This window comes from Gambusia affinis, linkage group LG01 (genome assembly GCF_019740435.1).
Source record: "Gambusia affinis linkage group LG01, SWU_Gaff_1.0, whole genome shotgun sequence".
Taxonomy (NCBI): domain Eukaryota; kingdom Metazoa; phylum Chordata; class Actinopteri; order Cyprinodontiformes; family Poeciliidae; genus Gambusia; species Gambusia affinis.
In genome coordinates, this window is record NC_057868.1 from 9565069 (window position 1) to 9637157 (window position 72089).

The 72089-nt window shown below is 37.9% G+C and overlaps 1 protein-coding gene across 2 annotated transcripts; it reads left to right on the forward strand.

Moving 5' to 3' along the window:
• The first annotated feature begins 6630 nt into the window (after positions 1 to 6630).
• LOC122834700 (neural cell adhesion molecule L1-like protein) lies at positions 6631 to 39842 on the forward strand. 2 transcript variants are annotated; one of them, XM_044123384.1, is made up of 12 exons: positions 6631 to 8012; positions 8100 to 8201; positions 11573 to 11770; positions 12107 to 12177; positions 12772 to 12994; positions 13954 to 14069; positions 14677 to 14881; positions 16288 to 16410; positions 18694 to 18870; positions 32514 to 32648; positions 34122 to 34191; positions 38716 to 39060. In XM_044123384.1, exons 1-12 carry the CDS (start codon positions 7895 to 7897, stop codon positions 38930 to 38932), a joined length of 1755 nt encoding a protein of 584 aa, XP_043979319.1. In that variant the 5' UTR covers positions 6631 to 7894; the 3' UTR covers positions 38933 to 39060. The 2 variants fall into 2 exon arrangements, with proteins under 2 accessions (XP_043979319.1, XP_043979327.1); XM_044123392.1 differs by having other exon boundaries at positions 6633 to 8012; positions 32517 to 32648; positions 38716 to 39842.
• The last annotated feature ends 32247 nt before the right edge of the window (positions 39843 to 72089 follow it).

A 72089-nucleotide genomic window follows, 5' to 3' on the forward strand; every position in this document is an offset into this window, starting at 1 on the left:
AATTCCTTCAGTATACTAAACATGGCAGATAAGTTAGAAAAATAGGTAATAGCTTATTTAAGCTAAAAGGCTAATGCTAATGAACTGCCTTGCTACGCAAGGCAGCTCCCTAACCTGAGAGAACCAGATAATGGGGCACCAGATAATGGGGCACTATTCAGAGGGGCATATTGAGGCTTTTATTTTGAAATTTGCAGTAAGCTTCATATTAAATGCCCACACTAATCCAGTGTCTAAGAGTGCTTTGGATAAACCAGTCACATAAAGCCAAAAAGAGCAAATATATGATGTAAAAAATTTTATTTGTAAAAAAGACTTTTATTTTCAAAATTTTCAGTAAGCATCATAAGAAATGGTCAAACTAATCCCATGTGTAACAGTGATTGTGTTGAATCGGTTCTATAATGCTCAAAACACAAGTAGTTCTAAAGGCCAGCTCAGTCCTCCTCTGTAGTAACTGACAGTTCCACCATGTTGTAGTTCTAACCTTCAGTCTTTGTAGTTCTAAAGAGCAGCTCAACTGTCATGAGAATGAAACACAGGCAGAGATGGAATCCCAACCTTTTGAAGCAGTTACTTTTTCTGATCAAAGCAGGCCAAACATATCTTTACCTAAGTGTTGCCAATAGCATGTGGAGCATCATTAGAATGTTTTCTGTAATTGACTTACTCCATTCAGTATATTTAAAATGACTAATAAGTAAGTAAAATAGCTAATAGCTTTTATAAGGTAAAAGTCTCATCTTAATGATCTGCCTTGCTGCGCAAGGCAGATCCCTAACCTGAGAGAAGAATATAAAGCATTCTAATATTATTGCATCGCCTTACGGCGATGCATTATTGTTCTGATAGTCCTATTTAATATCATTAGGTCAAAGGTTAATGCCATTGCACTGGCTTGCTGCGCAAGCCAGTGCCATAACCTGAGAGGAAAAGATAATATAGGCAGAGATTTTTGCAGCGCCTTACGGCGCTGCACTGACCTGACAGAGATATTGGGGCTTTTATTGGGAAATTTCCATTAAGCTTTATTTAAAATTGACACATTAATCCTGTGTGTAACAATGGTTTGTTAAAATATGTTATAAAATGCCCAAAACACAAGTAGTTCTAAACACCAGCTCCTTCCAGAGAGTTCTCCCATGTATCAGCTGCTGTGGCCTCATGTGTTCCGTTGCTATGGTAATGGATCAGCTGCTAACTGTCATGTCTGTGTGAGAGACAGAAAGGGGGGAAAAAAATTCTATCTTTGTGAGACACCCAGCCAATTAATATGGAAAAAGCACTCCGAACAAACCTTTGCCGTTCAGGAACCGTAATACATATTTGAAAACCGTTTGAAGCGTATGAGAGGGCTATTTGTGTTCTCTGATTGTACCGCAATTCATATTTTTACCTCATTCACAGTAATTGCAGTGATGAGACAAAAAATTGTGCAGAAAGGGCTCAGAAAATTTTCAGAAATACATGGAAGTGAATCTGGGAGAGCGTCAGTTACCCTGTCCCATAATTTCACTCTGAAGCACCTTGACAGAAAACCGTAAATGCTAGGAAAATATCGAACACATTTTACCGGAGCAGGCATGCGTATCAATGTCATGACCAAGTTTGATACCAATCGGGCGATATTTGTGGGCGTGACGGCGATTTCAAAATCGCTTTGGGGTCAAAAATCTGCTTAAATTCTCACTCTAAAAAAACGTCAGTTGGTGTCAGTTATGCTCATGCTTCGCAGTTGGAAATTTTGCTCGTTTTTCGCTTTTTAGCCATCGTAGTCCGATTCCTTATAAAAATAATAGCTCCAATGCCGGGCACGAGCCGCACGCTTTTGATACCACTTTTATGGTGGGCTCAAGATGCGAGCCGCATTAACGGTAACGGAAGAATAAAATATAATATACTAGAAAATTCCTGAAGAAATTTAAATGGGGCCTGCCAAAGTGTGCCCGTCGGTTTGGACCCAGCGTTCTGATGCTAAGAATTTGCATCAATGCTAAGCTAAGTTCAAAAATTCAAAAGAAGTATGTGGAGAATCACAAGAATGTTGACTAACATGGACTTGCACCATTCAGCATGAAAAACTAAATGAATCAGCTAAAATTAGCCAAAATGCTAATGTTAGCATGAAAGTTGTCAGTAGCATGTGGGGCATCACTAGCATGTTGTCTATATCTGACTTACACCATTCAGTATACGAAACATTGCTAATAAGTAAGAAAAACAGCTAATAGCTTATTTAAGATAAAATGTTAATGCTAATGAACTGCCTTGCTGCGCAAGGCAGTTCCCTAACCTGAGAGAGGTAGATAATGCAGGCTAATATTATTGCACCGCCTGCGGCGGTGCACTGACCTGGAGGGTATATTTAGGCTTTTATTTTGAAAAAAAATGTAACCTGAGAGAAACAGATAATGCAGAATCATATTATTGCACCGCCTGCGGCGGTGCCCTGACCCTAGATCATATTAAGGCTTTTATTTTGAAATTTGCAGAAAAATTCATTATAAATGCCCACACTAATCCAGTGTCTAAGAGTGCTTTGGATAAACCAGTCACGTCAAGCAAAAATGAGCAAATATATGATGTAAAAATTGCCAAGGCTTTTATTTTGAAATTTTCAGTGAGCATCATAAGAAATGGTCAAACTAATCCCATGAGTAACAGTGATTGTGTTGAATCGGTTCTATAATGCTCAAAACACAAGTAGTTCTAAAGGCCAGCTCAGTCCTCCTCTGTAGTAACTGACAGTTCCACCATGTTGTAGTTCTAACCTTCAGTCTTTGTAGTTCTAAAGAGCAGCTCAACTGTCATGAGAATGAAACACACAGGGAGAGATGGAATCCTAATAGTTTTAAGCAGTTACTTTTTCTGATCAAAGCAGGCCAAACATATGTTTACCTAAGTGTTGCCAATAGCATGTGGAGTATCATTTGAATGTTGTCAGTCATTTTAAATATACTGAATGGAGTAAATCAATTACAAAGTAAGAAAAATAGCTAATAGTTTATTTAAGGTAAAAGTCTTATCTTAATGAACAGCCTTGCTGCGCAAGGCTGTTCCCTAACCTGAGAGAAGAATATAAAGCATTCTAATATTATTGCATCGCCTTACGGCGATGCATTAACCTGAGGGCAATATGAAGGCTTTTATTTTGAAAAATAAACATAAGCTTCATATTAAATGCCCACACTATGGCGTTTTGGTTGTCCTATTTAATATCATTAGGTCAAAGGTTAATGCCATTGCACTGACTTGCTGCGCAAGCCAGTGCCATAACCTCAGAGGAAAAGATTATATAGGCAGAGATTTTTGCAGCGCCTTACGGCGCTGCACTCACCTGACAGAGATATTGGGGCTTTTATTGGGAAATTTCCATTAAGCTTTATTTAAAATTGACACATTAATCCTGTGTGTAACAATGGTTTGTTAAAATCAGTTATAAAATGCCCAAAACACAAGTAGTTCTAAAGGCCAGCTCCTTCCAGAGAGTTCTCCCATAAATCAGCTGCTCTGACCTCATGTGTTCCGTTGCTATGGTAATGGATCAGCTGCCAACTGTCATGTCTGTGTGAGACAGAAAGGGGGGAAAAAAATTCTATCTTTGTGAGACACCCAGCCAATTAATATGGAAAAAGCACTCCGAACAAACCTTTGCCGTTCAGGAACCGTAATACATATTCGAAAACCGTTTGAAGCGTATGAGAGGGCTATTTGTCGTCTCCGATAGTACCGCAATTCATATTTTCACCTCATTCACAGTAATTGCAGTGATGAGACAAAAAATAGTGTTTGCAGGGCTCAGAAAATGTTCAGAAATACATGGAAGTGAACCTGGGAGAGCGTCAGTTACCCTGTCCCATGATTTCACTCTGAAGCACCTTGACAGAAAACCGTAAATGCTAGAGAAAAATCGAACACATTTTACCGGAGCAGGCATGCGTATCAATGTCATGACCGAGTTTGATACCAATCGGGCGATATTTGTGGGCGTGACGGCGATTTCAAAATTGCTTTGGGTTCAGAAATCTGCTTAAATTCTCACTCTACTGGAGCGTCAGTTGGTTTCAGTTATGCTCTGCGTTTCGGCAGTTGGAAATTTTGCTCGTTTTTCGCTTTTTACGTCGCCATCGTAAGTCCGATTCCTTATAAAAGTAATAGCTCCAATGCCGGGATCGAGCCGCACGTTTTGATACCACTTTTGTGGGTGGGCTCGAAGCGGTACGAGCCGCATTAACGGTAACGGAAGAATAATAAATAATATATACTAGAAAATTCCTGAAGAAATTTAACTGGGGCCTGCCAAAGTGTGCCCGTCGGTTTGGACCCAGCGTTCTGATGCTAAGAATTAGCATCAATGCTAAAGAAAGCTGCAATGTAATCAATACAATCACAAGAATGTTAAGTAAACTGGACATGCACCATTCAGTATGATAAAGTAAGTGTATTAGCTAAAATGAGCAAAAATGCTAATGTTAGCGTGAATGCTCTCAGTAGCATGTGGGATATTATTAGAATGTTCTCTGTAATTTACTTAATTCCTTCAGTATACTAAACATGGCAGATAAGTAAGAAAAATAGGTAATAGCTTATTCAAGCTAAAAGGCTAATGCTAATGAACTGCCTTGCTGCGCAAGGCAGTTCCCTAACCTCGGATAAACAGATAATGCAGAATGATATCACTGCACCGCCTCCGGCGGTGCACTGTCCAGAGGGGCATATTGAGGCTTTTATTTTGAAATTTGCAGTAAGCTTCATATTAAATGCCCACACTAATCCAATGTGTAAGAGTGCTTTGGATAAACCAGTCACATAAAGCCAAAAAGAGCAATTACATGATGTAAAAATTCCCAAGGCTTTTATTTTGAAATTTTTGTTAAGCTTCATTTGAAAGGGTCAAAGTCATCCCATGTGTAACAGTCATTGGATTAAATCAGTCATATAACGCTCAAAAAAGCAATGACCTGATGTAAAAATTTTCAAGGGCTTTTATTTTGAAATTTTCAGTAAGCTTCATTTCAAAGGGCTAGACTCATCCCATGTGTAACAGTGACAGGGTTAAATTAGTTATATACAGCCCATAGCAGCAAGTTTTTCTAAAGGCCAGCTCAGTCCTCCTCTGTTTTAACTGAACTAGTAGTTAGAACTACAGTGATGCGTATTTGTAGTCCTCAGCAGCTCTCCCTGCTCTGGGTTCCGTTGCCATGGTAAATAATCCTCTCTGCCAGCTGTGAGTGAGACATCCAGGGGGAGACAATTCTCTGTTTGAGCCAGCCAGTTTGACTAAAAAAAGCATTGCAAACAACTGTTTCCCGTTCGGGAACCGTAATACATATTCGAAAACCGTTTGAAGCATATGAGAGGGCTATTTGTCGTCTCACATAGTCCCGCCATTCATATCTCTACCTCACTCACAGTATTAACAGCGATGAGATAAAAAAAGTGTGTGCCAAGGTCTGTAATTTTCAGAAATACATGGAAGTGAATCAGTGAGATCTGTCTGCTACCCTGGCGCATGACTTTGCTCTGAAGCACCTGGAGAGAAAACTGTAAGTGCTAGATAATTTTTGAAAACATTTGACCGGAGCAGGCACGCGCGATCAATGTCATGACCAAGTTTGATACCAATCATGCAATATTTGTGAGCGTGAGGGCGAGTTAAAAAATGATTTGGGGTCAAAATGTCGCTCTGACTCTCACTCTAGAGGAGCAGCCTTCACACTCTGATTTTTCCAAAAATCAAAAACTTTGGGTCGCTTAGAAAGAAGTTGTGGACAAACCATAATACATATTGACGTGCTGTCTTCACTTTAAAAGAGATCACGGACGTATCTACAAAATGAAGTTTGAATGGCGTTTCTACATAAGGTTATGACGACACAGAAAATCCTCAAAAATAGGGTATTTTCAGGATTTACTGGTTGCCTCGTCCCCTTGACGACGAGAGATGCAGCTGGTGAGCTCGTTAGTGATTTTGGGGTCGTTTTTTGCTTTTTACGTCGCCATGGTAACTCCAAATCCCACCAAAAGTAATAGCTCCAATGCCGGGTTCGAGCCGCACGTTTTGATACCACTTTTGTGGGTGGGCTCGCAGCGGTACGAGCCGCATTAACGGTAACGGAAGAATAAAATATAATATATAAATAAAGAGACATTCTATTGGGTGTAGAACAATAGGTGCCTGCCATGCAATGCATGGAGGCAGTGACTGACTTGCTTCGCAAGTCAGTCACTGCTCTCCTTATGCATTGCTATGGGCAGGCCCCAATAATACTTAAAGAGACATTCTATTGGGTGTAGAACAATAGGTGCCTGCCATGCAATGCATGGAGGCAGTGACTGACTTGCTTCGCAAGTCAGTCACTGCTCTCCTTATGCATTGCTATGGGCAGGCCCCAATTAAAGAAACATTCTATTGGGTGTAGAACAATAGGTGCCTGCCATGCAATGCATGGAGGCAGTGACTGACTTGCTTCGCAAGTCAGTCACTGCTCTCCTTATGCATTGCTATGGGCAGGCCCCAATAATACGTATTAAAGAAACATTCTATTGGGTGTAGAACAATAGGTGCCTGCCATGCAATGCATGGAGGCAGTGACTGACTTGCTTCGCAAGTCAGTCACTGCTCTCCTTATGCATTGCTATGGGCAGGCCCCAATAAGATAAATAAATAACCACCCTGCACCTGCTTTGAAGGACCTAATTTTGAAGGACCTTCCACCACTGTCGATTACAGGTTATGATCTGTCACTTTTTGTTGCAAATGTCTGAAATACACAGATCTACATTTTTTTTGACTTTACATTGAATATCCTAATTTTAACATTGTAAATTTCTGCTTTTAATCATGAAACATGGTAATTTTTCTCGCAAATGTATAGCTTATTGTCATCCGAGAATATCCAAGTTGTCTTGTAAAATGTGTGAAATTAAGCTTAACATTTATTTTTTACACCTCCATGGCCATTTTTTTTTAACTCATCTGCAATAGCTCTAATAATGCTCTGCTGCAGACTTGTGCTGTGCAGCAACAGAAAGATGAAATCCACATCTGTTCTGTCCAGATGCACTGAGAACATTTTTCCACATCTCTCCACACATGATTGATCTAAATGTAAATTTTTACTGTGCTAATACAATGGCCAAACAATGTGTTAAGTACCTCTAGATGAATTCTAATTTCCATTTCAATGGTCATTTGCCACATTTTTTTTAACCTTTTCAATAGGGATCCATTTTAGAAAACCAAACATATACGTAATCTTAAATTTTCCAAAAATTTCCTAAAATTTGTGCAATAAAATATATTTCATTTTGATTGTAAACTGTGTTTACCGTGCCAAATCTTGTTTAGTCCACCAAAAATGTTTATAGTCAGAGAAAGACCTTTGTTCTTTGTGACTGATGATTGATTTTCAGTTTACTGGAGACCAGACTTATTGAAATTGCCTGATATTTCAGGTGGTTCTGGACGCCAAACAAGGAATCGAAAGAACCCCTCTACAGATTGTCCACCATACCTAAAGTTGTAGATTACTAATTAATGTTAGTAAGTGTTCCAACCAACTTGAAAAATTTTTATTATATTACTTCAGTGACAACTATCATTTCTAAAGATGGTGCATTTTTCATTGAAGAAATGTACAAGTCACTGTACTAAAATTAAAGGGTAGATGTGAGTTTATGTTCCTGAAACAAAAATGTGTCAATCTCAAGTCTGATTTACACATCTTAATCATGGGTGCCAATAAATATGCCTAAACTACAACTCATTTACACTTTTCTTCTGTTTTGGTTATTACTGCAAAATAAGCTTTTTGGTAACTGCAGTGCTTCTGATATCTTTTAAGCTATTCTTCTGTGGTATCGCAGATGTATTTATTTTACCAGGTACATTATGGCAGGTGACCAGTTACATATTTTGGATGTGAATATCAGTGATCAGGGGAGGTATACCTGCATTGCTCGAACAAGTCTTGATGAGGATACTGCAACTGCCTTTCTGACTGTACTGGGTATGATACCATATTTTAAATTCCTTAAATTTCTAACATTGAATTAAAATTTTAGGTTTCTGTGCTGATTTTACGGCTTATTCCCAGATACTCCTGATGCTCCTATGAGTTTAAAGATATCGGATCAGGAATCAAGGAATGTAACTCTGTCCTGGATACCAGGGAGTGATCACAGCAGCTCCGTGAGAGGTAAATCTTTAAACGGAATGAAGCAGAGCATCTGAAGTCGGGTATAGGGGAAGGAGTGGGAGTTTTGCTGAATAATTTAATACTTAGCAACATTTTACCCAGAGATCATCAGCAGCTGCTCATGTAGCCTTACTTTTCCCAATTCTGTTTGGTATTACATTTTAGGTCACATGGTGATGTCATCAATAAATAATTATGAGACAATTAGGCTTTTATAAATATTCTGTCCTCTTAAAATGATTTTGAACAGATCCAAAATCAGCATTTTCCTTGCTACAAACATGTTCTTAAACACATATAATGAGCAAAACACATTTTAGATCTTTCAAAAGGAAGAACAGAAGATGGTAGCACATGTGCATATTTCACACTTGAGCGCATTAACTGGGAACCCATCTGTTGCATACAGCAAAATATTAAAAACCACACTTTGAATATATTATCAACATTGTCCTTGTAAAATTCAGATTCAAAAAATACTCTAACTCCTAAGGGAAGTTAAATGTTATTGTAACTTATATTAATTCAAATCCTTCAGAGAGTTATTGCAGAGAGTAACGGCTGGTGGCAGGAAAGATATCTTGTTGGGGTCTGTGCTGCAGTGAATTTGAAGAAGCCTCTGACTGAAGGCACTCTGTTCTAGAGGGGATGGTTAGGCTGGTCCATAATATTCTTGAATTTATAAAGAATCCTTCTTTGCATCTTCATCTCCAGAGGTTCCACAGTCTGACCCCAGAACAGAACCAGCCTTCTTTATCAGGCTGTTGGGCCTTTTAATGTCCCTGGCTCTGATGCTGCTGCCCCAACAGATGAGTTGAAGCAGAAGAGTTGAAGCTCTCTACAACAGATTTATGGAAGATCTGCAGCATCTTGCTGCAAACCTTGAAAGATCTTAACTTCCTTAAGAAGTACTTCCTGCTTTGTCCCTTCTTATAGACGGCTTCACTATTGCTTCTCCAGTCCAATCAGTGTTCAGCACTGAGATATTTATATTCCTCAACCACCTCCACTTCTTCTCTCATGACAGAAACAGAAATAGGGTTTGATCTAATCCTGTTTCTCCTGAAATTGGCAATCATCTCCTTTGTTTTGTTGACATTGTAAAGGAGACAATTGTTCCCACGCCCTGCCACAAAGCGGTCCACCAGCTCTCTGTACTCAGATTTTTGTCCATCTGTTACACCTGACAACTGCAGAGTCATCTGAGTGCTCCTGTAAATGGCAGAAGTAATCCACAAAGTGTTTTCATGCTCCCCACTTTATGGAAAGTTAATATGAAGATATTTTTGTGCCAGCATATTTCTTTCAAGCACATAACAAGTTTTTGCATGAATGTCTCATTAAGCAAACATGTCATTCTGCTGCTTGTCACACAATCAGTTGCACATTTGGTCTCTGATTAAAGTGCGTTGTGCAAAGAAAAAACATTTTATCCAACAAATTATTAAAAACATTAACCGCTTGCAGAATGTTGATGCAAATTTTCCTCAGACTTTTGCTTTAGATTTTAATAAAATACTGATGGTATTTACATAATAATGCCTGTATTTGTTTTATAATTCAAAATTGTCTCGGGCAGTAAGAAATAAATACCAAAACTGAGAATTTGCCCTTATTCTCTATTGACAATCACACAGCAACCTTTACCCTTTTAGCCATATGACGCAGGGTGATACTCACTCTACTGACTGAAAAAGCAAATAAATAAAGCAAGGAAAAAAAGAATAAAAGTTTCTCCCACACCGTTGTACTCTAAATAGAGTCTCCACTGACAACAACTTAGCTTAAGAGAACTCCGACAGATAAAATGACTCAGAATATGAAATCATTATTTTTAGCTTTTCACAGAATTTCAGATTTTTATTGGGAGCTTGTTACTGCAGTGGTATATTTTGATAAAAAAATATATATATATATAGTTTAACAGCAAGCTGGCTTATTATGTAAAATGTGTCAACCACTGTTGGAGGGGTTTTTATATGTAATGGGAAAATAATGCTTTTGTTAATGTTTCTAAATGTTTTCTGTTTTCTTCTTCCTTTTTTTATTCTTTTCAAAAGACAGAACATTTCAAGCCTTTTGACTGTCAATGGAGTCTAAATAAAAATCTTTAACAAGTGAAGGTTGGAAACAGCTATACAAATAAAACCCAGCAGAAAAGCTTGTTTCTCATTAATGCTTTCAGAAAGGGCTAATTTAGTTTTGAAAATTACAGGGATGATAAGAATTTAAATGGGCAAATCTTTCTCGCAGACTTTCAAAATTAGTAGGTCTGATATGTTTCCTAATGGATGATAAAAAGTATTCTCAGCTGTCTTAAGAGGAATAAAATCTTATTGTTTGTTTCTTTTCTTCTAATTCTCAACTTGCTCCTGAGGTATTTTTTTTTTCTTATTCAACATTTTGTTTTCTTTAATAGCATAATATAAGCCCTTTTTTTCCCAGCTCTTTCCTTACGTTTCATATCATTTGACTGTTTTGTGTTAAATGTAAAGAGAGACCAAAGTGGTTCTGATTTATGTCATATTCAACAAGCAGCATAAGGTGTTCTGCTTGTCTGATTCATGTTTCCAATCATTATTTTGGTTTCTGTTAGAAATTTCTGTCGGCGTCCTGATTTGAGGCCAAATTAAAGGGTTATTTCACAAATTTTAATGAGTCCTTGCTGCAATTGACCATCTCTAGTTCCAAATCTTACAATTTTAAGACTGCTCATTCCTGAAATTAATAATTTCACATTAACATATTTCAAGAAATTGCAAAACTTTTGCAAAACCACAAAAATCTTTTATCTTCTAATGTTTTTGCTTAGTGTCTTCTCAATACACAATGTCAATGTTTGGGGCTTTTTGAAGAAAGAGCTACACTGAAGTTGTGTGTGTGTGTTTTGTGTTTTGAATGGGGCAGAAGCCTTGTTGGTTTGCTCAGCTTACCATTCATTCAAGAACCACCTCTGATGTCGACTTATTTCTAAACACATTGCTGCCACCTGTTTAGCAATGAAAATTAGAACTTGTATATATGTGTGTGGTTTTGGATTAACCAGATCATCATCTTCTCATAAGAAGATGATGACAGGTGCTATTTCTTTGGTTTGGAAAATTAGATTAACACTGTGGAGTTCATAAAAACAATAGTTGCACATTAAATAGACCCAGACAGACTGTCTTTAATCATGCTGTTCTTAATAAGCTGCACAGAAAGGGCACCCAGCTCTAAGTGATTATTTTTGAGCTTCTGACTGGAACGAACTGTCTCTGTTTCTCTGTTAATAACAGTTATAGTTTTAACTGAGACCATCCATTATTTGTTTTGTTTCAGTAGTAAGGCACTGATTAAATATGTCTGATCCTCACTCATCTGTTGTACAGAATTTGTGGTGGAGTACGAGGAGAGCCACTGGGAGCCTGGAAGGTGGAAGGAGCTGCAGAAAGTCGCCGGTAACCAGGCAACGGCTGAGCTCTTTCTTCACGGAGACCTTAACTATCAGTTCAGAGTTTATGCTGTTAATGCCATTGGGCCTGGACCACCTAGTGAGCCCACAGAGAGACTCAAAACACCCCCTGCTGGTATGATTCCTCTATTTTATTAGCATGTTTTGGTGAGGTTATCTGTGGGTTGAGAAAGCGTCCGACTTTGAACCTTTCTTTCCTAAGGTATCAGCCTAAACATCAGCCTGCAGCTATATGACTTTGTACCAGTCAGGGGAGAGAAAAGCCACATGTAACTGTAGCTCTGAAAGCAATATTTAGAGCAAGATAAAATATCTCCATCATTAAATATAAATTCTTGCCTTTCGGGTTAGTGTAATTCCAATAAATTACTGCAGACATAAATAAGGATGTCAACCACTGATCCTCTTCTTTGCAACAGCATGATTATTCACCCTATTTCTCTCCTTGAAGCACCTGACAGAAACCCGGAAAACATCAGAATTCATGGCCACCTTCCCCATGAAATGGACATCAGCTGGGACGTAAGAGGGGTTTTTTTTATGTTAATGTCTCATTTTAATAATAATAATAAAAACCTTTCTAAGATTCTAGAGTTCTAATGCAAGCGCATCTTAATAAATTAGAATATCATTGAAACATTTAAATAATAAAAGTGAAACTCATTTATTTTGATTTGTTACATGGACAGTGATCTGTTAAAAGTGTTTCTTTCTGTTACTTTTGTTGGTGGCTGTTTGCAGATAATGAAAAGCCAAAATTCAGTTTCTCTGAAAGCTAGAACGTCATTTAGTTCATATCCAGGACAAAGTCTACAGCTGTCGCACCCCTTGTGTTAAACAAGTCTTAAACAAGTGACTACATCAAAAGTCTTTCCTTGGCAAAGGAGAGAAAGGACTGGACTTCTTGTTCAGTGGTCTAAAGTCGTCTTTTCAGATGGGAGTAAATGTAGTTTTTCATTAAATTAGGGCTTGATTTTATTAATAAGCATTAATGAGCCAGGATACAACAATACCTGCTTGGTGCATTGTGTCAATATTCCTGATTGGCCTGAAAATTGGCTTGACCACAGAGTATGGTAACTATCTTTATTTCATTTTCCCCCTTTTATTTTATAGCCACTGTTACCTATTGAGTTCAATGGCCCAGGACTTGAGTATAAGATCTCCTACAGAAAACTGGAGGTGGAAGATAAATGGCAGGAGCACCTGATCACAAGACCCTCCTTTATCGTCAGGAACACATCCACCTTTGCACCGTACGAGATCAAAATCCAGAGCAGGAATAGCCTCGGCTGGGGTCCAGAACCAAGACCCATAACCGGTTACTCCGGAGAAGATAGTGAGTCCTATGATCTTGTCAGCTCAATTGATGTGATTTCTAATGTTTGATAACTTAATAAGCCCTGAAGCCTAAGTTTTCACACCAGCCTATTGTTGTTCTCATTCTTTATTTTGAACTTCCTGTGCTATCTTTTCTATCTGCTTCCTCAGTTGTCTTTTGGCACTGTCTCCAGGAAAATGTGTCAGGTTAAGTTCTTTTCTTATTTTCCCCCTTTACTCAAAGGTTTTTACCATGTGCAGTTGTGACTTCTCCTCCCCTCTGACCTTTCTGACAAATACAAGAGAAACACTATTGTTATTTCTAGCAGGTGGCAGATAACCTTTGTATAAGAGAAGAAAGTCAAATTTCCACCTCTGACTCAGAAACTCCGGGAGAATTGACAGAACAAAAAACACGATGGCCTGTTGAGGGCTTTCAACCATTCCCTAACATCTGCACCACTTTTATTAAATTTTTTAGAAACTGCAGTAATAGGATTTAGAATTATTTAGCTTTGAATGCAACTTTAGTTGGTATCAAGTTGAATATATTTTTTTGATTGTTGTTTTATTGAATGCACATTTTTATGTGTGACTCTAACCAGAGTTACAGTAGCTCTACACTACACACTCCAAAAAAAAGACCTTTGAAATGTTTTTCCACAATACTAATTTTATTATAATTTAGTTTACCAACTGCATGATTATTTACCCAAATTAATTGGGTTTTCTGTTAACCCAATTTTTTTTTTAAATCCTTATTTCTAACATCTCTGTGAGAACAAAAGTCTTTTAACATTTTCTTACATGACATCTATGCACATTTGATGTTATTTTAAATTTGATGTTGAAATCATTTACTTAATCTTAATTCATTTTGTTTTATGTTGAATTTGTTAGATTAAATTTTTAGATACCTTGTAGTGTCAAAATCACTATATATTTGTAACTTTTTTTTTTTTTTTACTTCCTTTTAAGTTCCGACAGCAGCACCACACAATGTAGCAGTGGAGGTGATCAACACCACCGTTCTCAGAGTCAGCTGGAGCCCAGTTCTCCCAGCCACCGTGCGAGGTCATTTAGGAGGCTACAATGTAAGTTTATCGGTTTTATTTATCTTCTGCCTATTTTTAGTTTGCAACTGAAATTAAGTTTCAGTCATGATTACTATTGAGAAAAGGCTGTTGTAGCAAAAGTTATTTTTTTGTACCTTTTCAGAAAAACTTTAAATGTAGGTTATAGTACAATAAATGTTAACACAAGAGTAAATAACTGCTTGGTGTATATACAATTACAACAGTAATTGTATATACACCTCATTGTATATTCAAATGAGGAAGAGACAATATTACACCTTACTTTAAAGATAAATAAAGATTTGAATTTGCCTTTTCTTGTGGTTATCAACTTTTTCTCAGTCTGTGTTCTTGTAACACTTTCTTTCTTGCTCAGATTTTGAGGTTCTTGCACCTGACGTCTTTACAATGTTTCAAATATACAGCATATAATAAACAGTTGATGTACATTTTATTTAGTAAAGGAATTTATTTTATCGTTGTATTCACAAGCCCTTAAGAAACATGCTCTTGGTAGTGTAGGACTAGAGATTGGTGGGTTACAAAAGATTGTTTTCAAAGACACTGTTTCATTATCCAAACTATTTCTCTGCACTTCTTATTCTTTACATCTTTCATCTCTCAGGTCAACTGGAAGAGAATGAAAAGCTTCCTAAATCCTGACAAGATTTTAGAGGAGTATAACTCCAAGTCTTTCCCTGGAAACAGGACCCATGTCATTGTGCCAGGATTTGAACCTTTCTCTGAGTACAGACTCACAGTGAACGTTTTTAACAAGAAGGGAAAAGGACCAAAGAGTGATCCAGTCAACTTTTATACTCCAGAGGGCGGTAAGTTAGCACAGCCATGCAGCAAGTCATTCAAGCTCCTTTTGCATTCACATAGATAATATTTGACTGATATTTTCCTTTAGATTCTTTTTACTACCTTGCTCAAACCAAAAAGTTTATATACGCTACAATTTCCAATCATTTAAAACATTTTGGGGAATTTGATTTTGCCGTGGATGCATTTTAAGACACAGGTGCATTCTTGAGTGGCATGATGAAACTATTAATCAAAATCAAGGGGAGAAAATTGAACAAGTTTGATTCATTCTTGGGTACATTTTCCAGCATTTTGGAGGTACTCTGTTTATTTGTTCGAACAATTCAAGTATGTACACCTTGGAAATGTTGAGCCATAATGCTGTGGAGAAAGAAGTCGGTTTATGTGTTTCAGAGATGAACATGCTTTGGCCTAAAATCAATCCCAAAATTAAAGTCAAAGCTGAATTACCCGAAGATGAAACTGTCAGTGAAACAAAAGGCCACTCAGTAAGGAAGAAGCCACTACTCCAAAAGCAATATTATAGGCTACATCACGCTTAGCACATTTGCTCAGAGATAAAGACCTTAATTTCTGCTATGGTAAAACTAACAGTGATATGTTTGGCCTTAAAGACCATTGTTGGATTTAGAAGAGTAAGGGATAAAGCTTGCAAACACCATCTGAACAGCGACTTACGGTGATGGCAGCATCATGTTGTGCTTGTGTCTTCTAAGATAGAGAGCCCCAATATCTCCAGTCACAGTTTGCAGGTGAAGAATCAAGTATTTAGTTGTTAGACCAGCCATCCTCTGTCAGCATCTGTGTGGTTATTAGTGATACAACAGGTCTGAACTAAATTGAAGAGAAACAAGCCACAGAATAATAATAATAACATTTTTGGTTTGTTGTACAAAACTCTTCCCATTTGCTATTTTTTCACAATTTAAATATCTGCCACAAGAAAAAGAAATAATGCTTGAAATAACATCTTACAAGAAAAACAAACTTTCACAGAAGTCTCACAGCAAGAGAATAAATCAACACCTTTATAAATAATGTATCATGAATATGAATGTGTGCAAACAATGCGACACAAGGGAAGTAGTTCAAACACAGAACACCAGTCGTAAACAAGTTCCCAGTCAGTGCTACTGGCTGCCCAGACCAAATCTAGGCAAGTATGTCCATGAATTCACTCTTGTTGACAGTAAGATCCATATGGTTGCAGTTTTAAAATTTCACATGTTCTTCTGCTCTGACTCATGCTTAGGGTTAAACTAAAATGAACAAGAATTGAGGGATTTATCATTAATCCCTTCATTTTTTTTTTTTACATCATTCTGAATCGTCATTTGCCTAAATGGCCTGAATGGTAACTTCAGTTTATGTATTTTATTTACATATTTAAATGCTTTCTGTATAACAGTTCCAGAGAAAGTGCCTGTGCTGATTCCCAGGATTCAGGATGATGACACTGTTCTGCTGGAATGGGGACCACCGCCAGTGACTAATGGCATCCTCACTGGTTATTTTCTAAAGTATCACCTCTGTATGTAAACACATAAAACACACTTCCTGATAATTGATGTACAAGCTTTCAACTTTTTGACTTGGGTTTAATTTAAATATTAACAATGATGTGAAGAAATGTTATCTCTGCATACAAAAAAAGTTAAAGTTTAACTCCAAAATGTGGCAACAGGTTACCTGTGTTTAAGTTTCTGGAGATCACCCCTTATTTGATTAACTAAGTTTAAAAATCCACAATATAAAGACCTTTATTCATTCAATTTTATTTAGATGAGGCCCTTTGTCTTTCATTTGCCATTTTAGTACATGTTAGTCCAACTAGTGGATTGTTTTGTTTGAGGGTCCTTGTCAGAACAACTAAATCTATGCACTCTCTTAAAGCAGTTATAATAAAAACATTTGCCTTTATGGATCTGGATTTTAAACTAGGCCTGTGGAGTCCTGTTTAGATGTCAAACAAGTTAAGCGCCGAAAATTATTTGTTGAATATTGGCAAAGAAAATAAACTCATGTATAGCTGATATAAGAATTTGAATTCAAAGGAGGAGAATCAAGTCATGTGAAATAGTTCTCTGATGCCAAAAAAGCAGTGAAATAAACCTGAATCCTAATTTCAGAATTTAATTTTTATGGTTTAGGTTTTTAGGGAACAGAGATGATAAATTCCAACTGTGTAAAAGATTGTGTGATAACATTTCTAGCATATATCAGTACTATTTTGAAATGTAAGTGTATAAAAGTTTGAAATTTGAAAGGACAGATGTGTGGGCTTTTGGTTTTTAACCCTACAGTTTTCCCTTACACTGAACAATTTCCGTCTGAGAACCTGATTTCCACCGGTTCCCAGCCTTCCTCTTTTCATGTGTATTATTTTGTCAGACAGTTGGGGGCGCTGTTTAACTCCATACCCTCCACCACATTCTCCCTAAGACTCAGTTTTAACAGCTCCCTCGTTGTTCATGATCACATTTCTGCTTGGACGCCAGCTTTTTTTATTTTTTATTTAGTTTTTACATTTTTTTCATTTCCTGGTAGAAATGTTTAAGCCAATGCTGGTGGTGCCTCTTGTGTAAATTCCACTGACATTTATCACTCCTCATCCAAGCGCTTCTTCATGTGAGAAAGTGCCTTTCTGCTGTAGTACAGCTAGGGCGAATGAGAGAGTTGGGAGCTTTTATTATGATCTCTATTTTCAAAGCCTACACCCTCGTTTGCTGACATTTCTGAAGTCTTTTGTGTAAAATGTGAATGCACAGACAGCCCTCCGCCGCCTCCATCTGCACCCACAGAGTCTGGCTAGCTCTTCAATACTCTCTGCCCCCCAATTCCCCTCCTCTTTGCTTATTTTTTCAGTATCAGATGTCCGACTTTACACAGATATACCCACACTGTGCAATCTGTGGGCGTCTGAATGTTTCTTTTCAGCTGAATTGATTCAACTTGTAACTGAAGAACGCTTAAAATCCAGTTTGCTGCTAATGAGCTAAATAAAATAGGATTTGTGGCGCAACAGTGTATGCGCTGTCTGCGTGTCCAGCTGGTTCACAAAAGCAGTTGTTTGATCAATAAATGAGTAATCTGTTGTCACCAGAAACAAAAAAATAATAATTATTCAGCGTTGTGCACCACTGAAGAGTCGCAAAAAGATCTGGCATGCCAAGCTCACCTGCCGTTCCAACATTTGCGCAGTAGTGACATCACTGGGGGGGGCTTTCAGGAGGATATTAGAGTGCTGCTTTCACCAGTCTGCACACACGCTTTACTTTGATGTATAATGTATGTTTAGTGATGAGCTGCACTACTGTACTTGTAATTGCCAGGCTTTCTAATTTCTTTTCCGCACTTTCCCTTGTCTCTTTGTTTCGTTGCCTTTTATCTGTTCTCGTTTTCCATTTTTAAACCATTTTCAAATATTTTGCCTTACCTTTAAATGTTTAAAAAAATATATATATTTTGCATTTCTTTCATTCCGTCCTTTTCATTGCATCTTCATCTTTTTATTCATTGCCACTTGTTTACAACCCCGTCCTCTTGAGCTCTCCAGTTCCACCTTTCATCTCCTTGCCTTTCGTCTTAATGTATTCCTCCTCGGCTTACCTGTCACCACTTGTATCTCCCCTATTCGCTTTATGTATGATCCAGTGTGACATCTCTTCATCTTCCCTCTCCCTCAAACATTGACCCCCATTATAGCTATGTTCCATTACAACATGACTCACCAATGATAGTTTTTTTGGCAGTGGTCCATCTCGGGTACCGTGTGATCTAAACTGACCTGACGTCCTTCTTGCCTCCTCTTCAGTAAATAAGACTTCGCTGGAGGTGATTGATTCCTTTGAGCTGAACATCACTTTGCCTGACGTCACTCAACACCAGATTGCGAGATCGGATAGGGGCAACCTCTTCCGCTTCTATCTCAGCGCGTGCACTCGAGCAGGTTGTGGGCCTGCAGAACTGGCTGAAAATCACAGTCCTCCAGGTGAGTAAATGAAATCCCTGCATGTACTGGAATTAATGTTTGCATTTGTTTGGGTGGAAGGAAACTCTGCCTTTTGGGGTTTGGAGTAGAGGTGCACAAACATATCCATCGTCCTTGAACAAAGTGGGAGGAGAAAGATACATTTTTAAAATGAAAATCTTGTCAAAATCTTTGAGAAATAAAAATTTGAAAGGTATGGCATGCTTATGGATTTCTAAACACTATTCACTTGTAGTAATTATATATATTTTCCTAAGACTTAATGATCTGATCAGAGAAGGAACACTAAACAACACTGAACACACTCTTCCCAATGTTAAACTTGGTGATGGCAGCATTTTGCTACTTTTCTTCAACGGAGACAAATCCAAGCTCAGACCAGTTGGAAATTTGTGGCAAGATGTGAAAATATTGTTTACAATCACTCAACTTTAGATATTTTGCAAAAGAGAATAACTATTAGTCTGACTCTCCCTAGACCTTGCTCTAACAAACATTTGAAAGGAAAACATATGATTTGCAGTGTGTCCCACTGCAAATCATTTAAGGAATAAAACAACCATGTTGAAGAAGATGCTTTACTCAGATAAGAGAAAAGTCTGACTTTTTTTGTTCTACGTCCAAAAATGTGGTGGAAAACTAACATTGGTATCACCATTTTTGTGATGTAGTGATGCTTTTCTCCAATAGTGACAGTGAAACTCGTCAGTGTTTATGGGGATTGAGATGAGGCTAGGCACAGGGCAATAGTGGAAGCAAACATGCTAAATGCTGCGTGAAGTGATGTGGTGATTAGTATTACTGACCCCTAGAAAAAAGGTCTGCAGTTTATCAGATTTCCTCTCCATATGCACGCTTGGGTTTTCTCCAGGTACTGTTTCTTCCCTTTCCACCCACAGTATCAAAACAGTTCAGTCCTTAGAACTAGAAATTGAGATTTGGCCTTGAGGTCAAGGAAAGTTTCAGGAAATTTAGCAATCGTTGTGTAAAATGATTGTACCATTCTCTTTGTCTCAACCTACACACTCCACTACCAGCCATTGAGTAAACCAGAAAAATAAGTTAAAGCATTTGCTTATTTTTTTTTTATTCACATCAAATAACTAAGGCTTTAATTTCCCTTTGATAAGACTTTCAGGAAAATGAGAGAGAAAAAGAAATTGTTTTATCTGCAGCTTTATCTGTAGCTCCACATTAGCATTTTTTCCCTCTTGAATCCACAAACCTGACATAAATCTTTATTTTTTTAATGTGGCAAACACAAATCTTTGGTTTATTTAATATACCATAACCTCCATGCAGTGATGTAAGTGGTGCTTTTTCCCTGCAGCAGCTAAAAGCAAGGTTTCACTGTTGCATCGGGTTTTTGCCGGCTAGAGGCGAGTGCTTTGGTGGTCTAAACAGAAAGAGAGGCTTCTGACTTTGAAAGTAGCTGCAGTCATCACGCTGGTTGAATTTGGAGCTTTACAGCTAGATGCAAACATAATCTGCACACAAAGTGAAGGGTACTTCATTTATTTATGTAAGGAGAGAAGAATTGTTCACGTAGATGGATGAAACAATTTTACTAATAAGAACTATGTACGAGGACTTCCGGTTGAGACTTCCGGAGATGGCGGCTTGAGCGGACTACTCCTCCAGTAAATCTTAATTTGACCCCCATTATTTGCCAAATATAACGAAAAATGAGTAAAATTGAGTCTGTAAGGGGGTCTAGAATGGGGAAAAGGGACGGGAATAGGAAAACCACGAACGAAGACTTGGCACAAGAAAGAAAGACGGCGGGTAGCTCATCAATACATCAGCTCCCTGACGAAGCTAATGCTAATCCGCTTTCCACTGATGCGACAGGACTAACGCAAATTCTGGGGGAGTTACGGGATTTCCGAAAAGATATGAAACGACAGTTTGATGACATTAAGTCAGAACTTTTCAACGTACACCGGAAAATTAAGGAGACGGCAGACCGAGTTGATTTGGTGGAGGGGCGGGCAGAGAACATGGAGCAGATATTGAGCAAGATGGCCGAACTAATTAGCCAACAACAAGAAAAACTGCTCGACCAGGAAGGGAGATCACGAAGAGAAAACATACGGATATACAACGTGCCAGAGGGAGCAGAAGGATCATCGATGAGAGATTTTGTGGATAAATTACTTAAGGACACCCTGGAGATTGAACCAACTATGGAATTGGACATAGAGAGGGCCCACCGGCGCTGGCTCCGCCACCACCGGGACAGAAACAACAGGCGAGATCCATTGTCGTTAAGTTTCTCCGCAGCAGAACCAAGGAAGAGATTTTACGGAAAGCGTGGGGGAAGAAAGGCGTGCTTCTACACGGCAAACCGATATATTTTGATCATGATTATCCTCCCACAGTGCTGCAGAAACGTAAAGAATACTCGGAGGCCAAACGGATCTTGAAGCAGAAAAAGATCCGATTCAATCCCTTTCCCGCTAAACTACGAGTCTTTTACGAGGGGGAAACACGGCTTTACCAGACAGCGGCAGAGGCGACGAAGGACATGAAGGAGCGCGGTTTGCCTGTCCCCCTAATCAAGCCAAAGGAGAGCCTGGCTGAGCAGCTATCCCGCACCGCTTGGAAGAAGATCGGCTCGAAACAAGCGTCAGGAGAGGAGCGAGAGATGAGTATCAGAGAAAGACTGAGTGAGTTCAGAAGTGAAACTAGTTCTCTCAAGAGGAGCTCTGAAGAGATGCATTAATAATCGGTAAGCTAAATAATCACTAAGTAATCAATAAGATATAAACTGTGAGGACAATGTATCTCAGATAGTTCGACTGCTCTGTATTACGGACATTTTCGTTGTGATATTGAATATATTCCCTAGCCCCAACCTAGACGAGAAATAATAAATGTACCGAGGAGGAATGGACACAAAATGGACAGAAACAGCTTTAGCGTAGTTGGGGGCCCTCCCCTCTTTTCTAAGGGAGGTCTTCCCCCAGGGCTAGATGGTTTTCCTAGCCAAGTTCAGGGTCATTTGTTCAGGACCCCAACCTTGGAATCTCAAGTTTGTTTTCTTTTCTTTACGGTTAAGTTATTGTTTACATTTGCTCAGAGAGTGGATTGGTTAAGCTTTGCTATCAGACATCTAAAAATGATCAACAAGACAACCAGACATGGCTAACAGTAAGATAAATATAATTACTTTTAATGTTAATGGTCTACTTAATCCAATTAAAAGAAGCAAAATCCTGTCAAAAATGAAAAAGGAACAGGCCCACATAGTGTACTTACAAGAAACCCACCTGAACAAAAGTGAACATGAAAAACTAAGAAGAATGGGTTTCAACCAATTGTTCTTCTCCTCATACAGATCTGGACATAGAAGGGGAGTGGCTACTCTCATCTCAAATAAGATACATTTTGAAAAATTATATGAACTGGCGGATAAAGAAGGCAGGTTTGTGCTTGTGAGAGGCAATGTGGGGGGAAACCTGGTTACATTATTCAATATATATGCTCCTCCAGGGAGCGATATTGATTTTTTCAAGAAATTAACTAATATACTGGTAAAAGAAACACAGGGTGTTCTGATTTGTGGAGGAGACTTAAACATTCGTTTGCAACCAAAGTTGGATTCTTCCAGGGAGAAAGCCTACCAGAAAGAACAGCAATACAAAAAAATAAATATACTATTTAAGGAAGTTGGCCTGATAGACATATGGAGAGACTTTTACCCCAGTAAAAAGGACTATACACATTATTCAGCCACTCATTCAGTATACACTAGAATTGATTATTTTTTGACATTTACAAAAGACAGAGACAAAATAGACAGATGTGAGATTGGAACAATAGACGTGAGTGACCACTCACCTGTATACCTAACAGTGGACCTAAGCCTACAAAAAAGAAATAATATATGGAAACTAAATTCAGGTTTGCTTAATAACCAGTGGTTCAAACAGGAAATACGGAAGGAAATTGGTTCTTTCTTAGATCTCAATGACAATGGAGAAGTATCTCCTCCGATATTATGGGACACTCTTAAAGCGGTTCTGAGGGGAAAAATTATAGCAATGTCATCGCACCTAAAAAAACTAAGAAATAAAAGATCAGAGGAATTACATAAAAAATTGGAAGATCTAGAACAAAAACATAAACAAAATTGTACACCAGATATACTGGAAGATTTAAAGAGAATTAGAAATGAAATAAATGATATGGCAACACAGGAAACTATGAAAAACCTTATGTTTCTTAAACAAAGACACTATGAAGGCGGATCAAAATCTATGAGGGTCCTAGCATGGAAACTAAAAAAGAAAACAGCAGAGAATACAATCCATAGAATCAGAAACCCCAAATCAAAATTATTACAGAACAAATTAAATGACATTCAGGAAGCATTTGAAATATTTTACAAGACCTTATATTCAAAAATCTCTGGAGGAACTATAGAAGAAATTGATGAATATTTGAATTCACTAGAGCTGCCTATTATGAACGAGGAACAGAATGAAATAATGACATCAGACATTACAGAAAAAGAATTACGAAACACAATAAGTAGATTAAGACCATGTAAATCACCTGGGTCGGATGGATACACGGCAGAATTTTATAAGGAATTTCAGAAAGAGTTGATTCCAATCCTCCTCCCTTCACTAAATTGGATTCTGAAAAAAGCTCAAACACCTCCGAGCTGGAAGGAGGCAATTATCTCAGTAATACATAAAGAGGGCAAAGACAAACTGGATTGTGGCTCATACCGACCGATATCTGTTTTAAATATTGATTACCGACTTTTTACTTGTATAATGGCCAGACGATTAGAAGAATTTCTCCCTTTCGTAATACATAACGATCAAACTGGTTTCATACGACAACGTCAAACACAGGACAATATAAGAAGGACGCTACATGTTATAGATCACATACAAAAAAATAAACTGGAAGCTATTATTCTCAGCATAGATGCGGAAAAAGCATTCGATTCAGTGGATTGGAATTTTCTCTTCAGGGTTTTACATAGATTTGGACTACATAGTACAATAATAAAAACAATACAAGCATTATACAATAATCCCACAGCGAGGATTAAAGTTAATGGATATTTATCAGACAGAATTAACTTAGAAAGAGGGTCAAGACAAGGGTGTGCGTGGTCACCATTACTGTTTGCATTATATTTAGAGCCATTAGCCCAATCGATAAGACAAAATAAGGACATCAAAGGAATAATTATCAAAGGGATAGAACATAAATTGGCTTGTTATGCAGATGATATATTGATTTATATGGAACAACCCACCCACTCCCTCCCAGCCTTGCTGCAATTATTCGAACAATTTGGTCGACTATCAGGATACAAAATTAATATTAACAAAACTCAGTTACTGTCTTATAATTATACTCCAACTCAGGAAATCCAAAACAAGTACCCTTTAACCTGGCACACTGACCACTTTAAATATCTAGGCATTACTATACCAAAGGACCTTGGAAAACTATTTGAATATAATTATGTCCCCATACAAAAAAGAATTAAAGAAGATATCACAAGATGGAATCTTACTCCTTTTCTAAGTTTTAGCTCAAGAATTAACTCGATTAAGATGAACATACTGCCCAGATTGTTATATTTATTCCAAACTTTGCCAATTGAAATAAATCCTAAAGTTTTTCATGAATGGGACAAACTACTATCAAGATATATTTGGCAAGGTAAAAGACCTAGAATTGGATATAAGGTATTGCAACTGGAAAAGAAAATGGGAGGTTGGGGTTTGCCTTCCCTTAGAGATTATTATTTAGCAGCACAAGCAAGAACATTGATATACTGTTGCGACCCAACATATAACGCTCAATGGAAAACTATTGAAACAAAGGCGACACCCATTCCTGTGCAGGCAATTCTAGCTGATGCAAATCTACAGGGTTTCATAAATAATATAGATAACCAATGGATGAAAACAACCCTTAGAGCATGGAAGACTATTGTTAAAGAAAATGCACTTGAGAACGACTTGACAATCATAAAATGGATCGCATATGATTCAGACTTCAAACCAAACAAACTGGATGCCAGATTTAAGGAATGGACAGCCAAGGGAATCACTGCTCTGTGCACAATAATGAACAACAACATCTTAAATGATTTCGAAACACTCAAAAGAAAATATTCTTTGGACAAACAGGACTTTTATCGATATTTGCAAATAAGGAATTTTGTTAACTTAAAAATTAAACCAATCACTGACAAGAAGATGAACTTAATGGAAATTTTTATTAATGCCTATAAATCAAAAATTAAAGGGAAAATTATCTCGCTTATTTATAAAAACCTTATAGACCTAAAAAACAATTCAACCCTACATATCAAAACAAGATGGGAGAGAGAGGGCAATTTGACAATAACAGAGGAGGAATGGACAATAATATGGAGATATCAATGGACATATAATAAATCACTACAATGGCAAGAATTTGGATGGAAAAATTTGGTAAGATTCTTTATCACACCTGCTCAGAAATGTCACTATGATGGAAATCCTCCTGCATGTTGGAGAAAATGTAGAAATCAAAATGCAAACCACTATCATGTCTTCTGGGACTGCCCAATTATAAAACATTACTGGAAAGAGATAAAAAGTGCTCTACAAGACATTTTTAAGCAAAACATTCCTTTGGAGTTCAAGCTTATGTATTTAGGTATAATTCCTCAAGACGCCATAAAAAGAAACAAATATCTGATGACTATTTTATTAACAGCAAGTAAGAAAAACATTACAAGAAAATGGTTATCACATGACAAACCAACATTAGACGACTGGATTAACATAACATTCAACATCTATGAAATGGAAAAAATAACAGCCTCTCTCAATCACAGGACTGAACAATTTGATCAGTGTTGGAAGATTTGGGTAGACTATGTAAGACCTAAAAGACCTGATTTCATTTTTAAAGACCAAACTTGTTAAACTTCCTCAGCAATCCACTCTCCTAGAATAGCCACGCTTTATAATTATTTTATATTATAATGTTTTGTTACTGTATTCCCCTTTTTTTTCTTCTTCCTTAGTTTTTTTTTCTTTCACACTTTTTTTTTCTTTTCTTTATAATCACTTTAAAATCTTTCTCAGAGAAGTGGTTTTACATGTTTGATTTGACTGTTATAAGGCAATGGTCTATATGTTAATCTTATTTCAAACGTTGAAGTCAGTTTGGTGATGCCTATTGTCATGTAAATGGTACTTTCTCGAGAATCAATAAAGATATAATAAAAAAAAAAAAAAAAAAGAACTATGTACGATTGTCATCAACAAGGCAATTTGTTTCACTCAGTGCCTCTTTCTACACTGAGTTCATGTCTTGTGAATCTCTTTCAAACTTATGAATAGACTCTGTTTCACAATCCTCGAGGTTGCAGTTAATTATCTTGGTTTGGGCAAAATTGTCCACTACATTTTTCCTTCCACTCAATTTTCCAATGATATTTGTGTCATTACAACATTCCCATAATTAAACCATATTATTGAATTAGTGTTTCTTTTTATTTCCTGACACTAGTAATCAAAATTAAAAGAAGCACATATATATGTTTACATGTAAAATTGTAAAATGTAATTATTGAAATAAATTAACTTTTTGAGGACATTGTAGTTTATTCAAATGCATGAAGGCAGGTTAAATGAATGCCACTATGACATGCTTCCATGTTTTTGGTAACTATGAAATGTTGCTTCACTGTGCACAGATAAATCCACAGGAAGTTATCTTGAATATTGTGAGTCACATGACCTGCAGGTGAAAGGATTCTCTCAAGCCAATGACTGTGGTGGGCGAGAGGAGGTGTAATTTGTATGGATTTTCGCTGAATTGTGAAATGAGTAATTGTCGCTGATAAATAAAGCAGTGCAGAGTCTTCCAGCCATTACCTTGCAGAGCAAGCGGAAGGATAAGGAGGAAAAGAGAGCATGAGAAAATGTTAGTAAGCTGTAAAACAAAAATAAGGGAGAGGAAAAAAAGTACTTTATATTTTTGTAAATATCTGTAGATGAGACGCCTTCCTGCATTAGTGGATGTCCAGCTGAGAGCCATTACATGCATTGTTTGTAAATGTGGTTGAGCAGAGGCTTGATGGGAAGATGAAATACTTCTGTTTGAAAGAGTTGTCCTCAGGGTATGTTAGTCACAATGCAGAGGAGAGATTTATGGATGCCAGTAGGATGGGGCTGGGCACATAAATGGGAGGAACATGTGACACAGTTACAAAATGAATGCATATGAATGAGGGATCTTCTTTTTAAAATTGCGTCTGTGTTCTTTAAGTGAGAGGAGCTCCTGAATGGGCGTTTCTGGCCTTATCAGAAAAATAATCTGGATATAAAAATCTTTCTTTACAAGCAGAGGTCTTATGATACAAAAGGAATGTCACAAATATGAGATGAAAGTATAGAAACATTTGCAAACACCTAGGAAACAAAACCTAGAAAAAAAACAAAAACTGAGAGAGAATTTCTAACAGCCGGCGTGGAACAAAGACAAAAATCTCACGAGATAAGAAAGCAAGAAAAATTCAGCAGGCTGAAAAAAATATATATATATATATATACAGAAGACAGAAAGCACAGAGAAGCATATGCCTAGAAAGTCACAGAAAAATAACCCACTTCTCGACAGATAAAATAACTTGCTTCCTGGTGGAGTATTCAAACAGCAGTTTTCACAAATAAAAATATAGGACATTAAATCTAAAAGTTAAGCTGTAACTTCGTTAGTCAGGGCCTGATTTCCCCTTCACATTAATCAGCACATGATTCATGCGTCGGTGTGAAAAACAGCAGTGTGTTTTATTAAAATGGAAGATCAGGTTGAGTAGATATTTACGCTTGACAGTCCAATTCATAAGACAAGTAATGACATAAAAAATGTTAATTAAAAAACATTAAAGACGCAGATGTCCCAGTTATGTTTCCTGACCAGTGACGTGCGGTCAGGGGAGGCAGGTGAGGCAGTGCCTCACCAGCCATCATGGAAAGAAAGAAAATATATAATCATAAAGTAATTTAAATTGTTATATTCATCCGGTGGTTTGTACTAAAAAAATATTTATTTTTCATGTAGCTTCACCAATTTCGATTTTTATTTGTTCAAAATCGCTGAATTTTCTTATTTTCCCATTCAAATGCTTGGAAGCGATGCCGGTGAGGCAGCAGCGAGCTCTGCCTCACCTTGGATTGCGCAACCCCTGGCTCTGCGCTGGCTGCTAAGCGGAGAGAGCATGTTGCTGTACGGCGTCAATAAAATGGTTTAAACAAATTTAATATGTGAACTTATTTCCAATAATTTAGCTTATGTATATAATGTACAGTGCTTTTTGTCACCAACTGTATTTGTGTAACGTGTTTCGTGTAATGAGCGATTATAAACGGCAGAGAACAGGTTCGAGGTGAGGCAGGCAGTTCTCTTGCCTCATGGCAGGGCGCCAAGATCCCAGACGCTCGCCTTGTTCACTCCTCAACTGCCGAGTAAGTGACAGCGAGCTAGGCTAAACGATTCGGGAAGCAAGTCAAGTGCAGCGATAGATTATAATAGAGATAGTGATTTTTTTCCCTCTCGCTTATCCCGACTTTCGACATGGATGACTACATTACAACACTAAAAAAGTTTTCTCAAGTGGACTTTCAATCGAAGCAGGAGATAATATGTGTGTTTTGTGAGCGACAGTTTGTATGTGTAAGGATGCAGAAGTGAAACATAACCTGTAAACTGCTGTCAATCTATGCATCTATTTGCAAATCTGATTCTGATGACGTCAGTGCCTCACCAGCTATGAACCTCACCGCACGTCACTGTTCCTGACCAATATCTGTAATATAAAATGTTTGTGGCTTGAATGGCATCCTGGATGAGCTCTTACTTGCATGTTGAACCATTTAAATGGGAGGCCTCATGTGGTGTACACGTTGTATGAAATTGGCAATGTACACAGCAGGTGGCTGATGACTCTAAAGTTTCTCATTCACAGCTTATGATTCGCTGAAATAAATGAAATGGTACTTTAAGTCACATTTGACCCTCTGGTTACAAATTTTAAATATTCAAAGTGAAACAATCTGCAAATACTGAATCTTAAAGATATGGCTTGTTGTTTATTCAATTTGAAATAATAGTTTTGTTTTGGTTTCTTAGCAGCAGAGTCAGCTTTTTTTCCTGTTCAACTCTCCAAGATGTTTGGAAAATAATACCTGTTTCTACAGAGAAAAAAATATTCCCTAAAATCAAGGTTTAAAATAAACTTTTATTATATGTTATTAAAGTGTTTTCTTTGACTGGAAACGATAAAACTTTGACTGGTCCAGTGGCTTTGAAGCCTTCCAACTGCCTACCTCATCTCCAAACATAAGGCAGATCTTATGCTTAAGCAAAAATACCAGGGGAAATATGAAAAGGCTGACCAGCAATTGTAAGAACGGTTCAACTGCTTTAAGATCTTTAAATATTTTTAGTCTTTTGAGAGATTCCAGGCTCTTTTTCGCTCAGGAACAAACTTCATGATCAAAGAAAAATATTTTTAATAGCTTTTTGGGCTAACTGTAAATAGTAATATCAATAAACTTGTGCTTTTGCTTCTTTGCAAAATGGTTTGTGCAACCATGGGCAGAAAGCAATGCTGCACACATACACACACAAAAACCTAAATAAAACACAGATACTAGTGCAAAGTAATTTAAGTTGCACCATGATGTTACAGGGCTTTATAAAAAAATGGCAGAGTTAAAGCCAAACTTTGCATGTTAAGGCTGATGTTTTATTAGGGAAACTATCTGTAATTATCTGATGACTTTGATCTTGTAATAACCATTATGTTCTATGAAAGATAAAGTATTTTGTCAACCAAACAAGAAAGGTCCTCCACAGTTGATGCACTTTTGGATAAAAGCTAGAATCTTGAAAAGAATCAAAGATATCATGAATCATTGAAAACATAAATTTAATGTAGTTTTATTAAAAGGTTAAAATGAAATCTTGGTGAAATTTTCAAGAAACTATTTTTAATAATTAGCATTACCATATTATTTATGATTTGAGTTGCTGTTGTCTATTAATTTCTACTTTAAGTCTGTCTTCCCACAAGTCACTAAAACACAGATTGCTCCTGCTGGTGTTTGTAAGAATGCTTTGTTCCTACAGCTGTGTCAGACTGTGTGGCTGAGCCAGCCTGCTCTGGAAACCTTGAAGCCAGCTTTCTGCTGTATTCTGCTGTATTTAATTTTTTTTCCGTTTCTTTCCCCTCAAGATTTTTCCTTTGCTCCAGCTGTGGTTCCTGTTCTGAACAGTATGTACCACCGCCTGCAGCTGATGTAGCTAGTCCACATAGACATATGCTGGTATAGAGATAGACCAGGTTGTAGGCGTGCTGTTCTTGTAGTGTAGAGCCGGTCATAGCCTGAGCAACAGCTTGTCCTTTAAGGCTGTACTAATAAAATCTCCAAGATGAACTCCTGTTTCTAACTGTTCAGAAAAAAGCAACAAAAAGGTTAGGGACCAACAGCAATTGTTGTGACTTAATATAAGAGATCCTGATTTACTGATCAGACTTTGCTGTAGTTGCTGCCTAAAAGCTTGACTTAACACAGGTGTCCCACTTGTTCTAACAACTCTGACTTAATACAGCTTATAGTGCTCCCTTGTTGAGTGTGCTGCCTTGGAGTATTGCAGTAGAAATTTGAGGCTTCATTTTCATTGCAGTGATCTACTGTGAACAATTTTACTCGTTTTCTGAAAGTCAGAAAACTTCCAATCTCCCACCGATATTCATATGATCACATTTTTCTTAGACACAGAGTAATTTCAACGTGACCTCATATCTGTGCTTGGTGAGCGGAGTCAGGAAATGTCTGTTTTGCTTAATGCAGGGCGAAGACCAGATGCGATGCTCTCTTCTGATCTGTAAATCTGCTCTTCATGAGTGTAAATCCATCTTTTCTCAATTACGTTTGAGGGCTAGACTTAGCTTTTGAACTGTCTTCTTGAAGGGATCCTGCGAGATGCGCTGGTCTCAAGCTATGGGGGATCCTGTTTTCCTCCACTAATCCTCTTTTCCTGCCATCTCTCTCCTTTTCTCTGCGCCTCTCTCGTTTCCATTCCTCCTCCTGTTTCTTCTCTGCTTTATCAGTTTTGCCGCTGTTCAACATAAGCTCTTATGTGAGTGACACCTTTGCCAAAATCAGCTGGTCTGCTGGAGAAAAGCAGGATGACTCTCGGCTTTATTTGGCTTATGTGAATAACTGTAAGCTACTTTTCCTGTCCCAGCCTTTGGTAAACATTGATAGGAGGCTCATGGCATATCATATGTAGGTATACTTAGCAACTAAATATATGTATATGTTTTGACTTTACTCCTTTCCATAGCTATTTCCAAATGTGTTCTAGATATATTCAAATTAAGGCGGAGTCATTGTTGACAAAGATTTCCTCCCAGGAAGGCATTAAAAAAACAAGTGACAAAGGTGAGGGGAGGAATACAAAGAAGCATTATTAGCCTCTTTCACAAAACATTTCAAATCGAGACTCAGCTGCAAATCAAAGGAGTACATGTTTCTTTCTCAGCATGTATACGTTACACAAAATACTTTCTACAAGTTAAAACAGAAAGAGATTTGACTACTAGAGACACAAATAATGAGGTGATCACCTGCTTCCAAACATGACGAACGTTTATAAAATTATCATCCTGAAATACTGATCGTTTTAAGCTGCTGGAAGTCTGCTTTGGTCTTTGAACTGCTAACAGTTAGCCTAATCCTCTGATCAATTCATCTGTATTTCTTCTAAGAGAGCTTAGATATTATTCACTTGTCATGTTTCAACAAAATATATTTTAAAAAATAGCTAAACTCTCCATTTAATGTGAAAACACACTAGGAAATAGTCTGTAATCTGAAACTTATCAATTCTTGTTATTTGCATATAAGAAGTCACTAGGCTGTTATAGTTAGTGGTGCTCAGCTTCCAGATGGCTGCTTGGTCTACAGAATTATAAAGAAATAATAGTAGAGGCATAATTTTACATGTCACATGCTTCAGTTTTCTTTCTTCTATAGAAAGGAAGATATCTGACATTTAGTATATTTCATGCCTCGTGGTCACCATTTCCCTAGTTGCATTTCACTCCACATTTCCTGTGGTTCTGTGATCGCTGCTTCATTTATCATCAGCTCACATGTCCATAGGGTATCGGTGGATTGGTGGGAGATTCATAAATAATCACAGGCAGATTAAAGAGGAGTATTTTGCAGCTGTCTGAACTGTTTAGTTAAAAAAAAGTTGTTCTCATGCTTTCTGCACTTAAATGACAACATCGCCAGACATAAAGCCAGACGTAAGCCTGGAATCAATGAGCTCTGCGGCTCATTGACTCCTTTGAATGTAATGCAATGGTTGATTTTGTCTTTGTTTTGCCTTTTTACTGTTTAATACTCTATCAGAAGTGACAGCCTAATATAGATGAAGGGAATGTGAGTTTAATGCAGTGTGAAAGGATCCTCGCAAACCCAAGTGAGCCACGCTTATGCTTAAAGACGAAGGTTTTAGAGAATTATTCAAACAAATCAATGTGATCGAAAGATTGTTGATCTCTGTATCTCTTTGCTCTTTTTTGCTAGCAGAAAAAATCGGAACGGAAGCCAGCACTTCAACTCAGCGCTGGTTCATCGGGACTCTGTGTGCGGCGGCATTACTCACCCTTCTGGCAGTGATCGTGTGCTTTGTGATGAAAACCAAGGGTGGCAAATATGCAGGTATGCAGCCAAGAATAACTGATCAAGGTCCGTTATCCTTGATCAGAAAAGGATCCCCTCATCATTTTGTTCAGGAAAGTAAATCAAAAATTCTGCAGAAAGAAATTTCAGTCTGCTTTAGGGAGTTGTTCAGTCCTTCTCCAGCTCTGTTTGGAAATACTTGCTATTCAGTGCCTTGGAAAAGTCTTAATACTCCATTGAAGGTGTTTTTTTTGTTGTTGTTGTTTTTTATTTTACCTTTTGTCACTTTACTACCACAAACTTCCAAAATTATGAAATAGAAAAAAATATATATTCAATTGTTTTCAAAATACTTTACAAAAAAACATTTCAAAGGTGTGACATTGGTTGGTATTCAGTTCCTTTTATTTGTTCATAATGCAACCAGTTGCCTTAAGAAGTGATTTTTGTCAGTCTGTTTGTAATTTAATCTCAATATGTTCTGTAAAGTCATTAAGAAGTTTAAATTGGTGTTAGAAAATAAATAATAGCCTTACTCTAGTTCAGCGCATGTGGCAAGAGTTAGAAAAATTAAACTTTTCTGATTTTTATATTAAAACATTTAAAACACATGCCATTTTCCTCCACTCAACAATAATTGAGAAGTAGTAAATAACACAAATATACAGACCTTTGTAGTTGTTAGGTGAAAAAAAAAAGGTTTTAATACTTTTACAAGGCACTGTTAGTGCATCACCCTTTGTCCCAGCAGTTCCAAGCCCAGGATCATCTACATGCATCTGCTGTAGTTTACTTGTAAATTGAACACTGGAAGTTTTCACGACACTTGTTAGTTCTGCTTGACAAAAATGATTGCACTTTTTGTCCGGCATGGGAAGTGAGAATGAGCAGTTTTTGTTCCCCTGTTTCCTAACCCTCACCTATGCAATCTTCTGTGGCTCTTTCCTTGTACCCTTTTTCCTGCTCTGTATCAAAGCCAGTTTCCATCTCACAGCATTTTGTCCCTGTAAACTGTCTCTTTCACATTCCAACCTTCGTTCCCTACTTCTTCCCCACTATGGCTACTATGCTTCTTTGCCTGAAGTGGTGTTTGACAAGAAGCACTGAATATTTCATCAGCTTCGTTGGATTGCCCCTTTGTCCATCTAGCTCTTTTCACAAAACTCCCTTCTTTTGTCTGCCTCAAAAGCAACTTTTATTTTCAGAGGGTGTTTACACAAGGGGCAGACAGCACTTGGTGCACACATGCTAAAGAGATGCTCTACATGTTGACTTGACGTAATGTGGACACGTGTCAATAGATCTTTGAACAGTTAAAAACATGTCTGGTCTGACTCCAAGTGTAACCCAAGTTCTACATTTATTTTGTTTCTCTTAGCAAAATGTTAAAAATGCACAATGCTCTGCATACATTGTAGAGTATCTTGTATGTGTGTTGCACTAATTATGAACATCATTCACTCTGATTATAAAAGTGAAACGGCAACTGTCTGTTTTCCTTCCCTCTTTCAGTAAAAGAGAAGGAAGATCTCTTTCCCGATGCTGAGTCACACGCAATGAACGACGAGCCCTATAAATACAGGTGAGCTGCATGAAGTTAATTAACCTCATTGACATTGCTTTATGTTCTGGCAACAGTTGGCAGCTTTAAATAACCTCAAATGTGAATATGATAAATAAGTACTCACAAATTACAGATATGCTCTTTTCCCCTTCCCGTCCTAAAAGCAAACCTCGCACTCATGACGTTTACCAGGATCAACCTGAAAGCCAGTGCACTCATCATTTAATGGGCTAGGTAACCACAAAGTGTGCTTAAGAGTAGTGGATGACCCTCGGCTTAAGCTTTGTTTCCTTTTAGCTGGAATTATGTGTTTTCACTCAGTAGTTAGATTTGGGTTGTGTGCGTGTTCATGCGTTTCAGACCTTGTGACCCGTGTTATGCTTGTAGGCTATTTTAATGTGTGTGTGTGTGTATTTGGCATTTTTTCGAGGTTCTTAGGTACAGCATATATATAGAAACACAGACTTTTCTTTTTTTCTTTTTTCCCCTCATAACATGAACAATTTCAACCAAACAGGTAAACACAGCAAAATTGATCAGACGTAAAACAAATGTTCATAAAGTTCGGGCATGTGGGGTCGATTCTGTCCACTATCGGTTTCCATATCTTGATAAATCCCTTGTTGTCATCCTGTTCAGTGTAAGTTAGTTTTTCCAATTAGTTAATTCTTAAAAGCTCCTTGTACCAGTGACTCAATGTGATGATATATTTAAAAAATTTTAATGAGCTTACAGATGTGCAGCTGTCCTTAAACAATTAGTCAAATTGATTCTGCTGCTGGTATTTGAAAAATTTATGTAATTTGACAGAAACTGATTTTTTTTACATAGATGAAGCTCATTTAATACACATTTTATTTTTTTAGTAGTTGAAAAGATTACTGCGATAATCTTGAAAAGATGCACAAAAAGGTAATAGCTCCACATATCTATTAGAGAATATGAAAACTGTCTTTATTTTTTTTATTATTCATACTATTTCAGTATAGTTTTTGCACAGGATGGTATTAACGTCTAATCACAGAATATATTAAGTAAAGATGCAGTCAAGCTCAAAGGCATTCATACCACTGACGTGTATAGATATGAAATTTTTATTTTACGTAGATGCTTGCTTCTGAAATGAGAAATGCATTTCTCAAAAGATGACAAAAAAAATGTAAACGTCTGTCTGTCTGAGTTCAGTACATGCATAAGGAGAAAATATTTTAAAATAAATCTTATTAAATATTTGGTCTGATACTAACTCAGTATCTGGCAAACTGACACTGAGTTAGTTTAGTTTGACTACCCAGAGCACTAATTGTCTCACTTCCAGAAAGAAAAAAACACAGTTGGTCAAAACTCTTTGTGTACCACATTTAATCCGCCGTCATGTGACAAGAATTATTGATTTAATGGGTAAAATCTGCCTACTTTTTTATTCTGCAGATGAGTTTTGGCTCTCGGTTAGAAGCAATACATACTCAGTTCTGTGGTCTGCAAATGTGTTTCTAATAACAGCGAGTTTGCGTCAACTCTCAGAACCCCCTGAGTGCAAATTAGCATGTGCACCTGCAAATCCTGATTGGAACCAGAGCAAATTAATACCAGGAACTTATGGAGAATCATTTGAAATGAGTCAGGCTTCTTAATCACTTTTCCATTGTGCTCAAAACCCAGATGTTAGGAGACGCTAATATGATTTTGACTGATGTTTTTTTTTTTTTTTTTTAGCTCATACTCTTGTTGTTCACAATAACATTCATGAGAAGTTGCTTAGAATTGCATGAGAATAAATATGACAAAATTTACCTGATTCAAAATCAATAAAATACATAAAATGCTTAGTGCCTTACTAAATGAATATATATTGAAATAAGATGAACACTTTCATGCTGTAAATAAACTAGCATTAGTAAGCCATTTTAAATATGTAAACAATAATAGCAATTGCAGGAGCTTGTACATTTGATTTAGTCAAGGGGCAATTTTTTTTTTTACTTACACACACATGAACCATTTTTACCAAGTAGATAACTTTTGATTCCAATTTGTTCCAGTGAATATCACTCAATGCAACTGTCCATCACACTGTGCACAGTCTTATTTGAAAAAGATCTTTAAAACTGTTCATCTCATGTTATGTTGGCCTCTGACACGAAATCCAAATCAATCAAAATTTGTGGTGGCAACGTGACAAAATGTGAAAAGGTTTCATGTCAATACCTTGGGTTTGAAGACGCGTCTCTCGAAGTGTGATACCGGACGAAAACAAGCCTCTACACGCTCAACACACAAAAGAAGCCACATCATTTGTTAGTGACTGTGTGCAGATTTTTGTCTCCAACAAACTGCTTAGAATGCTCCTCATGGTTGGTTTCATGAGGCTGTTTGCTGTCCCGTCCCCCCAGAGTGCCCTTAGCTTTTCTGTGATGTTGTTTGGCTGCCTTCAGAGCTGGTTTCAGGGCTCTCGTATGCCCTTTGAATCTCTGAAGGCAATAGACCACCCACTGGTATCCCATGTGTCTGGCTAGCTGACAAGTGGTAATTATGCTTCTGATGCTTTCTCTTTTGAGACCGCCATCTATGCCTTTTGCCCCTCCGTCCTCTGCAAGAACAGCAGGTGTTATGGTTGCGCCCGGTTATTTGACTCATATAATTGTTTTTTTTGTTTTTTTTTACCCTCACCTTTGAATAAATATTTTTCTACTTAATGTGCAATTAGGGGGAGAAAAAAAAAGTAGTACATGTGCGGAAATGTTTTTCTTGATGCTTTCTATGTACAACTTTAATAAAAAAAAAAAATAATTTAAACGCAAGACAAAGAAAATGCATCTGAGTGTCTCCATGAATCCAAATTGGATCGATATTTATCACAGGCAAGACATAAAGGATCACTTTATGTCTGGCGATGTTAATCTGGTGCCTCCCTTTTTTGCTGTTTGTGAAACAACTTTTGTACTGAAACAGGAGCAGGATACACCAAATAGAGGCTCTTGAGTAAGCTGGGGCTCAACTGCTCTCAGCCCCATTTTATCGCAGTATTCAAAGTCACTGTGGGCGGGCGGCTGCAGCAGTGGCATTTCTCCTCTCTTAGATAACAGCCACTTATCTTCGGCGCTCTGGAGACGTCGGAGAAAGAAGGTTTGATAAGGAAAAGCCTGGGAAAAAGAAGGTTGTAATGTGGACCTTATGTGGCTTGCATCATAAACGGCTTCGCAAAGTGGCCGAGATAAGATTGGTTATTAAAAGTCACTGTGAAGGAGACTCAAAATATAATCTTTGTCTTCGGCTCGGCTCTTGTGCTAGAAACCCCGCTCGCAATTTTGTGCTTCTCTTCGACTCAGGTGTCAACCACAATATGCTTCAGTAAGCACTATCATGTATGAAACACCGGAGATTTTGTGAGCGTCAGGGCTTTGTGTTGTGAATACAAAATCAAAGTGGAAGGGAGGTGTTACTAAAATTGATAGTTTAGGCAAAGAAGGAAGAATGTCAGTGCTTTGAGGTGACCCTGTGATTTAAAGACAAACACCTGTGAGTTGGCCACTCGCCCTGCGTTAAATTGGCATCTAATCTCCTTGTGCACGAGCCCCGGGAATACCAGGAATGACAGGCTGTTTGTCTGGGTTTGCATACGCACCACTTCTCCCCCCCCCCCCAGCTCACCCCTTCTGCCTTCCACCAACTCAGTCGTCTTCTCCTCCACCACAGACACAAACCTTCCACTTGGCATCTTTCTCACTGCAGTCTGGCAATTTCCATCGCTGACTCTAAAGAGATTTGAAATTGCCTTTGGTCTTGGAGCTTTGGCAATTAGCAATTAGTGAAGTGATTGTAGACAGCTCTCCCTGCCCCTCCCATCCCCCCACATGCTTTCCTTCCTGCTGTGCGTCTTCCTCCGCCTTCTGCATGTAGTTATATACTGTATTTTGTTGTTCGTTAGTGGGCTGGTGTGGCTTCGCATTCGGTGCTGCTAATGCAAAATGTTTTCTTGGGTTTCTCCGTCTAGTTTCCATATTTAATGAAACCCCTGGTAGAGATGTGTGAAAAGGCTTAACATAAGTTTGCTGTGCCATAGTCTCACATTGAATCCTTTTCTTATTCAACCTTTAATTTGAGCACATTTATTCAGCGCTTTAAAAGTTTTTAACCAAAATCATCATTGATACACAAATTGACACAACTGCTGACAGTGCTTTGTTAGCCTTTTGTTTACTTTTTTCCTTTTGTTGGAGTTGTTAGTTATGCCACTTATTAAACAGGATTCTTTGCAAATTTCTTTCCCAATGTGCAATTTTTATTTAAATGCATTTAAATTTAAATACATTGTACAATTAGAGATTACACTATTGTCATAAAAGATTAATTTATTCTAATAACTTTGGTTTTTCAAGTTTTTAGCAAAGGCGCCAATAAATAAGAATAGTGTCTAAGATTATGTCATAAACATGAGATTTAATTTTTTTTTTTTTTGTCATTGTATGCTTGATTTGAGATGTTCTGGCTTTTTCAATGCGACACTGACCCCGACCCGCCTTCTTTTGTCACCGATGACAGTGGCAGTGACACAAAACGACTGAAGAAACCCATCTTGGGTTCCACAGACGACACGGGTGAGGACAAAATCAGCAGAGATAGCTTGGTCGATTACTCCGATGGAGAAGGAGAATTCAGCGAGGATGGCTCATTCATTGGAGAATATGCCGGACCCAGGTACCGGGATTCCATCAGTGAGCCCAGCGGAGCCAGTGGACCCAGCACTGCCACTGTGTAAAGCCAGTATCCACCATCAAACAGTCTCCGTCAGTTCCTGTGACGAAAACATTTTCATTTCTGATTGTACTACTTTAAACCTAGTCTGATTGACAAAACATGGTAGAATAAATTATTCTCAGGTATTAACTGTTTTACTGTTGGGAGAGTTTTTGTCCATGTTTTGTTTTAAAGAAAGTGGATATTTCTGGGTTCTCTCCGGGTTCTCCGGCTTCCTCCCACAGTACAAAAACATGACTGTCAGGTTAATTGGTCTCTCTAAATTCTCCCTAGGTTTGAGTGTGTGTGTGTGTGAATGGTTGTGTGTCCTGTATGTTTCTGTGTTGCCCTGCGGCAGACTGGCGACCTGTCCAGGGTGAACCGCCTCTCGCCCGGAACGTAGCTGGAGATAAACACCAGCAACCCTCCAGACCCCATTAGGGACAAGGGTGAACAGAAAATGGATGGATGGATGGATGGATGGATGGATGGATATTTCTGGTGTAAACATAGGTGTGATGTCACATATGACTATGTACATACTGTAATAGAAAAAAATGAGCTATATTTTATTAGAGTGATTTAAGTTTGACATCGACAATATTGCTTTTATACCAACCTATATTACACTGGTTTTTTTTGTTGTTTTTTTTACAACTTTATACTGTCTTGGGAAAAAAAAGGGTCATAAAAGGTTTTCAGTAAAGTAAAAAATAAATAAATAAAAATGTTAACATTTTTGTATTTTTATACAGAATGTGTTCTTGTATTGCCATAAATGCTCCTCTTTCCCTTCATTTTCATCCCTTTTCAGCACATTTGAAATGTAATTTTTATATCCACGATGTGCAATTTTCCACAGTCAAAATATTGCATTTTTAACAAACGGGACACAGAAATATGTGAACTCAAAAATAAAGTTATTTCTCCAAGCCAAAGCCTATTTTTTGAATTTCATTATACCAGCTTGTGAAAAAGAGGATGTACATAGATATAGCAGCCACTTTACTGACTACACATTTCTTGCTGCGGCTTGTACCAAATCTGTCTTCAAGATGAACTTAATTATATTCAACAAAGTTTCAGAAATGTTCCTCAAAACCTTGGTGATCATACTGATTAAATTGTTTTATAAATCTCTTATTGTCCAGGTTTGGTAAAATTGAACTTACTTTAGTTTGTGTAGCTTTCTACTGCCATTGACCACCTGCTTTGAAATTCCACTTGACCATTCACACACTGTACACCTTAGGTGGTTGCAATAAGTGGCTATTTGAGCAACTTCTTTTTGCTCAAATAACTTTTTTGGGTTCGACTAGGCTGGCATATAGGAGCTATTTCTGTCAAAACAGCTGCCACTCACTGAAGAGTCATGGTTGTGCATAAAAATTTTAACACTCGGACCGGTCTGTCTGGAACCAACTGCCTTCAAAGTCAATTCAATGCCATTCCCTCCAGATTTTGATCCACTCTATACTTCAAGTTGTACTTCCCAAAACTGGCTGAATTCAAGTGCGGTTAAAGGAAATGTTCAGGGAATTTGTCAAGGTTAAATGATGAACAAGACTTTGATTTTTTTTTACCATACCAACTATGATTTTGCAGCACTTTTTCTGAATCCTACTTAGAATCCGTCTGGATGGGAAGGATTCTGTTTTTCTGACTTTATTGTGCAGAGCGTGGCAGGATGAATCAGATACTGTGTTTTATCTCTTCGCTATTTAATGGATTTCTTTTCAAATTGCCTCTTGTTCGCATATTCAAAGCGCTCAGTTTCATGTTCAAAGCTCTTTTCACATATTGTGAGCAAAAATATCCTTCTCTACCAACCTGTGTCAAACAAATAAAGTAAGATTATGGACAAAAACAATTTGCTCTTATACAATATAATGATCCAGTTACAAATTTTTTCTCGCATCTCTGCCTTGTATGGAGGTGATGTTTAATGTTTGATGGTACGGTGTGGCGTTTTATTCAAACCATATTGAGGCCATTCGTGAGACTGAATGAAACACACAAAACAGGAAATCAATGAGAGGACAGCAGTGGGTTCCAGCTGCAACACTTCACTGGTGAGAGGCTCATTTATGTGTCGTCTGGATTCACCAGATAACTCTTTGAATTTCAAGGACTATTTAGAAGTACAAGACTGCTTTTAAGTAAATCACATCAAATTATTTTGATATTTCAGAAAGAGGCTACTTGGCTTTTAGAAGCACATGCCAGACATACTTAAAAAGCAAATTGCATTTACAGTGTCCTCCAGGTTTATCAGCACCCTAAGAAGTGATGTTTGAGAAGCCTTGGAATAATTTCATTATTCAGATCATTTCTTAATCTAACAAGATAACATGTTTTTATTTCCTTTGCGAAGAGAAGGACAGTTTGTGTGCTGCCTGTCTGACAGTCCATCCTGAAATAACAGTACATTTATTCAGTGAGGCAAAAATCACGCAAATGAGATCAAAATTGAACTCTTTGGCCAACATGCAAAATGAAATGTGTGAGGAAAAAACTAAGAGTGTATTATCACACTGGACAAACTCCCAGTGTGAAACTCAGTGGTGGCACCATCATGCTTAAGGAAGGCTTTTCTTCAGCTGAGAGGGGAATATGTCCAGACTCGGTGGTATGATGGGCAGAGCTGATAGAAGATTATGGTTGGAGCATGATAAGATAGATAAAAGTTCAAAGAGCAGAAAGCAGTGGATTTAAATACTGGACAGAAGCCTTGCAATCCCTGATTAATACAAGAAATGGACAAAATGGGGAAACTCTTTAGTTCAAACCTAAAATAACAAGGATAGTTAGGTAGAGAAGTTTTTCACTCTGGAACTACAGTCAGTCTGTCTTTTTATTTTTTTCACGCCAGATCCAATGCATGGCTCCAATTATTTAAAACCCAACTGAACATGTTTTTCTTTCCTTTGCTTAGAGAAGGAAAGTTTGTGTGCTGCCTGTCTGACAGTCCATCCTGAATGGATGAGGTTGGTGTGGGAGAAGGATCAATTAGAGACTACAAACTACAGCTACTTGTGAAAGAATGGCCACAAATTCTTATCAACACACTCCCAGACCTTGTAGACATCCTGTCCAAATGAATTAAAGCTGTTGTAGCTTCAGGGTTTGCCTACATAATATTTATTACAGTGGATTAAACATGGTATGTCACTCCAGTACATATGTGATGGCAGATGAGTGAGTTTATGTACGTTGTTGTTGCACATCTTGCTAGTATATTTTCTTTTATCACCAACAACATATTCATTCAGAAGGGAGCAGTATGTAATGTTTTTCTGTTTAGTAATCTTCAGTACAAATGCAATAGTTTTTTGGTTCTTACACCAGAGGTTAAAATAAAAAACTGACAATTGTTTCCACTTCTGCCTAAGATATTTACATCTCTATTACGACACTACTTTTAGTATGAAAAAATAATTTTTATATTATCGTATCAGTATATCGTATATAGTATCAGTAACAGAAACAGAAACAATAACTCACCTTTTCACACGACGTTTTAAGAAGTTTGTTGTGCAGTTTATGATAAAAAAAACCCCATATTTGTACAAAACAATGCATTCATTTTTTTTTTTGGGGGGTCATATGTGCGGCTAAACTCTCATTGGCTTTACAAACAGAAGCACAACTAGAATGATAGATTTTGCTCCTTAGTTTCCAGCTATTTGTTGTCTGAATGAAGTTTTGCAGCTTTTCTTTCCCCTGAATCTGTTTTGTATTCTAAAAACACCTCAAAGCCTCCTCTAGTTTCCTCTAAAACAGCTGCTCAGCTCAACCATCACCTGAACCTCAACATGGTATAGAGACGTTAAAAGCTCGTAGGGCCTTGAGGCAACATAATGGTCATTTAAAGAGATGATCCCTGTATTGTCAGGGATTATGCCCTCATCCGGTTTAAAGTTGCTTTCTCTGCACAGTGTTAAATCCTCTAAGCAACATAATTAATTTCCTTCTGTCCCTCCCCATGCTCTCCTTCTATTTCTCTCAATTACATCTATTTGGAGGACATATAAAGTTGACTATTTTGGAGGTCAGCTCTCAGAACAATCACCAGGCCATTAGCCGTATCCAGCAGAACGGCCCTGCTTGCTGCGTTTCCTCCGCTCATGTCATCATGCCAGACGGCGCAACAAAAACACATCTTAAATCTGAGCGCAATCAATCCCTTCCATTCGATGCGATTGGAGCTGATATTTAGGCCAAGTGCCCTGGAAATTGCCTGGTGGGAGGAAATCGATAACATGCCCACACACGCTGGGAGCTCGCGTCAGCTCTGGATAAATTTTTAAAGAAACTGAGGCTACAAGGGCTGGACGCTGTGCAGGCACACCGGGGGAGGTCTGGAGTTTTCTCAGGGTGCCACACACTGCGTTTACACCCCAGAGAGGTGGATGGTAACAACTCTGGCCATGAAGATCTCATCAATATTAAACATCCTTGGGTTCACAGAGAGGGGAATTGTGACAGGTGTGTCTGGAGGTATGCTCTTCAGGAAATCCCTCTCCTCCTTCGCCGTTTCAAAGTCTTGCTTTTGAGCAGCTTTTTGCTGACGAACCCGAGATAAACAAACATTGTCTTATTTAGCCCTTTAAATATTTCAGCGTTTGACCAGTCTGCAAATGTCTCGCTGGTAAAAAGGGGTGAGGAGCAGGTGAAAAAGGGAGGGCTGAGAATTAAACTGTGCGTAAGCAAGTTTTAAGTTAAAATATGTTCTAGCAGCTGTAAAAAGCAACTTAAGATGCTAACATCCAAGTAGTTACTTTTCTTAAAATCCATTTTATACTGTAGAAATGAATATGCATTTATCTTGTTCTCTGGGGCAATTTGGTTTAGAAAAAAATTGGCGGTGAGTTATACTTATGTTGCTATTGTTGCAAAACACCAAAATATATTTTCAGAAAAGTATTTCCAGGTGTCAAATATGTCCAAACCTGTCAAAAAAGAATGTGCTTTTGATGCCAAGGGTAGTTGCAAAAGGTTAAAACACTCCCACAAAAATATCTTCACCAATCAAATGGCATCTTTTATGGAGGAATTTAAAGGTCGCTAAACTTATGGAATATATAAATAAAGAAATTATACACAGGAATCAGATTGCTTCTGCTCATAGACAGAAATGGGAAGAGATTTAATGCAGAAACCCAAAACATCACATTTGCATCGTTACAGAAATCCAAAATCTCTTTACTTTTGCTTCAGACACCAGTTTTTTATGGAGTCTCAGCTCGACTTTGCGTATTGGGATGTGTTACACTGGATGCGTATTTGGAAGTTCACAGAATTAGGGGTTGACCTCCTGGAATCAAATCTGCTCCATCAGAAGAACAATTAGCCTGATCTTCCTTGCACAAGAGCTTAAAAATAACATTTTTCCTCTCTTTAGTGATTGGTATTCTTCATCTCTCCAAATCTGAATTCCTTCCTGACTTCTAGGTCAGACTGACCCAGTCCATTGGACACAGTAAATGTTTTTTAGATAAAAACATACCTTAATGCGAACCCACCAAACAACCTCATTTTTAACTATTAACATAATTTTCTACACTCTCTACCTGATACAATTTCCCCACAGTTACATAAAGTATTACTCTTTCATTGAGGGAGGAGTCCACACTTATTTATTCATATTTTCCTAGGTTAAGGAAGAACAAATCTCTGTGCAATGTCAAACACTAGAAATAGAAAGAAAAACAGAAAAAGAAAGTCCAAATCATGAGAAAATTCCAAAAATACATGGACAGGAGAAGAACCAATCTGGTTAATTTGCCTCCCACTGAAGTGGGAGCGTCTGGGTGAAGAGACCAGGGAACAGAGACAGAGGAAAAACTCACAAAATAAATCAAAGAACAGAAACACACCGATACCAGAAACCAGAGAACGGCACACAAACAAAGCATGATTCAATTCAAACAAAGGCTCAACAGGGGACGTCAGAAACAGGGTGGAAAGAAAACAGGAAGTAGCGATAACCCAAACCAGGAAGGACCAAACAAATAATAAAATAGACAGGAAACTACAGCTGAAAGGCAAAATGGAAGAAACTTAATTACATGACATGATAAAGTCTAACATAATGCTACACCGATTTGTTGAGGCAAAAACAAACGAACTCTAACCAAATATATTGTGTGACGTGTTTATCCTTAAAGGTTTTGGCCTGTCTGTTGTCTACATTGTGCGCAACAATGTTTACAGGCAATATTTGTATGGAGTGTATGGTACATAGATCACCTCAAGGTAGAAATATTACAAGATTCGTCCTATGAGATTTTGTTTCAATATATTTAAGGAGCTCGTCTGCAGGTGGGATCTTCACGTTATCTGCTAATTGAAATATTGATAGAAAACTTTTTTTTTTTCATTGGTGGGAGAGAAAACAAAACTTTCTTTCACTGGCAGGATGTTGTGCTTTAAAAATGGAGATAATTGTACTGCTTTGCAGTCCCTTACCCAAAACGAAGCCCTTTTCCTGAAACTGTCACAAATACATAGTCAGATTAAAATTTCCCAACACATGTTGATTCCATCTTTAAAATAAAAAATAAAAAGCAAAATGAAAAATTTCTCCAGTAAAAGTTGTCCTCACCCCTGGAAATAAAAGAAAAAAACATCCCATTTAGTTTGTGCTCATTTCCCGTTTCTGCTCATTCTCTTTTCATCTCGACATGGTGCAACACAACCCCTCTGCTGAAATTTAATTTGTCTCACCAGAGTTCAAATAGAATAGAATGATTCTGCATACAGAGAATCCTTTTAGAGGGCTATTATTTCCCCCAGTAAACTGTTTTAGATGCAAGCCCAGACACTCTCGAATGCCAGCCAGAGACTGAGTGAAATGTTTGTGTGCATGTGTGCTGCTTTCTGTGGGGGTGTGCGTGCGGGTGGGTGCGTTTGTGTGTGTGTGTGCGAGGGCAGGAGGAAGCAGGGACATTCAGCTGTGACAGAAACTAATGAGACGTGCATCTGTAATATGATTACCAAGTCAGCATGGCTGTGCCACTGAACAGAGGTCTCCTTTGGCCGAGATATCTGCACAAGTCTGCATGCTCTGCCGGTAGGTGAGTGGACAGCAGGTGCAGATAAAGAAGAATCGCGGGTTGCTTTGGTTAAGCTAATGATAATACTTAGAGCAACCCTAAAGAGCTTGAAAAATGATGATATGAGACTATTTGGTGTGTGCATTTCATTAAAGAGTGCTGCTTTTGTGTTAGTTTGAGGTCAACACGTTCTGGGTTTGATCCAACGAAAGATTTAATCGAGACTACTGCTGCAGAATGAGATAAGGGACTTGTAAGTACTGCGTGGATGGAAAATTATTCTCACCTTCGTTACTTAGCTCAGAGCTGTCAAAGCAACTTCGTGGCACCAAACCCAATCTGTACACAAGTGTTTGATCAAACGCGTCACCGCGCAGCAAATGGCATGCCTAACTTGAACAGTTAAAGCAGAAACTGTTTAAATACTCCACCTGCACCCTGGCAGAACTTTGGACTTTTTCTTTTTACTTATTGAGTTGATCAGGATTGTTTTGCTTTTCCTTTGCTCTACAAACATGTTTTTTTTTTTTAAGTATACATTTCACTAGGTTGTGTTCACACAAAATTTGATTTTATTAGTATCTCAACCAGAATCGACAGGCTTAAAACTGTTTTCTTCCTAACTGGGGCCTGTATTAGTGGTTGACACTTGGAAGTTTATTTATTGTGCACTTAATCTAAGATAATCCTGTTGGCAAAAAAAAAGCAACAAATTGCTCCTTTCTTCACACATATAAGATTTTTTTTAATTTCAAACCAGGGAGGGAAAAACAGAAAATGCCCTTCATCTTAGTGGCATTTTACTGCTATTATGTAATTTTGCAGTGCTTACATTAACTACTAGTGCAAATAGAAATCTCACTGTTTCTATTGTTGCTTATTTATTTAAAAAGACATTATACTGGGTAGTTAATCGTGTCATTGAGATAAAAAAAAAAAAAAGTAGTAGTGAAATTGTTTTTATGGTCAATTGATAGGAAAGGTCAGAGTCTTTAAAGGGTTGGAAGTTTGATTGAGAGTGGATAATTAAACTAACATGCAGGGGATTTAAACCAGTAACTTTTTGCCGGAGGCCAGCATTGCTAATTATTGCCACCCCCAACACACACACATGCACACACCATGCAGCCCAGGTAGAAACATATTCTGATATTTCTTTCCTTTTAAAGTTAAAATAATAGGTAGCAGCAGAGGACAAGCTGAGCGGACAGAACTAGTGCACTTCCTGTGCTTCACATGCTAATTAAAAACACTTTTTCTCTTTACTGGTGTTTGTTAATTAGCAAGTGATGAGCAGTTCTGTATATCAAAGAGAAAAGAAAGACACTCTTAACATCAGTTCCTATTTTTCTAAAGTAATTCGTTTTTTGTTTTTTTTTTCTTTTTTCTTTGAGTGTCTTCCTGCGGTGTGTCTGCTGTGAAACATCGTTCCTGAATTATTCATGCAACCTTCATTAAAACACCTCAATTTGCATAACACACAGGGCCGCATAGGAAACATTAGGGCTTTTGATCCTGGTGTACATGTCAAATAATTTAACACAGATATGGACCACCGGGGAGCTGTGGAACATAGGAAGCTCGGAATTTTTAAAAAATGATTAGAAACCTTAGTCAGCTTTGGTTTAAAACTGTGAAATTTACATGCAACGTGGTAAGTGGGTCAATTTCATTCCCTTTGGTGCCACAAACTGAAAAAATATGACGAAGGATTTGTGATTTGTGAAGACATTACAAGACGTTTTATTTGATGCAAGTAACTAGGGTTTGCTCAGCTGCTCAGATGCATCTTGTAATTGTCGCTGTTGCAAACCAATTTAATCACACCCACACGGCTCAGAATCCTTTATATTTTATTCACTTTGGCGGCCTCAATAGGGCTGATGAGGCCGCATTAAAGGGTAAAAGTAGCAAATATTGCAGGCTGAATGCTGCTGTTCCAAGAGAAATGATGAAAATAATATGTGCATAATAGGAAAGGAACCAATATAAGCAGCTAATGGACATGTGAGAATTTGTTGGAGCTGCAGCATATCTACAGCTGAGAGGAATCAGTTCAATTAGCTCAGAAGGCTAATGGAAGCAGCGCTCTACGTAGATGCCCCCCTCCAGATCCAGTGCAGGTGGTTGGAGACAGACGGACTCCGGCTAAAATAACATCACTTTTTGACAATGTCTCCCACCTCAAGCATAAAACTGTCGCTGACCTGGAGAGTTCTTTCTGTGACAGCCTGCTGCATCCCAAACGCACAAAGGAGCGTTAACATAGATGCATCGTCCCAATAGCAGATAGATTGTAAAAATTAAAAAAAAGGAAAAGGTTTCAATATCTGCTGCCATCTGTACAGTTGCGCTATGTTCTTATTCATTTTTAAACATGAGTAAAAATTGTATTGCACATCTGTTTTTCTGCACAGATATACTGTATTGTAAATAGTCTGTTTTATGTATGATCTTGAAAAACTAAGACTCAGTTGCACTTCCCTTGGATTGTGAGTTTGATATTCCTAGTTCCAATAATAATAATAATAATAATAATTTTGTTCTAGCACTTTAAGAACTTTATGTGTGAACCTATAATCTGATGCTGCCATTAGACCTGAATTTCTCTATTTCTTATTCGATGCTGTGTGTAAAGTTACACATTCATTTTTCAAAGTCATATTTTTACCACGTTATTCCTACGAATGCAGGTGTTTTATTGATAGTGAGGAAAGAGACAAAAAATCCCAAAGAAGTATAGATTCTGAAACCCTGATCTAAATATATATGGACCATAAAAAATTTGAATGCAGTCAAATCATGAATATCCATGCATCATCTATACCCTTCACACAATAACACAAAACCACGGCACACACATAAAAGGACCCAGTGATATATTCATTGCGCACTACCCCTTATGTTGACAGGATGAAACTGGACTCCTTGTCAAACTTTACCTCCAGTGTTGGCTTTGATGTCTCTACTTTCCATGATGGAACATTAGATACATTTAGTTTGACTTGTCTGAGCTCATAATACCCAAGTTCATATAACTTTTCACACTCCAGCGACTACAAGCTCCCCAAAGGAGCTGAGTCCTCTGAATCTTTGAGCCTAAATCACCTCATCCCGTTTGCCTACATTACACTCTATCACAAGATCTTCCGCACAGGTTTAAGAAACCTGAATTGTCCTCTATTTTATTCAGAGACATGCCATCAGCCTCAATGCAGGTACCTTCCCTCAATTAGCAGTCAGGCATCCCCCTGCTGGAATCCATCAAGTTCTGCCTACCCCGCTTGTCTGCTCTTCACTCGCCTTAATTCCATATTTTCTGCCCGAGAGAAATCTCTTCTGACACGCGTGATTACAAGAAAGCCTTTCAATGTCCTTTCCCATCATACTTACTCAGCTGTGATGGAGCCTAATTTAGCTCAATGGAAGAAGGAGTGTGAAATTTGTTATAATCTATGTGTCTTTTTCGCTTGTGTGTAGTGGGATATTTGCTTGAGAACGCTACTTTTTTTTTTTTTTCCAGTCAGTCATTCAGATGGTCAATGACTCAGTCATCGTGTTTGGGGAAAGATGGCAAATCAGTGGCACCAAGCTGAGAGCTGTCTCACTCCAATTAAAGGAGGCGGTTTAATCATAAATTTCTGATGGTTCCTTGATAGAGGCAGCAGGTTTTAACCATTAACCAAAGTAGCACTTACTTCGTTTAATGCTGCTCACACATCAGTGTGGTGTTGCACACAGACAATGAACACATTCTTCACTGCTTACACTTCTGTAATGCTGTTTCTATTCTTATATTAAAAAGTAACTAAAGAAGCAGCAATATATTGCTTAGAGCCTTTAATAACGTGATTACAAGAAAGCCTTTCAATGTCCTTTCCCATCATAGAGCCTTTAATATACATTTTCAGCTTTTTTAGGAACAGTATGCTGTGAGATGTATATATGAGATATATATGGTTTTTATTGTAAAGCGTCCTCTCAGGGAGCTTCTTCATTGGGTTTTCTTTGTGATTTTTCTTCACAGGGAGTAGTTTATAACTCCTTAAAAACACAAACAGCAGTAACCACATAGCCCAACTGCTGCGAAGCATCTTATTAATTGTAATAAATTACCAGCTTGCTTACATAAGTAGAATCTGGAGGATTGTGGATCGGCCTTTCCCCCAGTATGCTGAAGACAGTAATGAAGCAGATGAATGAAGATGGTAAATCTCAATGTCAACCTCGCCTTCTCCTTCCCCCACCCCAACACAGCAGGTAGCTCAGCTGTAGTTTTTGGAAAGCATCCACGGTGCACAGAAAATAACACAGGCAAACCATAAAACGACATACATGTGTATCTTGTGATGTTGTTCTTCCATCTGCTTCATAAGGTGGGGGGAAGGCTTTCACACATTTTGATAGAGCTCCACTAGACGTCTCACTTTTAATAAGTTGGTACGATCACGTTAAAAAATTAAAGCAAAAATGGATTTAGCTCATTAAGTGGGACTGAATCCCGTGGTGTTAGGCAAAAGAAGAAGAGGTGGTAAAATGCATATTTTATGAACTGGCACAGCACTTTAAGAGCATCTTTGCACTTTAGTAAAATCAATACAAAAAGCACATTTATTTTAGGCGTGGATTTGCACATCAATAATAACCGTTTTCACACAAGACATCTTAATTCTTTATCGCATTTTTATTGACAATTTTATCATTAGCATGTAGCCTTGTGTTCACGGCTCAACATAACTGCTCCATATTAAGCTAACTGGCAGTTGTTTGTGGAGGGAAAAGTATCGCAAATTGCAAACAAGGTCCACAGGTTTAAACTTATGAGCAAAGTTCAGTTATTTTTAACACCATCACATGGGGAAAAAAAAAAAAAGTGATGTTATATGTTATGATTTTTTCCTTGTCTTTTCCCCTCATGGGTATTTAAGCAAATGCTTCCCCCCAAAATATATGCATTTGCACAGAACCTTTTTTGAGTTTTTAGTGTTTCATATTGATTTATTGTGTATAATTTGTCAAAAATGGTATATGGTTCATTTCAGCGTCAGGGGAAAAATGGTTTTGTTCTTTCAAAGCCGTTAACAGTCATACATTCTGCTTCGGTATCCCTCTCATTGAAATTCAACAACAAATGGTGGGCTTCATTACAATGCAGTTTCCTCAATGCATGCCGTAGAACTAGTATTTTGCACGCATACAGTACAGACCAAAAGTTTGGACACACTTTCTAATTGAATTCAATGAGAAGGTGTGTCCAAACCTTTGGTCTGTACTGTATGTTCATTAAAGGACTTCACATTTTACTTTAACAGAGCAACGCTATTTTTTGTGCAGAGAATTTAGTTCATTTAACTTCACCTTACAGGACTGGATAATTCTGAGAAAACTTTGGATATTTCGCAAAGAAGAGCTGCAGCATTTCTTTCAAAAGTGTCCACTGAGGGTATGCAGAGTGTCTCAGGGTGTTTGTGGACAGTAGAGAAGCAGCTCAGCTTTTTTAGGTGCTATATTGTTCATTTAGGCTTTCGTGTCTCCGCTCACTTTAACTTTGACTCACTCTCCTCCCACTTCACTTTATGCATAAGAATATGAATGGATCGCTCAAACTCCAACCCTTAGAACTGTTGGGCTACACAGTTTTACACAGTTTTATTTGGCTTTGGTTTATTTGTTGCCTTATATTTTCTCTCTTTTTTTTTTTTTTGTTGTTGTTGTTGTTTATGAAGCAAAAGACCCACAGAGAAGCTGCAATTTTGAGCTTTTGTTGATTTTGAGCTCATGTTGTAAATAACTGAGAAAACAACAGAGGTGTATTTACTTTACATGCTTCTGCAAAGTGAATGAGATGAAAAATTTGCAAGATTGAAAAAAAAAAAAAAGAAGAATCTCAATGTGAGTTGATCAAAATTATGTGCAGGATAAATGAATTTTAGTTGCATTTTCGTTTTGTGATTTCATCTACTATAAATCAAAATTAATGTGAAGCCAGACAACAGGAAAGAATAAAACAGATGTCAGGCAATGACATAATCCGTATGCTGATTAGCATATTATGTTAATGAATGAATTAGTTAATACCCCAAAAAATGCTCAAATGTCATGAAAAATGTATTATACTACCCGCCCAGCATGTTTTATTCTATCAGCCTTAACCTGCACTTGATCACAACAAAAGAGGAGTAAGTGACCTCCTGCTGCTGACCCACTCACATTCAGTTAATTGTTAAATCACCTTAAATTATTTGTTCTTGAAGCCGGTGCATATCAGCAAGGATGTTGCAAAACGTTACACTGCTGGTATGAAATATCCAGAAAAGGATGGTTCATCACCCATAAACGTTGATGTTAAAGGAGACCAAAACTGTAGAAAAGGAGACCAAAACTGTAGAAGTATATTAATATATATTTAAAAAATCCCCTTAATGGTTGAAACAAAGAGCCATTGTTACACATTTGAAGCACTAAATTACTTATTGGATAAAGCTTTGATTGGTTAAACTAACAGTTAGTCTGCAGTCACCCTTTCTTTTGCAGAAAGTTTGGGGGGGGGAACACATTTACTAATCAAGACATATGGCTTGAAGAAAAATGTGCTTGTCATAGTGTCACTTATTTAATAAATCCAGAAAGCAGTTTATTTAAGCAAAAATAAGGGTTGCAGCCAGTGCAGACCATAAATAACTCTGACACTAAATCAATTACAATATCTCTTGCTTGCACAGTCGTGGTAGATGGAACAATGAATACCTTAGTACTCTCTTAGTTCTCCTTATTTTCCTATCTTGTTTTATTTTTTTCTTTTAATTCCCTGAAGGTCAACTTAAACTTCAGTCTTTCTTGTTCCAGTTCACAAAAGCATGATCTTCTATCATTCATAGCTGACAGATCATTTTTACGGATAGTGGCGGTTTCTGGATTTGCATAGAAGATCAGCAACAGGAAATAAGTGAGCAAAGTATTGTCCATGTAGGCCAGCCGAATGTTTTACACGATTGCTTATGAAGCTGTGGGGCTATTGGAGTGTGCAGCTTTTACTTGCAGTGCAATAACAAGCTGGGGTTTTTTTCACTTTTTTTTTTTTTTTTTTTAGGCTGACCAAGCAGAGCAACCTATTCAAGTCTTCACTTTGATACCCAGTATTTTTTTTACAGAAGGTCCTCTGGGTTGTGACCCACAGAGGAGAGACAACGCTCATCGACATCAACACGGCCAGCCCATCACACAGCAACTGCATCTTCTAGCATGCATTATTCACAGCATCGAGGGTGATTATTTAAACTTTGAAGCAATCGGAGGGCAGCTGCTGTGCATGTCATATAGTGGCAAGAGAGCAATATTTCAACACTTGAGAAAAACAAATCAGCGAATTTGAGCCAGCTCAAATCAGATGACAAAATATGTGGCAGGGTTCTAGCCAAGCGATCACCCAATGTCAGATATTGCCTTGCCTTATGTTTATTTAAAGATGTCAGCCGTCATGCGAAGTGGCACATTGGAGCAGGCTCTATTTTATTTTTTTTACACTGGGGTCTGCATATTGGGAGTTTTACATTCATTATGGTAATTACCCATGGCAGCCAGTGATGACTCCTGCCTGCTGTGTGTCCACTGAGCTGGCATCATTGAAGGGGCAGGGCCTACTCTCCAAATTACTACACACAGTGTTTCCCTCATAGATTTGTGAATCCATCCTAAAGGCGTTCCCTGTAAACACATCTGTTGTGTGTAGCTTTCTCTCTTCCTTCCCTTCCTTCATACTTTCATTGTCTGGGGTTTTGGCCGTAATGGTGGAGTTCTGTGGCTGACGTGTCAACGTCTCTCCATCGGCACATCAAGACAAACAGAGGGCATTATCAGATGGAGGAAAGACTCCGCATTCAGTCTTTGACTATAAATAACCTCCCAACACATTGACATTCATGAAGTGAAATGGTAGCTTTGAGAAGAAGTGCCACTCTGCACAGCCTGTTTTTATTTTAATTTCACAAATCCAACATCAATGTGTCAAAGTCAGGCAGTCTTTCCTTTCTTCTCCTTATTAAATCATCATGTAAACTGAACAGTACTAATAAAATCTGTTTTTACCTTAGAAGGTTTTCTTGAAACACACATGTACACGCATACAGCATGTTTCAATAATTTTGTTCTCTGTTAATTTACTGGTCCTGCTGATTAGATTTCTATGCAGGGCAGTTTTGTGAGACTTTAGGCTAAGATTTATGTGTTTACTTACCTTTTTTATATAACTGTGTTGATATTTTTGTTGGTAACATTAGGGCTCTGCCATCAAGTTCAGACTTTGACTAGACCACTTCAAAATGTCCTTTTTTTTACCACTTCAGATTTAGACTTTCTGGTGTTCTTTGGATCGTTATCCTATTTCATAACCCGAAGGAGTTGGGCTAAACGTTGATGGTCTAATATTCTCCTTTAGGTTCTTCCCTTTAACAATTAAAAAATTTACTTTAATTATGGGAACTCATCAAGGCATGTAACAACGCAGCCCCATACTGTCGCCCCCAGGAATGATGTTTTTCTAGTCCACCTAAAAAAAAAAAATGGAACAGACTTCATTCAAAAAGTTCCAGTTCTGTCTCATTCGTGTTCACAAATTATTTTTGGAAAATGTGAGTCCAGCCTTTTTTTTTTTTTTATCAACAGTGCTTTGAACTTACTCTTGGATGTCCGTTTTATTCAGTCTGTTTCTTGTGGTTGAATCATGTACTCTGACCTTAACTGAGGAACGTGACGCCTGTACTGCTTTAGATGTCGTTCTGAGTTCTTTTGCAACATCTGAGTTGTTGATACGCTCATGTTCCGTGGTTTTTTCATTTGAATCTTGTAGCTCTCACTTTTGTTAACTGGAGTCTCAAACAGTTAAGAATGGCTGTGTATCATTTCCCAAATTGATAGATGTCATTGTTTTTTTGTTTTTTTTTCATATCTGTTCTATGGGGCATGCAGTGCTGCATTTCTAGATCCTGGAGATCTTCCAACCACATTGTCAGGCAAGTTCTGTTAAGGCGATTTTACAAGTTAGCTAGTTATATCATCTGAACGTGACCAGTTGAACTGAACTCAGCTTTACAAAAAATACAGTTGATTCAAATAGCAGCCTGAGGTTTTTCTGTGTGGAGTCTGCATGTTCTCCCTCTGTGTGCCTGGGTTGTCTCTGGGTACTCTGGCTACTTCTCCCACAGTCCAGATACATGGCTGTTAGGTCAATTGACCTCTTCAAATGTCCTTTGAGTATTGGTGTGTGCATGCGTCGTTGTTTGTCTCTGTGTTTGTCAGGTTTGCTATTTTTCTAAACGTCTCTAACTCAGTAAAATTTCGTAAATCAGTAACATTTGCTAAATGTTACTCCGATGTGTAGCATTTCATGCTCGTCAGTAAATTGAACTTTGTTCCTCATCAAGCCTTTTGATTTATATTTCCATTATTTTATTTTTATTTTTTTTTTAGAAATGTTTTTATTTTTATGGCACATTTCAGTTGTATTTTCCATTTTACAGAGATAATTAAAAAAACTTTTCCTTAGTGAAAATTTCATATTTAAACACAAGAGAAACAGAAACGTAGACTTTACTAGTCAGGAGACCCCAGAAATTGTGAGCAATTTACTTTAACATAATTCATGAATTTAAGAAATACTTCTAAAATGTATAAACCTTGTAAGTGGTACAGACAAGTATATGGCTCTGGTGAGTCAGTAAGAAAAACTAACAAAAGTTGATGTGTTATTTTATTAGTAGAGCAAAAAATCCCAAATCAACTGTTATCTTAATCACCAGAATTATTATTTTGTTCTAGCCAGCTGTTCATTGTTTTAAGGTTTTTTCTTGTCTTTATTAGGGGAGATAGTAACTCTGTGCACTGTATAAAATTTCCTGTGAATAAAAGTATGATATTTTTTTCAACGCAAATTTCCTTGTAGAGGAAAAATATAATTCTCTCTTTCTTTTCTTTATTATTGTGTAAAATGAAAACTTACCATAAGACAAACAAAAAAATAAAAAGCTTTTGAAAATTAAGACACTGCAAATAATAATTAACTTCAGTTCACCCTAGAGAAGAGCTGTTCTCCCCTGAGGCTATTGTGTTTCCACCCAGCTTCTATTGGAAACACAATCTTTGCAACAGAGAGCTGCGAAATTTGCTACTTGTAAATCCTTCATCATGAAACATTAATAGATGAGTTGAGAACTTAGTTTACATCTAAATATGGAATGTAGTGAGAAAACTGTGTGAAAAAAAAATCATATAACTAAATGTTTTCACAAACTGATGAATTCACATTAACAACAGTGAGCATTTTGCTATATGTGATGTTCCTTCTTTTTTTTTTATTTAACTAAAATATTCTCAGTGCGGGCTGCACAGTGGAGCAGTTGGTAGAGCTGTTGCCTTGCAGCAAGAAGGTCCTGGGTTCGATTCCCGGCCCGGGGTCTTTCTGCATGGAGTTTGCATGTTCTCCCTGTGCATGGTGGGTTCTCTCCGGGTTCTCCGGCTTCCTCCCACAGTCCAAAAACATGACTGTCAGGTTAATTGGTTTCTTTAAATTCTCCCTAGGTGTGAGTGTGTTGTTTGTCTTGTCTGTCTCTGTGTTGCCCTACGACAGACTGGCGACCTGTCCAGGGTGTACCCCGCCTCTCGCCCGGGACGCAGCACCAGCAACCCTCCCGACCCCATTTAGGGAAGAAGGGTGTAAAGAAAATGGATGGATGGATGGATGGATATTCTCAGTGCAATGTATTCATTACCAAGACCCACTTTTTCTACTGCTGTTTAGACAAAGAACAACAACAAAAAAACATCAGTAGATTAAAAAAAATTGTTAGACTATAAATTTATGATTTATAGACAGGAGTACTTTGTTCCATCTCCTTTTAGTTTCAAATCACTGCTTTTCTATGATTTTCCGAAAAGCAAGGTCAGAATTTCTACCACAGATTTTCATCAGTTCTTCAGTCTTTATGTTTTTGTCAGCTCTTTGAGAGCAGATGACTAACGACAAAAAAATATCGACAAGCTGCAGCCTCAAGCGACAAGAAAAATGTGATTTATCCTTGTTGTTAACCTGTACAATTTTCCTCTACACTTGTTCGGATTCATTGCTAAATTTATCGCTTTTCTCCTGCCATTTTTCCTCAGTGCACCATTTTTACGTTTGATCTATATACCCAGATTGAGGGTTGCCATTTAAAGAAAGTAGCAATTTTGATAACTTCCTGGAGTGTGTGGAGGAAAAGGATATGGATTGTAAAGGACAATTTATTAAAAGCAGCATGAGGTGAGTGGCCGGAAAAAAAAACAAAGACAGTGGAGGAAAACACTCCAACAACACACGTCAGTTATAGTCTATAGGTTCACAAACCAATGGGAACCTTTTAGCTATCCACCACAAGCATATTGATTTTTTTTCCCTACAAGAACCCACAGTTTTGTATGAATTGAATTTCATGCATTTCATGCCCTTATGCCAATTGATCTGCACAGTTTATGCCTGAGGAATGGAAGCAGCATTGTTTTCTGTAACCGGTTAGTTAGAAATATGAGCATTATTGTGTTTTTTCCATGGAGGAATTTGAGGCACCTCCTACTGTCTGCTGCTCCCACCACTGCTTTCAGCTGTTTCTGTTTTACTTTCATCTATGCGATAGGCTATCAGCAAGGCAGGGCAAGTGAATTTGTTGAAGTCTTTCAAAACAGAGGGAATTTAAATTAACAACTTAAAATGAATTATTGAGGAATTAATTTAAAAAGCCATAAATAATCAAAATGACTCACCTAGCAGCATAAAAGATCCAGTGGCTTTTAAACCTATTCATGTACTTTGAACTGTTTAACATTTTTGCGCACTGCAACCTCCAACTCCAAGGTGTTTTATTGAGATTGTGTGCATCAGTCTAACACAAAGTCGAACATAACCATGCAGTTGAAGGAGAAAAGGATGCAAGGTTGAAAATATTATTGCAAGCAAAAACAAATTGAAAAGTGCGGCACCCATAACAACCCCTGGCCCCCTTCCCCGAGGCATTTAATGCTTTGTAAAACCACTTATCACTCCAGTTACACTTGCAAGTCTTTTGACAAGGAAGTGAACAGTTTTGAACATCTGGAGACTGAAATTTCCTTCCATTCCTCTTTGCAAAGTACCTCGAGCTCAGATTGGATTTAGAGTGAGCTCAACATGTTATTATGGAGAATCATAGCTATGGGTTTAGGACCAACGTCCTGCTGGCAGGTGAACCTCTGGTGGAATCCGGTTTTCTTCGAGGGTCTAGTTGTATAAACCTCTATCTATCTTCCAATTAACTCCAACCAGCATCTTGTTCCCGCTAAAGCAGAGAATCCTCACAGTCAAACACAAAGCACGACGCTCCACCGCAAAATTTCCTAGTAGGGGAATGAGCAGTGTTGGTTTTCATCCACATGTACACCAAAAATCATCTCATCTCAGCATATTCTTTTCCTTCATGTTTGCTGTTTCACAATGCAAACAAAATGTCTAACGGGTGTCTCCCAGAGATGGCTTTCTTCTTGCAGCTCTTCCATGAAGCCCAGATTTGTCAAGTGCATGACAAAGAGCTGTTAGTAGAGTCTTGCCTCTTAGCTGTGGCTCTCTGGAGCTCTTCCAGAGTTTCGCTGGCCTCTTGCCTACTTCTGTTATAGGTTTGTACTTGTGTCATACTCTTTCCATTTTCATGTGATGGATTGAGCAGTGCTCAGTGCAATGATCAAAGCTTGAATACTGATGTGGTATTTGGTATTCATGATGCTGCTTGTCTGCTAAGGTTCTCTAGCAAACCTCTACGGCCTTCAAGGAACAGAGAAGCATACAGTGACATTAAGTTACATACAGCTAGCAAGAGATCTGGCACGATGATGTTTACCCTCCAACAACACTTGAAGCACTGAAACGCCAACTCTATAAACTGACCAACGTGACCAATAAACTGACCGTGCTTCAAAAGGGCTATCAGCAAAAACCTTTTAATCAGTTTTAAATAATTTTCCTCAATACTTCAAGTACTTACTTCGTATTATGAGATTGTCAGCCTTCCCCCACACACTTTAGAAGAAGAGTAATACCAGAAGCTTTTGAATTTCTATCTTTATGAGGCCTCATTTTGTGAAATGTGGAAAACAATGCAATCTTTCTCCTCCACTTTACAATGAATTATACTTTGTGTTATTCTATTTTGTAAAATTCTTACAAAATCCAATACAGTTTCTGGTTGCAATGTAATAAAATGTGAATAGGTTTAAGAGGTATTAGTCATTTTGGAAAACACTGTATAATATAACTACTACCCTTTAAAATTTAGTTTGAAAACTGCATGTATGAAGGATAAAACCAAATTGTCGACAGTTTTATTCCTCTTCTCTGCACATTTAAATGCGCCTACTTTTTTCAAATGTAAACAGAAAACCTGACCCTTCTGGTCACAGACAATTCTGCTCTATTTCTGTTTACCTAAGAAGAGCCAACAGATATCACTGCTCAGAGTTGATTTGGCTTGCTCTTCACATAATGCAGTCTCGGGTTACGTACATTGCTGTAGATCAAAATCGTGTTGAGTGACAAAGATCCTTCAAACTACTCCAGAGGCTAAGTGGCTGTATTGATTATGGTTGTATGACAGTACTCATAAACTGCTGCATCAGGGTGTCGAAAGTCATACTCTTGCAACAGGGGTTATGTTGAAACTCTACACACGAACTGGATTTCGTAAATCCAATACAGTGGCTCTGGCTGCCATGGAAAGGTGTTGACCGCCTCTCAGCAGACAGAGGCACCAGCCCCCCTGCTGAGAACCGTGTTGGATAATGAATGGATCGGTTGGCTTTGGTAACAAATCAGAATTACATTAAAGTGAACTTGAGGAAATGTAACGAGGAAAACCGTGAAAACAAATATGCCATCAGGAGGATGTGAAAGTATCATGTTGCGTGTGTTTACATTGACGTGTTAGAAGTTCTGAGATGGACTGGCGACCTGAAATGTGCGTATCTCACATTTCCACCAATGAGTATTCAGGAAAGACATCATTCTCCCAGAACATCTTGCATTTATATGTGGGTATATGAATGGATAAACGGATGATAAAAACTTCCAAAAAAGGAGTCATGCATTAACGTCATGTCTATATGCACTTTATTATGTGTTCTGTAGGCATATTTAATTTTTCATGTATTCTTATTATGCCCTATAGTGTGTGTTGTGCCCCAATAATAAAAAAGAAATTGTACACACTGAAGATGGCTGGAATAGTATTTTGTTTTTGCAACTTTTCAATGTAGCATGAAAACGATGCATTCGTCACATTGATTATTTGATTATGTTTTTTGTTTTTTAATATTGTCAGATAAAATCTTTTCTTTGTGCATCAGTGTTTCAATTTTAGCCTTATTTTGCTTTCGTAGTTATCATTTCCCACATATATACATTCTCAGTCCAGTCTGGGTGTTGGAGGATTTTAATAGATATAGTTAGAAACTCCACGTTTAAGATGTACCGACGTTCCTTGTATTTATGGATTATTGACAAAGTTTTTGTTAACTACACTGTGGACAAGAGGTGTAATGGCTGCTTAGATGTTGAAGTTAAAGCAACTGTGTTGTTCAAATAATTTCAGTTTCTTCTTATTTACGTTTATTAACTTGGTTTTTAGTTGATGCTTTTCTGGTCCACAAAAGTGTATCTGTTGATGAACTGAAAAGGTACTTACAATAATCCTCACATAATCTGATAAGAGGTGAATTTTACTTTCTCTTTAAGCAGATCTCAAAACTCTTCAGGCTCGCATGGCATTCCACATAAAACGATCAAAACACTGTATGGACCAAGCTTACTTACTTCGAATGTATTTTCGTTCTTATCTACTGTCAGGATGCACTTTTTATATAATTACTGCTAAATACACAAAAGGTATACAATAATCATACACAATAACAAACAATGCTACAAAATTGCATTTTTGGCTTTTGCAGTAGGTGAGAACTGGTGCAGCAGAAATTGGAAACTGTTTTCTCCAAACCTCCATTCTGACTCCGTGGAGTCTTGCAGACTATAAAGTGTTTTTATAATGTCTGACCTTCAGACAGCTGTGCTTTTTTTCTAAGACAGGTTAAAGGAATCATAAATTCTACCATGAAAACAGTGCTGGTATAAATTATTGTTTTTTGCTTTCAAAGTCTACCAGCTCCATTTCTCATCCTCTTCCAAAAAGCTTGAGCTTAGTGACCGTAACAATCAACATGACTTGGGAACTGAGAGTTTATTTGAGTTTATTTGAGTTTATTTGCTTTTTGTACTTAGTTTGGATCATTGTACCCATTTTATTTCCCCCAGACCTTCCCCACCAAGTTCTGATTCAATTTGTCTCACAATTTTTACTTTCACACAGGGCCATTTGGAATGTCAAAACACCCCTCTAAAAGAGAGAACCAATATTTATAAATGATGAAGACTTTATTTTCAAGACATTCCTTTGTATTTTGTCAAACTGCTTTTGAAAGCACTGCACAAGCACTACAAATCACAGTGAGGTAAGCAGTAAAGCAAAAATAAAACATAAACGCTTCAGGAGAAAAGAAATTCAATAACTGTCACACATCCTTTTGAACATAAAGACAAAAGAGGCAAGAAATTTTGGAAGTCTGAATTAAGTTGATCCCTTTTTGCAGGTGATGGAGTCATATGTTTGAATCATCATACGTTCTCTTGTGTTTCTTCTTTACATATGTCATAGAAATGACCTGGGCCTCTGCATCAGCCATTTATCTCTCAGAAAAACAGGATGCCATTGATTACTGACAAATAATCTTACCACTCTGATCAAATAATGAAAAAAAAAAATTATAATTCTTAAAAAAAATAAATAAAATGTTTCAGGGCAACTTTCAGAACTTTATGTTCACACAAATAATTAAATTGTGCTGTGAAAATTACTTTTTTTTCTGCCTTATGTTTTATTTGTACAAGTATAAACTCATTACGAAATAATTTGTAGAATTTCAAGCATCACTATATGCTCACATTTTTAAAATAAAATAAGTTTTGAAATCCTTCCCAGGTATGAGAGCTCCAAACTCATGAATTTTGATGTTTAATAGATTCTTTTGAAATTCAGAATTCACTTGCAGCAGCAATTAATCTAGAGGTTACACGGTTCTGATAAGAGTGTCGTGATGAAAATGAATGTCAACACTGGCTGACTATAGCTCTGTTTAATATACATGTAATGATGCCTCACAGTTCTAGGAGAGAATCTCTGATCGTGCAACATGTCCAAGCAGCAATAGAAGACCACACCAGGCACCTCTCCTATCAACTGAGGATATGAAACTCGGGGTACAAAGCATACAAGGTCACCAATGACACTGTACAATAACAGGTTGTAGAGGGAGTTAAGCAACATTCTTTGACATAAATCTATGAGAAAAAGAAAAGGTCTCACTGTAAATCTGTCATGATTTTTCCAGCGCTGAGCCAATCCTTCCAAAATATCTGAATTCCCTTTCTTCAGGAAGTAGATAAATGCTCCCTAGATCCAGAACGTGTGCTATTACTCCAATCAGTCTGCACCATTCCTAGTTTGCACGTGAATTGACTCTTGTCCGTCCATTTGCCCACCCACTGACTCAAATCCAATCCAAAGTCCTTTTTGCTTAGTTTGAATTAAGCAGTATGGCCCGGGTTGGTGGTCAACTGTGACCCCAGAATCTTAACCTACAACTGAAGGAGGCCCAGGACTGGTGCGTTATTGGCCACTACGTACGAAACAGCTCTTAAAAGGCTGAGATATTTCTCTTGTGTTCCCCTTGAGTTCAACAGAAAGACCAAACAAAGAAAATGGACTAAAGGCTATTTCAACCACTTACCCACGAGCGTCTTTCTAAATACCATGAGAGGTTTATCGTGCTTTCTTTGGCCAGAACATATTTTCTAATTATTGCCTGTCCCCTTTGGCTGACAGAGATACTTTGACAGCAATAAAGTTGTGACATTTTAAATTGAGTGATGCCAGGCCGTTAAGGCTTACCGTAAGGTTCATCATTTCATATGTGACCCTGACTTAGATTGAAAGCTGTGAAAGTCTCCTTAAAGCATGGCGTTTTATCCCACTTTTGTTTGTTTGAATGTTCCACACTGAACGTCAAGGTCAACTGCAACAGTTTAACAGTCAGCCTGTAAATGTCAAGCTACTTGGCAGAAAAGGGAATGCACTTCCACCTGTGTGAAGAAGCCTCATCAAAGACATGCACATTACACCAGCAAATTTTCAACACACAATCTTATAGTACAGTAACCGTCTCTGCCTATTTCTTTTTGGCACTATTTTAATCGTGTACCAAAACAAAATGCGAGGGAGAGAACATTTGTAGAGAAAGAAAAGCTGCATTTCATACCACCTTGAGTCAGCTCCAGAAAGTAACACCCATCTACTTCCTCCTCCACACAGGCTGCATAAATAGCTGCAAAGTTCGCTGATTGATAATTATCTGTACCTCCAAATGTCTCCGGTTACAAGGCAACAAATAAAGGGAGAGGAAAGAGGGAGCTGGCAGGCAGAGGTCAGTGGGAGGACTCCTACATTTCATCCGGCACGCTTTGAGAGACGGATGTGCCACGGTGTGACAGTCCCCGACCCCCAGGTGAGATCTGAGAGGAAAGATAAAGGCAACTGACGGGCAGAAAATTGGCAGATAATTACAAAGGCTAGAGGGGCAAATTTAGTCCACCCTTGTGTCTTTCTCTCTATAATACAACACACACGTACATGAGTGCACGGACGATAAAGCAGTGCCATTTGAAGTGTGCAGAGTAAGCAGCATACACAGGAAGGCGCTAAATTACCTGCAAGCCCATTTCTGCCTCTATGCCAACGGTTGTTTGGGGTGGCTTGATATTGAGAAAGCTCTCATTAAATCTGCCATTTTGGAGAAACATGCTCCAAAGCTAATAGATGGTGCCTTGCAAATTTGTCCGTACCCTGAAGCATTGTTGTATATAGTTACATTACAATGAACTTCAGTGTATGTTATGGAGATTCTGCATGATAGACTATCGTGAGGTAAAATTTTATATATATTTTTATTTTTTTTAAAAGCTCTTCTTGCCAATAAATGAATTTATGGGCCTCTTGGCTGTAGACTGTCAGATTAGAGACATGCAGGTCCTTGTAGGTTTTCAGAAGTGCCACACTCTTCGGTTTTTGGGTCAGAGGAAGAAACATTTTCCACTGTTTATTTCAAAGTCTTATTTACTGTTGTGCAATGTAACCATGTTTCAAAAAACAGACAAGACACATCAAAGTTCCTGTTGTGTTCAGCAGAGATCATTCTCTTAACCAGAGGAGAAGCAGAAGTTAATAAAATGAATAAGACGTTTGTTTTTGCAGAATTTCTACCCTCTTATGGTTGTTCTCGGTTTTCCTCCAGTGCTGAGATTATGTTTGGACCTGAATGTTGTTTTTTTTTAAGTATCCTTTCTTGGAACAAATTTGGTAAAAAAATTCCTAAAAGGATTATGCTAATGTTGATGCTGAAGTGAGCCTTAAGAAGCACTGCTAGAAAATCTCTTTATGAGACCTTCTCACGTTTTGTCTTCTAAATCTTCTCCAGTATCCTTCCAGGGACCATTTCTTTTTAAAGAAAAACTATCTTGTCACATTAATGAGATGGATGGATGAATTGATTGATCTAAAATTAATGCTAAGTAATGTTAATCTGATGAAAATAAAATCTGTCAGCGTGGAAGAAAGTCTTAGCTTACAATATTATGCTAATTTATTTCTTATAGTGGACTCAAAGTTTGCTAACTGAAGCCGTACACAGATCCATAAGGGGGAAAATATAATGTTTTTACAGAATATCAGAATGCAGCAACAACATAAGGCTGTAAGACACAGACACTGTTTGGTTCTGGGAGTGGAATTATTGTTCCATCAGCTCTTCTCCTTAGATGTTTTATTTCCCAAAATACTGTGTCAGTGCTAGAAAAGTATATGTTTTGCGCAGCTTGGTGTCGCCTGGAAAATAACAATAGGACTCAATTTCTATTTTTCCTGAATACAACTGTGACTCTTTTCACAGTAAGGAATTTTCTCTGATTGTAATCCTGAATTTATGCCATCATCCCCTTGCAGAGCACCAATTCTTGCTCAAATAATCACTATGTCTCTGTTGCTTTAAGCTGAGTGTTTTTGGTTGTTTTGCCTTAACTACTGTGCTTTTCTTTACATTGCACTTCTACAAAAGTGCTTAAGAAAACAAATCTTACAAACAAAAATCCTTGAGCAGAAAAAGTCAGTCAAAATAACATTATTCTGATGTTTTTCATGTTTTAGTAGGAAATACTGAAATGTTTCCTACTAAAAAACGACATATCACAGTTAACAGTTTTGTCAACTGAGATATGCAGAACATTGAATAATTATTCACGCCCTTAGATTTATTTTTTTTTTCATTTTATTTTATTGCAACCACATCCTTTAATTTTATGGTATATAAAAGTGGAGGGACAACTGAAAAGTGTGGCACGGATTTTGTAATCAGCTCCTTTTACTTCAGTAACCCTGAATTTAATCCTGCATGGTCTAAAAGTGAGCATTAATCAGACAAGCAGCCAAGCGGGCAAAGGCATCTCAACAATATTTTGACAGAACAATGTCAAGAAGGTGGTGGATTCAAATCCCGGCCTGGGATGTTTCTGCATGGAGTTTGCATGTTCTCTCTGAGCACACCGGCTTCCTCCAACAGTCCAAATGCATGACTGTTCAGCCAACTAGTCTCTCTAAATCGGAGTGTGTGCATGTCATGCACACACTCCGCCTACACACACAGGAGCCAGGTCGTGTCTTTTCCAATGACTGCAGAGATAGGCGCCAGCCCCCTCGCGGCCCTGCTAGGATAAGCAGGATTAGATAATGGATGGACAGGAAAATCTTATTTTACCATGCAGAATATCATGAAGGACAGTAAGTAGAAAAGGGACACGTCCATTCAAATATATGACTAATTACAGAACCAATCTTAAGAACTCAATTTATAGTCAGTAATTTTTTCCTGCATTAGTAATGTGAGCATTAATTACTAATGCAGTAATGGATCAGCATCAACGGTTTGATCCTGATCCATTTCTCTTATTTACAGACAGTACAGATGACCCAGCATTGTTCTAGCAGCAGAGGGTGCACTCCATAATGTGAAACCCAAACCTAGAAAGGGCAGCCCTAATTGTCTTAACAACACACGACACGTTCCTGGGTTGAGGCAGCATTGACGTCTAACATATTGGATTGCACGCTGGAGCAATCAGGGCCAGTGCTGCAGTGCTGAGGCACTGTGAGACACAACCAGGAGCCAGGATAATTAGCATTTATTGATACATGACTGCTGTAAGCCTGTTTGCCCAGTGAATTAAACCAGCTCATTACAAACATAATGGTGGGTAGGGGAGATAAATAATAGATGCAGGTCCACTCACTGCCACTCAAGAATGCATCAGGAGACTCTTCTACTTTTTCCTCCCCTCCCCACCCACACTGACTGCAATTTGCCCTACAAGAAGTCAAAGTGTTCTCCCTTTGAAATCAAAACTGCCATTACTGTCTCAATCTAACCCAAGTGGTCTCGTGTGAACTCGGTTTAAGGTTTTAATGGCAGTAGCTCTGAGGAAACGCTACAGCAAGTTGGATACATGCAACTTGCTGAAGTTAGTGAGTGGACAATAGTTTACAATGATGCTTTTTTTGTATTTCCATGTCTGATGTTTTACTAATAGAAGTGAAGACATGAAATGGAAAAACTAGAATGTGTGTTTAGGATTTGAGTAGATTGTTTCATTGAAACTGGGGTAATTCTTTCCAAGGGTCACTGCGATCGGGAGATTTCTGCTTATATTAACTTGTTCTCCTTGCATGGATGGTTGTTCTTCTTCTGAACAAAAATAACTACAAAATAACTCACACGCCACTACACTCCCCCCAGCCTTTTATGCTACATGAAATAGGCCTCGAGCTTGTTGTTCATTGATGCTCTTCAGCCATGGTGAAGATATTTTGTAAAGACGAATGTGTCACTGTGACAGACGTAGCGTAAAATACTAGGTCCTGTTAGTAAATTTAAAACTGATCTTACAAAATAATTGACTCATGGTCTTGCCACATTTTTGTCTTTTGGTTAATTTAAAAAAAAAATAAGAAGAATGTAAATGAGTTAGGGATTGTTTTGACATCAAAATGCACAAATGTTTGTGGTCACAAGGTGACCACAAACATTTGTGCATTTACTTATTTGAACATTCACTAGCAAGGACCATGCCACATTTATAGATGAATGGATGAAGAGATTAGGGATGGAGGGATGAAGGAATGAGGGGATGATGAGATGAAGGGATGAATGATCTTGATTTGGTTATCTGGGAAAAATTAATGGAGGGCTTGGGAGGCGAAGACTCTGCGTGGGAATTTGGTCTTCAGGAAACGGTTCCTCTTATTTTTCCGAGCCAGCATAGGATCCCCAAAAGAGTCTGATTTAAACTGAGCAGAGAAGAGAGTGAGCTTGTAATAAATCGTTGAGCTTGTTGCGGATGCATGAACGGTACACCTGGGATGACAAGAGACCTAAAACTTAAATATGGCCATGTTTCTTAAGGTCTCCGTGTTATTTTGTTTTATTACTTTTGCATGCTTCTTGTGAAGAGCTCAAATAAGATGGTGTTTACAGCAGTGTGTACAGACGGATCAGTTGCTTGGCGATTTGGCTCTGGTCTGCTCATTCGTTACCATACACTTGCTGTTTCAGGCTGAATACAGAAGTGATTCCATAAAATAACACAGGGACAGCTCCTTTATTTACCATCCACCTCCCCTCTATAGTTTTAGGCTGAAGAAGCTGATCTGGGGTGAAGTGAAGGCTGCAAACTTTGCTGTGCGGCGTTAGCTTTAACTTTGCTGTGCGGCGTTAGCTTTAACTTGTAGCAATGAATATTTACAAGCCACTGTCTTCTTAATTCACGATCGCTTGGAAATCCATAAAAACTTAAAAGTCCGTTATGTTTGAAAGACAACAATGTTCGTAGTATTGCTTTATTTGCTTCTAAAGTACTACTTTGTCTTTTCTAGCTGTCATGGTAACTCAAAGCGGAAGCAAGAGCCGTATTTAGCTCGTGCGAATGTGACGTCAGCGCCGTCACATTCCGTGGTGAGTTGAATTTGTAGGCTTGTAATCATAGCAAGAGTAAAGGGTCTGGCTGTTGAACTAACAGACTTAGATGAGTGGGTGAGTGGAGAGCAAATAGTCCGCCTAGAAAATTAGGGTGTGGTTTGGGCGTGGCCCTGCACCCGAACTTAAGTTAACGCATTAACTCCATTTCTGAGTAAAAATCGAGATGCGGTATTACAGAGTAGTAGGCTAGCTGTGACAGAGGAATAGAAATTTGCATTCTGTTATCCAAGTTATTCAGTATATTAAAAACAGCAGGGCAGCAACCTCCAAGCTCCCTGTGGAGGTTGGTGTTTTAAGAGTCCAGGGACTTAAAGTCAGTGACTGCTAAAAAAAGCATTTTCCATAAAGCAAAAAATTAAATATTTCTCTTGCCCATATAATCACAAGGGTCTCTCTATCAGTTTGAGAGTAATATCTGAGAACACTAGATAAAAGCTGGGCTTGTATAATGCATAGCTTGGTGCAGTCTTTTTCTTTGTTTTTGTCTTATCACGTCCACTGGACTAGCAATAGTTATTACCACTCTCAAAGTTGATGAAAGCAGCCAAACTGTCTTGCCAGCTCTATAAATACTCTTTCCTGCCCTCATTTTCTTTTACTGTTTTGCAGGAATTCTTAAATGTCCTAAACAGCTCTGGACTTAAAAGGTTATGGATAAAATTGCAGCGGTAATACATCCTGACTCCTGAGTTGAAATTTGCACTCATTTAAAGATACACATCTTTTTTTTTACTGTCACAAGCTAAGTAGCTTAAATTAACTAAAAGCAAAGTCTGTCATTTCAAACTGATGTTTTTGTTAGTCTTGGCATTCTTTTACTTCAGTCAGTAAAGGCCATGTGAAGTTTCCCCTCTGACACATATATTTGTGTGAGTGATGGTAAGCAGCAGGTCAAAAGCACAGAGATGAGGTGATATTGGCATATAAATTGTAGTGACTTTTAACAGAGATTCTGCTTTCTTAGAACTTTCTGTAAGAAGCTAACATTCTTGACATTACCAAGTGGGTTTTTTTGTTGTTGTTTCCACTAAATTGAATTAGTTGTTCATATGTTTTTTTATAAATGACATGAGTTTAGTGTTATGGACATACAATTGCAGAATACAGTGAGAATGCTTCCGACTCCCCTGATGATGCTTTTTTTTCAATCGAGTTAGGTTTTTTAGCAGTTCTTTACTACTTTATCAAGACTCATTAGCTGGTAAAGAGGAATCCATCACACAAATAAAATTTAATATCTATAAGTCTTTTTTCCCCCAAATGACTGCCTCAATAATAAATCAGGTGAAATATCATTCATCATTTTTATGACCTTTTAAATAAAAATGCTGAGTAAGTTTAACATTCTTGGCAGTAGTCATTCAAATGATTTAAGTATTTCCAAATGGTTCTTATTGGCAGTCTTGGCTACTCTGAGGCTGTCAATTATCACTTTACAAATTAATTGTGTTTTTGCCGCCCTGAGAGTCCTCCTTGATGGGCTCAGACAGTGAAACAAAGAATAAGTTTCGTACTGAAAAGCTGATCATGCCAATATGCAGCTTTACTTGTTTGTTCATCTTTACAAGACGGTTAATGGAAACTGTTCATTTCTCCAGGTAGTGTTGTTGAAATATCTTTGAATGATGTGTGTTGTTTTAAAATGCTTGATGCCACTATTATATAGTGTGATACAGAATATAAAATTTCAGATTTGGGAAATAAATTATAGAATAAAACTTACATCTGGTTGATTTTTTTTTTCTTTTAATTTGCTATGTGTTATACCTACATAATACGTTGTCTTGTAGACACTGGCATTAATGACTTATTTTCAGTTATATGCTTTGTGAAACAGAGACAACAATGAACACACTATAAAATCACATTAAGACAATCCTGTTCAAAATAATAAAAGAAGGCTCGTCACTCAGTGAACTGCTTGGGCAAGCGGCCACAAAATTAATTAAAAGTTTCTGCAAAGCTTCTGCAATAAAATTGTACTTTATTAAGGCCTTGCACATAGATTTACTGAAGGTATCACTACATACAGATGGTCAAATAAAAATAAATCATTTATTCAGAAAATTGCTAATTTCTAGTCCCTTTACATTACTTTTTTATCATGCAAACATATAATTAAGTGGTGTAGGACATAAACAGAAATACAGTGTATTAAACTGAGAACAAAAACAAAGAGAACACAAAAGGGGCTGAGAGCACAAGGCAAGACAAGGAGATTCATCAATGAGCGAATGAACAAGACCTTATATTCAGAGAGAAGTGATGATGAAACAATGAACAGGTTAGTCTAATTAACTGAAAGCGCTGCAGTTGAATGGGAGCATGACCTGAGGTACGGAGGGCGTACATGAATACAAAGGAATCTCAGGGAAATAGACGGGAGAGAGTTAAATAGCAAAACCTGAACATCTCAAAGCAGGAGAGCCAGAGCTGAACTCAAAATTCTTTGAATCAAAAAAGGTAAAACATTTTGACAATGCTATAAATATTTTAATTTGACTTCATATTTTTATTACAGAGTAAAATAAGGAGAAAACTTCCTAGAACTCTTCAAAACAACAGTCATTAAATTGCAAAGTTCAATGTATTGTATCCAACTCATTCCCAATTTAAAGTACTTCTGATTTTTCTGATTTGCATCCAGATTCTCAACCCTAAGCAAGAGCGTTTCACCTTGTGTAATTGTGGTTAACAGTAAAAAAAACAAATGTTGGGAAAAGAGCAATATGAAATCCTACAATCATCTCGCTTGTATTATAGGCAGAAAAACAACTACGGTAATTAACTGGTTGCTAAGCTGAATTGTGCAGCTGCATATGAAGAGCGCTTTACATAAGAAACGCTGGCCAAACTGGTAACAGCAAAAAATATGTAGACTCTAATTAAGCTGAACCTCACTTATATCTCCAGACTTGCTGAAGTGTGATAATAAACTTCCTCAACAGTAAGAGCTGAGACACACGTGCACTCTCACTAGGACCGACACACACGTCAGCCGTTTGCCAGGTCCTCATGCGGCCCTCTGTCCCCGGGAAGGAACGGCTCTGTGACCTTCTCTGATGTTTTTAATCATTCGCTGTTTGATCTCGCTTCAGTTTTCAACACAACTACCTTTGAGCAGACCATTTCAAGTGGCCAGGTGCTGCCTCTTCACACCAGCTAACACAGAACTGCCCACCAAGCACCCAATTGTATGTTTTGTTGTACTCCATTACAAAAAAAAAAAAAAATTTTTAATGAAATCAGCTGCCAAGTTCTTCTGTGAAATTTTCAAGCTTGCTGCAGGGGTTAAATACAGTGATCTGCTACTCTGCCTGGTCTCTAAATATTTACTAAAAACCCAGATACTTTTAGTCTGTATGGTGACAATGAAGGCTTTGAACCCCCAAAATGGTTGTAAAAAGGAAATTCAAGGATTCTCAGGGTGTGTGTTTGATGAGGGCACATGATGTAAAGAGCAGGGGTCAATTTTGCATAATACCTTCCACCTAAACCTTTACACTCTCTTTCAGATGTATTGGTGTACCTGGGCAGGTCTGCAGTTAAATTTAGCTGCAGCCTGCTACAGTCATCACAAACTAAAGATTAAAAGTTCTAGGTTATCAGCTCGGCCAGGCTCCTGCCCCACAGTGTCCACCTCTCACACACAGCTCCACCAGACTGGCAGCAGCAGCAATTAGCAAACACCTCACCTGGTGGGACTGAGTGCAAGCTCAGCTTATTATACAAACTCCTTCTCAGTTCAACACTCCTAAGAACTCCTGACTTGTAAATGGCATGGTGGAGAAGCACTGTTGTGACGACGTGCGGAAGAAGGAGTGTCTGAAAGAGTTAGTTTCTGAAGTTGGTTGCAGACCAATTTCAAGGCCTCAGATACGG

Bases quoted from the DNA above. Each gene is read 5' to 3' on its own strand.
- LOC122834700 (XM_044123384.1), top strand. From the start codon at position 7,895: ATGGCAGGTGACCAGTTACATATTTTGGATGTGAATATCAGTGATCAG. The intron at 8,013-8,099 runs GTATGATACCAT...GCTTATTCCCAG, and splicing joins TGCCTTTCTGACTGTACTGG to ATACTCCTGATGCTCCTATG. The intron at 12,995-13,953 runs GTGAGTCCTATG...CTTCCTTTTAAG, and splicing joins CGGTTACTCCGGAGAAGATA to TTCCGACAGCAGCACCACAC.